General features: G+C 34.1%; 4 protein-coding genes across 29 annotated transcripts; 2 read left to right on the top strand and 2 right to left on the bottom strand.

Moving 5' to 3' along the window:
* Nucleotides 1–5182: 5182 nt before the first annotated feature.
* Nucleotides 5183–11927, top strand: LOC108218917 (calcium-dependent protein kinase 13). The gene is made up of 7 exons (XM_017392085.2): nucleotides 5183–6254; nucleotides 7308–7451; nucleotides 7686–7838; nucleotides 10152–10267; nucleotides 10340–10507; nucleotides 11204–11434; nucleotides 11520–11927. The coding sequence occupies exons 1-7, from the start codon at nucleotides 5630–5632 to the stop codon at nucleotides 11667–11669; spliced, it is 1587 nt and encodes a 528-aa protein (XP_017247574.1). The 5' UTR covers nucleotides 5183–5629; the 3' UTR covers nucleotides 11670–11927.
* Nucleotides 11928–17468: 5541 nt separating this feature from the next.
* On the bottom strand, nucleotides 17469–19998 carry LOC108218195 (myb family transcription factor PHL7). Its single transcript, XM_017391111.2, has 6 exons — nucleotides 19510–19998; nucleotides 19292–19368; nucleotides 18863–18902; nucleotides 18706–18763; nucleotides 18543–18612; nucleotides 17469–18466 (listed from the first exon to the last, which is right to left on the bottom strand). The coding sequence occupies exons 1-6, from the start codon at nucleotides 19613–19615 to the stop codon at nucleotides 18032–18034; spliced, it is 786 nt and encodes a 261-aa protein (XP_017246600.1). The 5' UTR covers nucleotides 19616–19998; the 3' UTR covers nucleotides 17469–18031.
* A 3395-nt stretch (nucleotides 19999–23393) lies between these two features.
* LOC108218671 (uncharacterized) lies at nucleotides 23394–38481 on the bottom strand. 3 transcript variants are annotated; one of them, XM_017391717.2, is made up of 27 exons: nucleotides 38129–38481; nucleotides 37173–37332; nucleotides 36368–36460; nucleotides 36178–36292; nucleotides 35878–36046; nucleotides 33542–33716; nucleotides 32866–32988; nucleotides 32251–32766; nucleotides 31484–32089; nucleotides 31150–31218; nucleotides 29902–30018; nucleotides 29584–29829; nucleotides 29137–29184; nucleotides 28923–29051; nucleotides 28040–28189; nucleotides 27909–27971; nucleotides 27727–27834; nucleotides 27562–27645; nucleotides 27439–27486; nucleotides 26546–26620; nucleotides 25117–25212; nucleotides 24966–25046; nucleotides 24811–24882; nucleotides 24504–24548; nucleotides 24333–24416; nucleotides 23963–24066; nucleotides 23394–23873 (listed from the first exon to the last, which is right to left on the bottom strand). In XM_017391717.2, exons 1-27 carry the CDS (start codon nucleotides 38344–38346, stop codon nucleotides 23654–23656), a joined length of 4014 nt encoding a protein of 1337 aa, XP_017247206.1. In that variant the 5' UTR covers nucleotides 38347–38481; the 3' UTR covers nucleotides 23394–23653. The 3 variants fall into 3 exon arrangements, with proteins under 3 accessions (XP_017247206.1, XP_017247207.1, XP_063948830.1); XM_017391718.2 differs by having other exon boundaries at nucleotides 32908–32988; XM_064092760.1 differs by lacking the exons at nucleotides 23394–23873; nucleotides 23963–24066; nucleotides 24333–24416 and having other exon boundaries at nucleotides 24517–24574.
* A 3886-nt stretch (nucleotides 38482–42367) lies between these two features.
* LOC108221810 (uncharacterized) lies at nucleotides 42368–52334 on the top strand. Of its 24 annotated transcripts, XM_064092274.1 has the most exons (21): nucleotides 42368–42613; nucleotides 42710–43169; nucleotides 43259–43309; nucleotides 43669–44020; nucleotides 44121–44322; nucleotides 44516–44646; nucleotides 44727–44901; nucleotides 45014–45155; nucleotides 45306–45344; nucleotides 45559–45729; nucleotides 46337–46387; nucleotides 46542–46714; nucleotides 46778–46837; nucleotides 46962–47121; nucleotides 47265–47398; nucleotides 48017–48060; nucleotides 48679–48852; nucleotides 48944–49038; nucleotides 49362–49436; nucleotides 50696–50789; nucleotides 51696–52334. In XM_064092274.1, the coding sequence occupies exons 18-21, from the start codon at nucleotides 48996–48998 to the stop codon at nucleotides 51814–51816; spliced, it is 333 nt and encodes a 110-aa protein (XP_063948344.1). In that variant the 5' UTR covers nucleotides 42368–42613; nucleotides 42710–43169; nucleotides 43259–43309; nucleotides 43669–44020; nucleotides 44121–44322; nucleotides 44516–44646; nucleotides 44727–44901; nucleotides 45014–45155; nucleotides 45306–45344; nucleotides 45559–45729; nucleotides 46337–46387; nucleotides 46542–46714; nucleotides 46778–46837; nucleotides 46962–47121; nucleotides 47265–47398; nucleotides 48017–48060; nucleotides 48679–48852; nucleotides 48944–48995; the 3' UTR covers nucleotides 51817–52334. The 24 variants fall into 24 exon arrangements, with proteins under 24 accessions (XP_063948344.1, XP_063948345.1, XP_063948340.1 ...); XM_064092275.1 differs by having other exon boundaries at nucleotides 46794–46837; nucleotides 46962–47398; XM_064092270.1 differs by lacking the exon at nucleotides 48679–48852 and having other exon boundaries at nucleotides 46789–46837; nucleotides 47269–47398.
* Nucleotides 52335–60948: the final 8614 nt, after the last annotated feature.

Raw genomic sequence — 60948 nt, 5'->3', positions numbered from 1 at the left:
TTATATATAGCTTAAAACTAATGTCTTGTCTCATCAAATTCAATTCAAAATTATATAATTTTTGTATCGTTATGTAAGAATTAGGAACGTCCCATATGAAATTCTCTTTTCTTAAATATTATAACCTTAATTTTATTATAATCTTATATCTTACTCTACAAATTTGTTTCCAATGAAATATGTGATTCTTCCTTCTCAAATTTTAATAACAACGTTTCGTTTATAGTTAATGAATATGATTAATGGGAATCAAATATTTTAAATGATGTTCGGATTTGCAACTCCTTCCACAGCTTTGGCGTTGCCCATTCTTATATCCCGTATCTTTATTCTTAATTCTTGTTCCCATGGTTCAAATAATTTAATATCTTAAACTAGGGGTGTACACGGTTTGTCCAAACCGTTTAAACTGGCTCTATATTCGGCCGAATCAAACCGAAAATTTTAAACCGTTTTTTAATTGGGTTGAATTGACTCCAACCCGATTTCATTGGGTTGGGCATGGTTTTCGATTTTATTTGGCCGACCCAACCCAACCCGAGGGTATTTTAATAAAATACATTATATACATGTATAATATATACCTAACAAAACTGCATATATATAAAATATAGCTACCCAATGAAATTATAACATTAGTGTGATAAACTGAATTATAATATTGGTATCTTTCCTCTAGTTTCCTTTAAAATATCTTTCTTGCACATTTGTCATTCGACTGCTTGCCTTTTGAGAGTTGGATAGTGAAGCTACTATCCTTTAAAAGTCCGAACTTGTTTTAATGCTCTATAATTTTTAGGTTGTGTAGCAATTTTAAAATTACAAAATATGCAATTCTACTTATATATATATAATAGCCCAACAGGTTCGTGTCAAGCCTCCCTCCTGAGCAAATAAATTACCTAGCTCCGAACCTGAGCCTAACTCCGAACCTAACCTCTTCTCATATATATAAAAAACACCTAACCTCTTCTCATATATATAAAAAACATGTTATTCATAAGATTCGAACTCAGGGAACCTAACCTCTTCTCATATATATAAAAAGAGTTAAGTTCAATGGAGACCATATTTTTTCTGGAGACCTGGAGACCACATATGTTCTGCAAGTAAAATATTTCATAAAAACATTGCAAAACGTATAATTTTACAAATCATGTTATACGAAATCATTATTTCATTTAAAATCTTGAATATCATATAAGTGTTACACGTGGAACATTACAAAATGTTTTGTTCTATGAAATATGTTTAGTTTGCAGAACATTTGTTCAACTTGCAGAACATACATTATCTACTTATTAAACATAGATAATCTTCAACAATTTTAGTGAATACATGATATTTGTAGAACATATTTTACAAAATAATGTATTTTATAGTGTTTTGATTGCTGAACATACATGGTCTCCGAGGTCTCCGATGAAATAGCGGTCTCCATAGAACTTTCCTCTATATAAAAAACATGTTATTCATAAGATTCGAACTCAGGGAACCTAACCTCTTCTCATATATATAAAAAAATGTTATTCATAAGATTCGAACTCAGGACCTCTCCCATACAGATACATCACTCAAACCACTTGAACTACACAAACAATTGGTTTGTTATTCAAAAGCATTAATCACATACTTTAAAACTTTTGTATTTATATTCGTTTCAATATCTTATTTATTTGAGATAAGTTATTATTTCAGTTAAGTCTCATATATTGTTTGCATGATAGATTAATATCTATAAATTAATTATTTACATAAATAAATATAAAATTGAAAAAGAATATGAATAATCGGGTTCGAGCCATGATTCAGATTTCTAAAAATAGATATAATTCATATTCGAATAAAAATGAACAAATTCAAATCTAGCTTTATAGTTTAAACGAGCATCGATACAATATTATAGAAATTTTAAGTCATGAATGTGAGAAATATTTAAAAACGTGAGTTTGCACAAAGCTAAAAAAGTAAATGCACAACTAATTGAACTAAATATTTCATGATTTTATGAACTTCATGATGCCTAACTCATATCTACTCTCTTTTTGCTATTTGAAATTCCAGAAACTCATTTGTTTGGGATCTGGTTTATAACGATTACATGAAAAATCATTAAAAGTCTTAATCGACAAGCTCAAAAAACTAATTATAAAAAATTAAAATTTTATAATGAGATAATGTTATAACATACTGTATCAAATTAATAATCATCTAATATTTTTAAATTAACAATAAAAATATAATACACTGAAATAATATATAGTTGATATGAAAAATAAAAGTATAATATATTTAAAATCTAAAAGTTTCAGTATTAATTTTGAATATAATTTTGAACATAGATAATATGATAATGGTATGTATATCCTAGCGAATTTGAATATAGAAATATATGTTCAAATGTAGTTTTTGGTCCATCTTTTTTTTAAAATATACTCCCTTCGTCCCATATTAAGTGACCTCATTTAACTTTCACGGAAATTAAGAAAAAGGTGGTAAAAAAAAGAGTAAATTTAGTTGGAAAGTGGGTAAGGTGGTGGAACGTATTAAAATTTAATAATAGATTTGAGATAGTGGAGGTAAGTAGTGAGTGTAATAGGTTTAATAAAAAAGAGTATAAAATAGAGAAGTAGTGGGTGTAATAGTGAAAAATAGTGTTTAAAAATTGTAAGTATAATAAGTTCATTATTTTAGGGAAGTCCCAAAAAGGAATAAGGGTCATATAAATTGGGACGAAGGGAATAGTACTTATTATTACTATTAATGCTATTAGGTTGCAAATATTACATTTTTCATATTTAGATATTTTGTCAAACAATAAAACATAATAATTACGCTCAAAACAATATAATGACACACGGATATTATTTAAAATACAATACAAACTCAAGGCCCGTACGAGAACAATATGATGACACATGAATATTATTTTAAACACAGCAAAAATTAGAGGCTCGTGCCTTGCACGGGCTTTTATGCTAGTTAATAGTGGTAACCCGTCCAAACCAACCCAATCCGAAGTATGACAAATTGGGTTGGGTTATAAATTAATTTTAATGGGTTGGGTTCGAAAATTAGCAAATCGAATTTAATGAGCTGGGTTGATAAAAAACCTAAACCGGGCCAACCCGGCCCGCGTACACCCTTATCTTGAATGAGTTGATTTGTTGATACTCACTCTGTCCCCTTTAAATATCCATTTTGATTTTAACTAGTCAATTTGATTATATTTTGACTGAAATTTACATATATCATTTAATTGAAAAAAAAAATATATCATTAGAAAGTATATTTAGTCTATTTTAATATGCAACTTTCAGATTTTATAAATATCAAATGAATAATTTGTAATGTTTAGTCAAAAATTGGTCAATTCGACTCGTAAAATATTAAAACGGACATGTAAAAGGGGACGGAGGGAGTATTACAAGACTAGTTATTTTAAGCGGCCATCAAATTCGATAAATATTATTATTATTTTTTATATATTTTTCCTCTAATTTATTTAAATTTAACAAGTTGATTATCGATACAAGTAACTCAAAAGGTTTGTATTTATATGATTGTCTGCTGTCTTATTATTCCTGTATGACCCCTCTCACCGAATCTAAAGTCTGTGTTCGAGAAGTAATTTTCATTCTTGACCAAATTATTCATCAATTGTTCTCAAAGATAAGTTTGGTTATTTGTGTAATAATTTCTTTTACAGATAATGGAATTGGAAACTCACAGACTAATTGATCTTTTACTACTGTGGTGACCAGTGTTTTCAATATATTAGTAATATTTTTCAAACGATGACAGAGATGTTCAAATGATTCTAGAACACCTTAGAATAATTGAACAGACTGCAAAACAAATTTGAGCTCACATTTGAATATATAATGAAACATACACATGCACATGACTGGTGTAACTGACCCCATGAGAGAATTATCTTCAAACTAACATATTTTAACTCTTTTTTTTTTTATCAGGAGAACAATTAAAACATCTTAAAGTTGAGTATACATCAGCAGTGCCGCATCAATAAAACTATTTTATTTGATGGTTATAAATTCGGATAAATCATGTTCTTGTCCACCTTAATTTATAAGAAAACACATTTTATGTGTGTATTTAATTGGAGAATATTTTTCAATCATAAAATTTAGGTATATTCAATTCGGATCTTAAAATCTGTATTATAATTTGGAGGTACTTAATTAAGATTTTTATTTATACTACAAAATCCGGTGATATTTATTTAAAAATTTAAATATTGCTAAAATCTGATGCTATTTAATTGGATTTATTTAAAATCTAATAAAATCTGATGGTATTAAAATACTCAAAGATTGTTTTGGACTTCATAAAATCATGAATTTTGTGAGATTGTTCCATATTTTATATTTTTGAAATCCCATTATGATTCATGAAATTTTGAAACATTTTGTTTAAATCTAAAGACTCTATATCAAATATGCAATATTTTTATGTAAAACCTGCGTAAAATCAAAATCAGACACAATCTATTGAAATTTATAGATCATATTCATTAAAATTTCACTTGAATACACACCTTCTATATCAATTCTGCGACATTTTATCAAAAATCCATATAAAATCAAAATCAGATTCAATCATAAAATCCATATATCATATTTTATCCATTAAATCTTAGTCCAATACATCTCTTTTAAATTCATTTCCGAAATGAATCCGGAATAATTGAAAAAGTATGAATATTTTATACATTTTTTTGAAAAATATAGTTTAATTTAGTATATTACTAATAAAATCTTACCAAATCATGTTACATAATGTGTGACAAAACTTTCAAATCTTTTCAAAATCTTTACTTTTAAATGTGCAATTTTTGATAAAATCTCTCTGCTCTCAATATCTTAGATTTTTTATGAGTACAGTAATTTTGATCAATAAAGTTCGAAATAAATATTTTTATACTCTTCCTTAGCTAACTACTCTACTTTAAAGTACAGTACACAGGTAGATATAAAAAAGTACATGTAATATAAAATACTGTGGTACAGTAAAAATTAGCGTAAAAAAGAATAAATGGGATATTGAATACTCTTAACTGTTCCAACCTTACCGTCCCGTTTCTTAAATTCTTTTTCAGTTACCCGACAAATTATACAGCCAACTACATAAGAAAATACCCTCCTTTATTCTCATTTTTATTTTATTTATGTTCTGTAAGAAAATGATATGCACACTTACATATGTTGTCTTAAAATTAGATGCAAGTTCTTGAAAAGTGTTTGAACCTGTTAGGTCACTCATTTTCTTTATATTTTTATCTCTTTCTATAAAGAAAGTTTGTGTCTTTTTAGTAAGATGGTACTTGCATTTTGATTCTTTAGCTTGGATTTTGCTCTTGTTTGGTTTGTTTTTGGGTTCTTGGAGCTTGGTTTGGGGGAAGCCAAGTGGGGTTTGTGTTTGGTGGTTAATGTTGTGTTTAGGGGTTTTGATTTGGTTGAATCTTGAGATTTTGTGATGGGTTTTTGTTGTTTGGTGGTTTTGTGGTGTTTTGAGGTGTGATGATGTGAAAATTTGAGTTGGGTTGGTGGAGAAGTTGTGTTTGGGGGTTTATTTGTTTGCTTGATTTGAATCTGAGGTTGATTTAATGGGGAATTGTTGTAGATCTCCTGCTGCTGTTGCTAGGGAAGATGTGAAATCTTCGAATTATTCGAGTAAAGATCATGGTAGGAAAGATAAGGCTAGTGCGGGGAAGAAGGCTATAACTGTGTTGGATGAGGTCTCGAAAGAGAGTATTGAGGATAAGTATATGGTTGATAAGGAGTTGGGTAGGGGTGAATTTGGTGTGACTTATTTGTGTATTGATAGGAGTACTAGGGAAATGTTGGCTTGTAAATCGATTTCGAAGAGAAAGTTGAGGACTGCGGTGGATGTGGATGATGTGAGGAGAGAGGTTGCGATAATGAAGCATTTGCCGCAGGATTCCAGTATTGTGACATTGAGGGAGGCTTGTGAGGATGATAGTGCTGTACATATCGTAATGGAGTTATGTGAAGGTGGGGAGTTGTTTGATAGGATTGTTGCCAGAGGGCATTATACTGAGCGAGCTGCTGCTGGTGTTGTGAAGACAATTATGGAGGTTGTGCAGCTTTGCCACAAGCATGGCGTGATTCATAGGGATTTGAAGCCAGAGAATTTTTTGTTTGCTAATAAGAAGGAGAATTCGCCCTTGAAAGCTATTGATTTTGGCTTGTCAATATTTTTTAAGCCAGGTGAAAATTATTTCATTAAATTGTTTTTGTAAACTTGCAATTGAACGAAATATTTCGTAAATTGAAGTAAATCTACGTGCATGCTCTTCTACATCCATATGAATTCTGTGGCAGATTGAATCTGTTTAAAGTAGTTTGAAGGTGATATTCTATCGTGCAGATATTAATTCTTAAAAGGTTGAGTTATCATTGGTTGTTTGGGCCATAATTCTACAGCTCTAGAGTTCTTCTTTGACAGAGATTTCTTATATATAGAAGATAACAGACAAATAGATTTCCCTCCTTTAGAGCATCTCCAAGGGGAATATGTATAATGGTTGGCTAAATTGATTATGTAAATTTTTTGCTAAGGGGACATGTATATGCTTCAATTGCATTATCTATAATTTTGCTTGTGTAAAATTATACCTAAGGGCTCACTTGGTTCGACAAATACAGCCAACCAAACATGGTTGCCTTTCTGCATACTCAACCGAACAAAAATACCAAATTCATAGGAGAAATGTAGGTTAATCCTTTTCCTTGAAAGTGCTTGAGATTTATAAAATCTCACTTGAGCTTCATTAAGAATGTTAAGAAGTTAAACAAAACCTTTGGGCTGGACTTGATGATGCGTTAGTTCTGTGGCGTTGCGCCACAGAATTGTGTGTGATATTCTGAATTTCATCACGAAGATGCTCGTGTCCCAAATCATTATGACAGCCTCTGCTGAAAGTCGGTTTATTGTCTTTAATTTGTATAAAATCTGTTTAACCAACAATTTGAACTGCAAAAGGTGATACGGATACCTTATCGCTTTATATGTCATTCATTGAATAGACAATACATCATTTTTGGGGAGATCTTGTAATCAAATTTTTTGATCAGTATATCCAATGGCAAATTCTCCCCATTGATCAGTATACCTTATCGCACTTGAAACAGCTTAGGTTAGAACCCATTGAGTGTCATAATCTGCAACTGTGCCATTAACTTTTGTCAGTTATGTAAGACCATATGTTTACCTCTTACTGTTTGAAATGATGTTATTTAAAGATCAATATTAAATTCTAGGTGAGAAGTTTTCTGAAATTGTGGGAAGCCCATATTACATGGCCCCTGAGGTGCTTAGGCGGAACTATGGACCAGAAATAGACATATGGAGTGCTGGAGTCATTCTTTACATTTTGTTATGTGGAGTTCCTCCCTTCTGGGCTGGTAAATCTCTCCCTTTCCTGTTTCCTCTCCCCTGCATGATATTGTCTAGTCGGATGTTTCAAATTTGATTAAAATATTAATGTTCAAGACTGGACAAGTAATTTTGACTTTGGCGCGATGTGCATAGATTTGTCTTCTGACCTTTAATGTTAAATAATTTTGTTGAATCCTGCGTCTCATTTTTGATATTAATGATTTTCTATCCATGTGACCTATGGAAAATTTTGAATGCAGAGTCTGAACAAGGGGTTGCACAGGCCATTATTCGGGGCCAAATTGATTTCAAACGAGAACCCTGGCCAAGTATCTCAGAAAGTGCTAAGAGTCTTGTCCGTCAGATGTTGGAGCCGGATCCAAAGATACGCCTAACAGCAAAACAAGTTCTTGGTAATTTTTCACTAAGATTCTATTGCATTTCATACACTTGTCTCTAAGTCTCTGCCAGTGGTCAGGTCCCCTCCAAGGTTTCGGTTGTAGTGGTTTAGAATGCATGGGGTTTTGTGTGTGTAAAAACTTGTTCCTTCTTCATTTGTGAGGACTTCATGCTTCATTTATTTTTTGACACACACACACACACACACACACGCATGTATATATATGTTTACAGAAAGTTAATGACAAATAATCTGGTGTAATTACAAACAAACCATATCTTTAAATGATTAAACTAAATTTCAAGTAACATCAGTAGCTCAAGACAGGAACAGTCAATTACTATCTTGTCATTATAATGTGGACACACATCTTTGGCAGCTTGGGTGACGAGCACTCTCGCTGACTTGAGTAAAATTGTTGCATTTGAAAAACTACATTGATTTTGGATAATTACAGATAACATTTATGCCATTGTTGTAGATGTTGGAGTAAACTGTAGGCATTTGAAATTCCTAAACTTTGAAACTTTAAGAGGAAGGTTCTATAAAGTGATATGGTAATTTACTCATCAGCTAATGTGCACATTGCTTATTTGGAACACTCGTTTGTATCATACGTAGCTAACACTACTTTATTGGTGCATCACCTTGACTTGCAATATTTGTGGAAATCATACAAAAGAAATCTGCATCCAAGTGGATTTCAATATAGACGAAAATATATTTGGTAGTAAGAAATGCATGGTTGTCCATAATATAGGCAGATAAAATGAAAAAAGAAAAAGAAAAGGTGGTGTTGTCTATATAAAAAATTTGGTTCTTGGTGAATGGATGATAATGAGAAGAATGGACTGGTGTAGTGAGTAGATGAGATCATTAGAACTTTGCTGACATCTAATGCATGAGAATTGGCCTTACAGTAATAGCATGATAAAATCTCGGACTGTGGCAGCACAAAGCCCAAGAATGGTGCCATGCCATTTTTTGAAAAATGGGTTTAGGCAAGAGACACAAGTAGGAAATGTCACACAAGACAATCCATATATCTAAAAGACTTGATACCATAGTTTAAGGGTTACGCTGGAAAATTATCGTAGTATAGTATAAATGCAATTTTGTTTTTAAGGTTTTCTTTTTTTCAAATAATTAGCCAATTGGGGGATATAATAATGTCGGAAGAACTGCAAAATATGATGATATCGGTTCATCTACATTTATCATCAAAATTGACCATAATTTATTTGGTGAAGCTACAATATATTTTTTGCTCACCTATGATGGATATATTGTTTAATGGAATGCACTAATTTTGGGGTAAACATGTACATGTGATATATATTTTGCTACATCTGGTAGGATACACATAATATTTTTCATGCCATATCTCCTCCACCTTTAATTTTTTTTTTTTCTAGATGTGTTTGGGTTTGTCTATAACCGTTTATTGGTATCTAAACTCTCGGTCCTGATGTCTCAACAACTGAGCTGCTAATGCTCGAGAGGTTTTTATGCACCATGGGCAGAACCTAGACTACTTTTGAAGCATGTAAAATTAGTCTTGTGAGAAGGGAAAAGTTGAAGTCGTGTTTGTAAATTCTTCAAGGCTTGAAATTGCAATGACACAAAGATGACTAAATGGATGTTCTTCTTCGGATTAAGATATAAATTTTACCCAAGTGAAGTTATTATGCTTGATTTCGCATCTTCTGTGCTTCTGAACTGATTCTGAAGCCTTTCCACACGAAAAATAACAAAACATAAAAATAGTGTGTGTATGCTGAGCATTTTATGTATGTTAATAGTTTTAACAATGACACTTCAGTGATTACAGACCTCACAGTTCACCTGTAATCATTCTATCTATTTGGTTTGTCCTGGATACAAGTGGTGTCTCTAAAGTGGTGTTGATGGGTGGATTTGAAGTAGTCGGGATCAATAAATGTCAGAATGGTCATACTAATGAGAGAGGGACGGGAAGTGATACTGATCATCAGTTGATTAATGCATAAACATCAACCCACTGTTCATTGGACCATTAATTATGTATTCGACATGTAATTGCATATAAAAGTTATTTTCTGTTTCAACTTGGGGAACCAATCTAGGGGTATTATCTCTAACTTCTTTTGCTTCTATTGATATAATTAATTATACGCCATGCTCAATATTATTCTTCAGGAAAATCAGATGTTATTGCTCCAAACTCAACTGTGCATGATGCTTATCTAGCTGGCTCTTGTTCTTTCTTTATTGTCACATTTGATGTTATATACATTGATATATTTTGATATTTTTCTTATTCTCAATGTTATCTCTTCTGTTACAGAGCATCCCTGGATCCTAAATGCTAAGAAGGCTCCAAATGTTCCTCTTGGTGATGTTGTCAAATCAAGACTTAAGCAGTTTTCATTGATGAATAGGTTCAAGAGAAAGGCCCTGAGAGTAGGTTTACCATGTCATTTTAATAGAATATTAGCAAATATGGCAGTTTAGTAATGTCAATTTTATGCATAGGTCATTGCTGAATTTTTGTCCAATGAAGAAATCGGAGATATTAAGGAATTGTTCAACAAAATTGACACTGATAATGACGGTATTGTTTCTGTGGAAGAACTAAAAGTCGGTCTTCAAAAGTTTGGCTCCCAGCTTGCAGAGGCTGATGTGCAATTACTTATTGAAGCTGTAAGTTAATTCTTAACTTCTGTGGTAGTCGTTTGCATATGTTGTTCATGAACTATATCATCTTGACTCTCTTTGCTGCAAATTATTATCGTTAGCTGTGTCCTTGTTCTATGAAGCGATTGTTGACAAGTGTCCAGTTCTCTATGTAAGCATGGCCAGAATATGCCTTTATGATCAGAACCATATTATTGGATCGAGTGTAGTGATGTGTAATTACCTCTGGTCTGTTGTGCAAGGAATTCTATTGAATCGACACCTCTATATATTAAGTAAATTTTGGACTAGCAACAATAGTCACTACAATAGTCATGACTAAAATACTTGATAGTCTTGATATGATGGCAATATTTACAGTAAAATTATTGTGTATTTATTATGTTGTTAATAAGGTTCAATATAGGTTATTACATTTTCGTTACTTCAATTTATAGATGTGTTCCAACTTTTCTCATCAATTTGCAAATTCTGTAATTAAAAATCAATAATATATATTGTAGGTTGTAGCTTCAAGTAAGAATGACTATAAGTAACCTCTTAAAACTTGAGCTGAACGTCCTGTAATTTTTCATTAACCACCTGTCCTTTACTGTGAGGACCTCAGAACTGTTATTTTCCAAGTGTTTCTGTTACTTATTATCAGTATAAATTAAAATTACTAGCCAGTTGGTGCATTGACGCGCAAGTTTCTGACAACAGGTTGATGTTAATGGGAAAGGAACTCTGGACTATGGGGAGTTCATCGCGGTTTCACTCCATCTGCAAAGGATGGCAAATGATGAGCATCTGCACAAAGCCTTCTCCTACTTTGATAAAGATAGTAATGGATATATTGAGCCAGAAGAGCTTCGAGATGCATTAATGGAAGATGGTGCAGATGATTGTACAAATGTTGCTAATGACATCTTCCAAGAAGTTGACACCGATAAGGTAATGACAAATTTCGTTCTAGTTTGTCCCTCAAACAATTCTATACAAGGGGACGTCATGCTCACCTAATTATTATGTTGTACAGGATGGAAAGATCAGTTATGAGGAGTTTGCAGCCATGATGAAAACCGGAACGGATTGGAGAAAGGCTTCTCGCCACTACTCAAGAGGGAGATTTAACAGTTTAAGTGTGAAATTAGTGAAGGATGGCTCTATTAACTTGGGAAGTGAGTAAAGTTATTAGCAGCTACATGTAGACGTTTCCCAGTTTTCAATCATCCATACAAGTGCCCGAGTCCTCCATTGATAAATGACTAGTCACAGTTCCTGATTTTTTTACTGGGGGTTCCATACATTTATTAGCTTGGTCCCTTTTGATGTTAGGTTACGAGGAATCAACCATGTTTAGGTGAGTGCAAGTGGTTCAGCCATCAAACTCTGTTATTCGAGTGAAAGACGACCTTTTAGCTATGAGTAAAGTATGTTTGGTTTCTCTCTTTCTTGTTGGAATTGTGAAATTCTGGTGATGGCGTATAAACGTGTTAGAAAAGAAGGTAAAAGAGGTGATGTGTGTCCAAGTCTTCTGCTCATGTATGACTTGTCTAAACATTTTTTGCTTCAATTCGCTTCATGTTATATATGGCTACGACACGCCCTTGTGCAAATCTATGCAACACTGTGATAGGATAGCTTCCTAGCTAAGTTTCTAGTGAGTTCTAACATATTTGCTATGCACTATGGCAATGCTTGTTACTATATGGAGAATAGAGCTCTGATGAAGGATTATAACACAGGGTTTAATTTTGGACTCGCCCCTTTTTTGCCATTTCCTGGTTTATGATTCAGTAAATGTGAGCTCTTGTCGATGATTCAGTAAATGTGAGCTCTTGTCGTTCACTCCTCTCGTATGGAATTTTGAAGTAAGAACCTTACTATGGATTCTTATCATCTTTCTCCACAATAGTAAACAAGAGATTAGTTATCAAATTATTATTTAAAAGTATAAAATATGTAATACTCTCTTCGTTACTGTCAGGGTCATGAATGTCGAGCACTGAAAACCTCAGCCCGACCGTCGACACCATGCAGCTGTTCCTCTGCACCATGGTGAACTCATAAAACTCTGGTGTTTAAGAATGAATAACAAAAATATTAATTTTAAGATGACAAATGACAATTATCTTTAATCTTTTTAATTTTAACAAGGTTTGAAATCAGATATATTGGCGAACTCATAAAACTCTGGTGTTGAAGAAAAAATAACAAAAATATTAATTTTAAAATGACGAAAATTGCAGAGAGTTAGCCGGTTAGTTAAACAACACTAGGTTGTATTTTATTAAGCGGTCTGCGAATATGCCGGCACACGAAATAGCTCATGTATCACATATGTATCCTGATCGTATTTTTGATTGGAGGTCTGTTCCGATCAAGAATTGTATCCTTGGTGATTTAATGGTATAAAACATCTGCATTTTGTAAAAAAAAAAAAAAAAAAAAACTAAGGTTTGAGATCAGATATATTATTAACACTGTCAATACATCAACCGGTAACAGTACGGTGAGCGGGAAAATCAGTTACACATGACAACCACCTGCGGATACATATAGTTTTGTATATAGATTTTAGATCTAGAAATATTTCTGTAAACACATTTTCTTGAGCTTTCTTGAGCTTTAATGCAATCTTCGGAATTCACAGTTCTAACATATATCAATTTACTCCAACATCTTATAACACAATATACAATCAGTTGTAACTTAGAATATGGAAGTATGAAAAGAATAGATGAACAAAATTAACATGACATTCCTGCACACAATTATCTTATCCAGGTCACAATGGAAGAGTCGACATAAATATTTCATGATTTTTATTCGGGAGGCAGAGTTAAATCTTGTTGCTAACCAGTTGTAACCAAGAATATGGAAGTACAAAGAGAAAGAGAATAGACTAACAAAATTAACATGACATTCATGCACAAGTATTATCCCAGCTCATATGATCATGGAAGAGTCAACATAAATATTTCATAATTTTTATTCGAGAGGCAAAAAAAAATCTCGTTTCTAACTCTTCTCATTTTATGTTTCACATTCAGAAAATATATTACCAAATGCATAGAGGGGAATTATTTATCCTTGTTCTACTTAAATTAGTTTTACTGTAATTTATATAAAATGTTACGATAAATATTCTCATGTTAATGAAAATCATTATTATAAAAAGAATGTATCAGATTTGATCAGCGAAAATATTGAATATGTTTTTTACGAATGAATCAGAAATTGATTGGATAAGTAAAGTAGTCAATTCAACAAAATGGTTAGAGATTTAATCAATATAACTCAGAAAAATTTAGAGAACAATGATCCATTGATCTACAAACCATCAATAGAATAACAAAGAAAATCATAAAATAACAATCAGTTCATGCATGCAATGAAGAGTTAAGACCAATAAAAAGATTCTCATAATACCATCACAATCTTCACGTCCCACTATACAATTTTGGTTTGACTGAAGACTGAAGTTCGACCCTAAGTCGTTCTTATATTATTAATATAATGTGAACATAAGAGATTAATTATTTATGAGTTGAGAGTACCTGTGTGATTCAAACTATACTTTAGTCGTCCCCAAGGTGATGGATATAATACAGCATAATAAAAAAAAGAAAAATTATTTTAAAGATGGAGGTTTTGATTCCCTCTCCAACTCAAATTAAGGATTTCTTTTTTTTCTTTCGGGACAAATTAAGGATTTAAGTGAGAAAAAATGTTGAATTATAAATTGAGATTTATTATGACTTTTCTCTAATACTTCTAGAACTATTAATCTACCGCAATTCATATACTCCCTCGGTCCGAGTCATAGACTTGGGAGCCATGCCACAATATCAACCTGTAAGCAATAATATTATATGCAATGACCCTAAACATCCACGGATCGCTCCAGGTTATAGTATGAAACAAGCCACACCTTAACTTATATTACAATACCACGAATCCCAATCATTATCTTACAACTTACAAATACAATGTAGAGTGCTTACACACAACTGTAAATCAAAAGATCACACTATTCACAATAACAGCAGACTCCTAGATGAGCTCTCCAACACTCATCCTGAGATTCTGACCTGATGGCTAGTTTGCGGATCTTCGCTACCAGTAACCTCTTTCTTCACTGGAAAAGAACATAAAGATTCGCAAGAGTGAGCTTACAAGCTCAACAAGTAAGATAAATAATAAACTGAAGTTCAGCATTTATCAATAAGAATGAATCAGGATATCAAGTTTCTTTTTAAACCATGATTAGAATTGGATATTTACATTTTCATTTAAAAACCAAGGTTAGGCTGTTGATCAGTCACGCACTAACCCCAGCAAGGTCCATACCAAGCTCTATCACTGGATCCAAAGCATACATTGGCCTAATGACCACGAATCTGGTCCACATTTATAAAACCATCCAATTCGTTAACAATATAACGAAATCAACAATATCATAATAATTCAGAATCAGTATCATTAGAACAAAAGCAATATTATCAAAACAGAATCATAATTGTCAAATCAGAATCATGATGACTAGTGGTGCAATACTCATCAAAATTAGAAGACAATTCAGAAATAGGTTCAAGTATCATCAAGGTATGCCTGAAGAATGGCCTAATTGAAAGAAGGATCAAGTATATGGTAAGAATAATCTGGTGTTCGCAGAAGAAGCAAATATGGGTGAGAATGGCTTGAGGTTTCGAATATATTTACTTTATAAGGATTTCAAGTGTTTCGCCGTAGGTGGTATTCCAGGCCACCTACGGCCACCAAACATTGCAAAATGGTGATGGGGATCACCACAATCATATCCTAGTGATCAATTCAAGCAAACAATCAAGAACCTGGCGGGATTTCTTGCGAAGAACAGCCGGCGGCGGCGGCTTCCTTCCCCGGTCCTGGCAGGCCAAACCACAGCTCGTTCATTCGATATGAACACATGTACAGACTCCCCTAATCCCCATAAACATGCATGTGACCTTAATTTCATTCCAGATTTAGCAAAACAAAAATACACAAATCTCATTTGAAAACATTCAAGCTTTGAATATAAACCCTAGAATTCGATTTCGAAGATTAAAACTAATATTGAGCATGTTATTGGACTCCAAATCACACATATGATATACTAAAATGATCAGGAGAAGATTATTCACAACATGGAAGCATCAAAACACATAAGCAACCTCAAAATCAAAAAACCCTAATTAAACCCTAATTAGTCCGAATTTTCAAACCTCAATAACTTCCTACCAGTTAATCCCTTGCTGTTTTTGACACTTGATCTGGATTCTACTCTTCGATACCTTCGATTTGACTATTCGCACGCTTAATTCTGAGCTCGATAACGCCTTCAAATTCTCGATTGAACTTCAAGAACACGAAGAATGAACTACCAGTTTCTCTCGATTCTCGTGTATTGAAAGGAAAATTATAAAAATTAAAATACTAATTAGCCGATTTATAATTATAAATAACTGAACCCTTTTGGATCATATCGGATATAAAAATATACTTCTTAATCATTAAGTATTAATAAAAATGATTTATTCGGGACCGACTTTGAAGATAATTATCAAAAACACAAATTTCAATAAAATTTTGGGACTTCGAGCTTTGATTGGCACGAAATACGAGAAATATAAATATCTCGGGTATTGAAAATATCTGGTGTACACGTTTATCGAGACGTCTAAATAAAAATACAATATTCATAATTTTGTATCGGAACACTTTCACGCAAATCCGTACACCAGATCAAGGAAGTTAAAACATGAAAGTTGTTCAGAATGTCCCAAATATTAAAATGGTGGAATTTTCCCGGAGGCCCCCCCGGGTTAGAATACTAAGTACACGATTTTTTTTTAAAATAATTAATAATTAATTTAGAATATAATTAAATCTTTAAATTAAATATCAAATCAGACAACGGTACTTAAATCACCATGAATATACTTAAATATTCCATATTTTGTTTTGAATATATAAAAATTAGGAATCCATAAAACATAACACATATAAGCAGTCATTCAATATGTCAATCAACATGTAATTTATCGATAATTCACATAGTATTCACAAAATATTCATATATTAACATAAATAGATACACGTCGAGTTCCCGGATATTACATTTTTTTTAATGTAGGAACCCGCAGCCGCTATCCTTCGGGTGCGCACTGGGTAAACCCACGAGCTCACGCAATAGCCTGCAAACTATGTGAACCAAGGTAAACCGCACCTTTTGACCCATTTTATCACAATTTAAGTAATCACGACTCAAATATCACGTCCGAAAAATATGACATCAAGTATCATTTTATAACATTGCATCGTAGCGTTACTAAATATTTTTTTTATAATAAACGGAAACGCCACATCGTTTAGTGGTTACCTTTCTTCAGTCTAAAATATAACGTGGAAACCCTAATATGAGATGATTTAATATCTAACTTTTTAAAATGAAAACCATAAACATATCTCTCATGACTCTATATGGTGTAGCGTTTTATGATTATAACTAAAATTAAATGAAGTATTGTTCAATGAGATATTCAGGACCATATCTCAAGAAAGGAAAATGTTTAGTATACATAATTGTATACAAAATTTTGTACATAACAACATGTGATAGGTTTTAATTGGAATGACTCTATGTATTTGAATCAACAATCCCAATTAAAACCCAATATATTAATTGCCATGTCATTATGTGCAAGTTTTCTGTACAGAGTTTTATGCACCTAGCACTGCTCCTCAAGAAAATATGATATTTAAGATATTTGAACTCCAACCAACCATATTCAGAACTTCTTCTCAAAAAATCTTGTCATATATGTATGATCCATGGGTTTACAGGTTTTCTAAGATACCTATATATCATGGGTTTATGTCCACGAAAGAATACATTCCATTCGAATATTAACTCTTTGGGGAAGTCATTTCAGCCGGCCAGTGTTTGATGACTTACTATTCGTGGACCAGTGAATCATCTCATCTTCAGATTTACCTCTTAAACAATGCTCTCCTGACAATTACTTATAAAACAATAAACATGAGCAGCCTACAACTCAACAATTTTGCCATCAAGCTTATTTGTCCAAACAGATATTGTCAGATTTCTGGCCCATCACACCCTTTGTATTTTTCTAGAAAATGACATTGATAAATCCGCATACAACCAATGAAGATGCGAAAAAGATAAAATGACACATGCAACAGTCAAATGTTTATGTTTCAGATTCCAATACAATCTCACTATATCATTCCAATTCTTGTTTTGAACACAAGTACTTATAATATAATGTGTGTGCATTTGTTACAGAGATGCATGCTGCAGATTTTGAGGCAGAGTCATCTTGATATCAAAGCACAGACCATGTAGTTATGATCTGTGCTTATTTTATCAAGATGGTTACATCTATATTTTTATTTTTTTTGACTAATATTGTTTATATCCTTACAATTGAGTATCTGTTCTCAGATATTCTCGAGGTGAGCCAGGGTCGAAACCTGGGACAACAGAGGATAAACCAACTAGGTAAAAGAACCGTATGAAGCAGCTGGCATTAGAGGTGCCTGGCAGTACACAACAGCATTCCATGGAGAGCCGAATTCAGGGGGCTCGCATTGTGTCCTCGGGGGTTTAGGCACAAGCATGCCTTGTTGTCCGCAGGATTCTGGAGTGAGTTTTTTATGTCTCTGTGGTGACGCGTCTTTCTGATCAACCCGGAGCCTCTTGGAACCCCGGGAAGTGTCAGTAGTACGTGTGTCATATATTTCGATGTCTGAGTCGGATTCAGCTGGTTCTTTGTTGTCAGACTCTGACTCGTCGCAGAGGGATGGAAGTGAGACTGGAGAGAAGGACTTGCTAGGCTTTGCGTTAATGTCAGGCCTGGTTTTATATTCCTCACCGATTTTTGTAAGGAATCTACCTTGTGCCTCGATTTTCAACCTCAAATTTTTTTGAACCTTGAAAACATACAAATTTGAAACTATTAGCAGTTGATTTTTCTTCTGCAGGTATATCAAATGAAAGATATATTACCTCAAGTTGATCACTCAATCGTCTCTGCACTTCGACTTGCATTTGTAACGCTTCATTGAGCTGAGCTCCGCTGCAGAAATAAAGAAAATCATGGTAATGATATGACATTGATAAATGTTACTGGAAGCCTTCATTCACATGACAAAAGAAAAATGCAACTCACGCAGTTGCACTGAAGTTTGGCAATATTTCTGATATACTTCTCCTCTCGAACTTGCTTTCTGCATTAAAAATGAATTTTCACAGATTCAGAAGAAGGGACTCGCATGAGAAAGGGTTCTTGATTTTTATCAAGAAAGAGAGGTTATTACAAAACTCACTGTTGGGTGTTTCTGGAACAAATTGCGATATCCTGTATTTCTGAACATCCAAAGGAATGACAGTAGCCCAAAAAAATTAATTAAATCAAATTAACATGAAAGAAACAATTTATGTGCAGAAAAAAACCCATGACAAGAAGCAAAAGTCCATTTTATACAGCCACAAATTTTTGAAAATACAGATACCTTAAGCAAAAATAATTAAATCTACTTCAGTATGACAGAAAGAATCAGATTCAAGTTTGGAAAAAAAAAAATTGGCTCTAACTAAAAGAACTTGCAGATTCATGCTCAAAAACTGGCAAGCGTGTTTGATAAAATTTCGTGTGAGGTGCTTAACAATAGAGTGCTTAACAATAGAGTTCCATCTTTGGTAAAACATGGATAGAGATGGAGTTATCACACGGAGAAAATTTAGACAGCACATACCTGAAGATGACTCTTAACATGGTAGATTGTAAGTCCGGGGATCCCCATAGCTTTCAAGATACCCTTTGGCGTCGCCCCTGGAGAAAACCTTATCTTTACTACTTGATCATAAATAAATAACTTTTAATTCTGGAAGACATAGTTAATAGCACCAATAGAACATAAGTAACAATGCATGCATCAGTGACTTGTAATAGTAGTTTCAGCATTGCACTTACTATCAGGACCTCCAAGCTGATTGACTGCTTTTTCAAAGAGATCATGCAGTTCTTGTGTCCATTTTAATCGCTCTTTTCCTGCAACATCAGATCTACTTGACCCCATGTTAAAACTGCAAACCTTCTTAGGTGCTCAAGAATAGAAGGTTTATGCAGATGATAAACCTACAACGCAGCTGTTGTCCATCAAAACTTTATAGACGTGAAGGACACTAGTTTGAACAGTTCGCGAGAGATGCCAAAAACTGTATGGAAATGTTGGAAGGGAACCTAGCAAATACAGAGTCCACCATCTGCAAACTAAGTTTCCTTGTTTTCATCACCCGGTGGAGAAAATTAAGATAATGACATGAATTTGGATCTTATAAAATTGGCAGCTAGCACAGTATAGAGTCAAGTGAGGATAAAAATAATCATTTGACCAATTCAGTTAAATATTAAAGTGTGTATTCAAGGGCATATGCCCAATAATGAAACAGGGAAAAACTCCAGAAAGTTGCATACTGAAGCATCCAAAAAAACCATGTGCTTGAAAACACACATTAATCAACATATAAACAAAATCAAAAGCATCTGTATGATTTAACAAATTTTTATGAATAAGCAATCAAAAGACTTGACGCGTCAACTTGAAACAATTACTTGAAATAAGAACAATATCTATACAGTAAATTTTGAAGGTTATGGACTGTTCTACTTTGTCAGGTACCGAATAAGCACCCGATTTGTTTTATTGCTACTGTTACTGTCGATCTCCCACGCTTAAAGCAGATTGGTATTCATATTGTTTTATGTACTAAGCCTTGGCAGGTGTAATTTCATACACAACTGTACCTCTAGCAGATGGTACACTCAGCTTAAAACTCACTGCATTGTAATTTTTGCTGCAATTTTTATGGAGTGCTTCACTGTATTCTTTTTAATCATCCTCGTCAGTACATGATCTCTACAGATGCAGGGAGGGAGATAGTTACATGTGAATAACGAGCACAATTGTTAAATTTATATCAACTTCTTTTTTATAGTTTCTATCAACACATAATAATAGAAGGTCATTATCTGAAGCTCGATGAATCTATGCATTTGTTCCCCTAATGCAAATGGAAATTAGAGGCCTGACAACTGGGTGGCTTTCAGCCATTAGAAAGAGGTCTTATAGTCATTAAGAAATCATAAATTACAGTTAGCATTAATTTTACGGCACAACTCCAGCATGCCACGCCTTCTCCACCACCTCCATCATCTCTGTGTCATGTGTTACCACCCCTAAGTCTCTCTCCATTGTCTCATTTTCTTTTTTCATCTTCCTTGATTTGCACAAAGATATAGTTATTATCTGCCTCACTACTTTGTGGGTGATTTCGGTTACTTTCATTCATCAGAAATTCTTCTTGGCCTTTAATCTTTCTAGAAAAAGTCTTTCAAGTGGCTCCTCTTCCTTGCTTATGTCAGTATATCCATATCTCACTATGCAATAAAACATTTTAAGTTCTTTAGGTTTAAGTGGACAAAACAGAAATTGCTCATCCACCGGAACTTTTCTTATTGGCAGTTACAGTTCGAGACGAAAACCAGAAGAGAGTCCAGAACTGGAACAATTGATACATACTGATTCAAGATAGGAGGTATCCCTTTGAACAAGCTCTGAATAGAACACTGCAATACTAGGAATTCTACTGAATCTTGTGTTAAGTGCAATATCCTCTACCCTTTCTGTAAAAATCTTGTGTTCCTACAGAAATCTTGTGTTGCTACTCATAGTAATACTTTCTCCGGTACACATCATTCCATGTGTACATTAATCATGGAAAATACTAGCGGTAGGTATATTCCCTCTGTAAATTTTGAAAGAACCGCACTTAATATTACAGAAACCTAAGTGTACTATGTTTTATTTGTTGTTATCTTCATCTCTTGTACTTATCACACTCTTCTGTAAACTCTATGTATAGAGTATTCTGATTAATAGTAAGATAGCAAGTTTACAGCCATTGTATGTTTCTTGTCTTTTATGGTATCAGAGCCATCTTGTCTAAAGACGTATAATACGATCATATGGCAAACACTAACTCAACATCCCAAGCAACACTAGTAAAATTAGGTTTCTGTACTACTTGAGTACATAAGTTCTAATGATGACATCAATCAATAACGATGTTATAGCCATCACAGATACAACTGGTAGACCTGCACGTATTAAACAATGTTAAACTCAGGTACAAAGTTAAATCCTCATAAAACATGTGAATTGAAACATTAATAGAATAAAAGAAGAAAATTACCAGATGCATTGCCTAGTTTCCTACAATCCCTGAATCCAAGAGTGACGATGCCGCAGATAAACTTTAACAGATAGTTGATTTCTGGTATGTAAACTTGGCCCGGATATTTCATGGCTGTAATGAACTATTTTCACAGAGGAAAATACCACCCTAGTCAAATTTATTATTGGATGATTGAGAATGTTCCAGATATCAAAGACTGGTTTGCTATAACTGCATCTCAAAGACTGGTTCTCAAATTTGAGATATCAGGAACATTCTCGATTATCAAATAATAAATTTTATAGTAATAATAAAATTTATTATTGAATCTATGGTAGTTGAGTCATGAATGTATACATTCTTACGGTAACAAAGAGATTGCTTAACAGCAAAAGATTTAGTTACTGGTATGGAAAAAGGAAAGAAAAGAAACATAGACTTCAGTACATATAAAATTTGTAAGGTTCGGAGAGAATGTGTTATAACAAAATTTTTAGGGGGAGGGGAATATAATTTTTTGTTTTTTGTTATGTCAAAACAAGTTTATATAGACTTAAGAAATGTCCAAGTACAATGTATGCACAAAAAACATGGACCACCAAACATGCTCATGCCAATTAGAAATGTCTAAGTATAATGTATGCACAAAAAACATGGGCCACCAAACATGCTTATGCCAATCGAGAAGATGAAATAGAAAATGAGGCAACGGAGAGAGACTTATAAGAGGTAAGAGAGTGAAGTGATTACAGGCAAAGTCCCAAGCTTTTGGAAAAAAGTCATAGGCCCTGTCTAGAATTTAGAAGTTAGAAGTTTTGGTTAAAATCATAGGTTTGAGATGTTTTAGAGGTTTGACCACTAAAATCCGTTAATATTAGTGTTTGGTAATTAGCGGATTGAAATAGAAGTTTGGATCCAAAATGCTAATTTTGAAAAAATTACTTTGAGGAGCTTTTTGATTAGAGGTTTTGATTTGTTATTTGTGTCAGAAAAAGGTAATCAATCAGCTATTTACTGCTAATTCAATCAGCTAGTCAATATATCTACTTCAATCAGCTAGTCAAAACATCTAATTCAATCCGCTAACAGCTAATTCCCAAACAGGACCATAATAAATTATGATTATAATTTCTTGAAGAACAATATAAGACAGAGCATTAACAAGGTGTCTGATAAACCTCAAGAGAGGATACTTAAAGTTGGGATGACTTGTGAGAAAAAATTCAACCAGCCATGCTTATTATACAGATAGTTCATAATTCTTTGTACAATAATATCAAACTTCATGTTGATATGAGAACTATAATTCATGCTTTGTACAATAATGTCAAACTTGATGTTGATATGAGAACTATAATTTGTGGTTTGTTAAAGATAGTCAGTTGTTCGGAATATGACCTTTATTATAGCCAGGCTCAGTAAATAGCGAGGCATAATAGTACTATAGCTGAACGTATTTGGAGTGTGGATAATGCCCGCTCGGAATTCTCTGATGTACTGTTAAAAGATTTGAATGTTTAATGAAGCTATATTTTGTGGAAAAAAGAAAAAAGTTTAAAATAGAGGGAAACTTGTTTGTTTGCATTGCATCATCAACATATTGTGTACCTGCAAATCCCATCGTCAAATAATTATCTAACATAAACTTCGCTGATTCTAATAGTGAATGTTGGAATCGTCAAAATTATTTTCACAGACCATTTCAAACATTTATCCATAAATAATATAAATTCCACAATACACTGTTCTAGCTACAGGCTGTTTTTTATAGAGCTCAAAGTCGACCTGTAATATTGTGGTGTATATATTCTCAAATAAAGGAACCTACATGGCAACTTTCCTGAAAAACCAGCTACAGCAGTTGCCAAGGCCAGCTCAGCCTACATATTACTAACAGTGGATGTTTCCTTGGATTTTTCAGCCTCCGAGCCGCTTCCATCTGCACTTGGGGGCTGTGCTTCTTCCGTTGCACCTGAGGGCTGTGCTTCTGCCGTTGCATCCGAGGGCTGTGCTTCTGCCGTTGGACTCTGGGGCTGTGTTTTTTCCGTTGGACTTGCAGCTTGAGGATCAGATACAATACCAAGCACCACGAGTACAGACCTGAGAACACAAAACAATAATTGCATTGATCAGAAAAAGAATTTGCTTATAAATGAATGCATTACACAACAGCTGACAGTTTCAAAGACCTTGGAAGTGTAGGCTGTATGTTTGGTTGGCTAGCATGAGCAACCAGAGGAGCCTTGAGTGCCGGCGTTTTATTCATAGCATTTTCAAGCTGCGGTGGAGGTAACTGCAATAAAGAACAACAGATCACAATACAAAAAATTTAAGCTTCATATTATATATCATCAGAGTGACGTATGAAAAACTAATTTTTCGAGGTAATTGTGCATATCAGTATCTGGAAGTACCTGCACAATAAAAAAACAGAATATACAAGAAAACAAAATCCCTTTGAAGCGCATTGCAAATAAATGTCGATGAGTATATAGGAATATAAAAGCATGTAAAGCTTAGAAAACAAAATGATTGCTGAACATAAAAAGTAGAGCACACCTGAAGCAAAACACCAAAAGACTGTGGCTTTGTCATGAGAGCACATCTCAAAAATCCTACCCACAGCTTTGGGTATTTCCATATCTGGCAAAACAGCCGATATTAGTAGTTTGTTACTAAATGGAATATATATAGCATTAAATATACATAATATATACTATAAACAGTTACCTGCTTGCTTACAAGACGGGAAAGAATATTCATTATAAAGTCCACCTGCACCAGTGACCAAGTCAGCTAAGCTGTCATTCAGTCACATAAATATTGCCGAAGGGCTTTGAAACCAAATATAGTAGAGAGGTGTTCCCATTAGTTGATGGCAATGATTACACCAAAGTGTCAGTATAATTTCAGACTGTCGGGCAACTGACCAAGTAGTAATATTATTCTACAAAACTAATAATGTAAGAACTAGACATCTAGTGAGTGCTAAATTACTGGAATCAATATTGTGATCTAAAGTTATAAAATAACTCACCAGTGACGGGTAAGCACCTATTGTTTGTAGCACTGTGCGCATAAATAACATTGGAAGAGGAATCTGCTCAACCTGCAAGCATAACCTCAGTTTTTAATATCGAATTAACAGATATAGTTTTCCTACTAATAGAGCTCAAGTAATTCTTGTAGTACCAACTGATTCAGAACTTCTGCAAGGACTTGTTGGGTAAATATTTGACCTTGTCCGAAACACGCGTTGCAAGCATCTGTAACCTGCATAAACCCCAAAAATTCTTAGTTGCACAAGTTGGCAAAGGTGGAAAGAGGGTAGCAAATAACGTACCTTCTTCAAGGGAATTCCATCTCTTTCAGGGTCAACTTTGTGAATTGCAATTAGAACTTCACCAGGAGTAAGCACAGGACTAGACTGAGATGATCCCTAATTAATTCAATTTTTCATGTCGAACATAATTTTGTTAAGGGTTTTCAAGAAGGATGAAGTAGTTATGGATATATAAACTACATGATCTGAAAACACTAATGCAGTAAACGCGATAGATGTAGGAATTTGTGCTACTCTAATATGTCAACACATAGTATAAACTGAAATTTAAGGCCTAGCAATCATGTGATTTTGGGGTGTCAGAAATAGATCTTAAGCTCACACTGCATGTAATATAAGTCAACTCCCGCATTACTTATTCAAGTTTGAATTTAATCCTCAATGTTCAAAATCTTATCCATTCCATTAAACAAAGGCAGGAACTCAGACCAAATAAGTTATTCATAAGCAGCCTTTAAAAAATGTAGAGATAAAAACGAATAGAACTCCTGTACTCCCCCAAAAATTGATAATAAATACACGAAGACACAAATTAAGGAAACTTTCTAATCGGGGATCACTTTTCTAATTCCTTAGATAGTTCCTATGCCAGCAGACTTAAATAATTATGTTTTGACTCGATTCTAGCTGGCAGTCCAAGTATCAAAAATATTTGGTCATTAACAAATCAAGTTTAGTCCTCAACTATACTGACCTTTAACAATGGCCAAGCGGCCTCCTGGAAGAGAAAAGTAGGCATTCTCACTCAAATATGCTTATAAGGAAATTCAGTTCAACTCTTGAATTATCACTTCTAAAATCAATTTCAAGTTAGAGATAACAGCTAATATATGCAAGTACTATGCAATACAGTAGAATAGACTGGGTAATGAGTTCAGAATATATGTATACACAGAAAGCACGGTATAGTAGTCACCTATGTTACCCCGACTCTTCATTTTTCTTCGAGTACCCGTGTCGGACACTCGACACTCGGACATGGGTATAGACACTCCGACACTTATTTTAGACCAAAAACATGTAAAATTTTCACATATTGCCGAGTCCGACACTCGGACGCGTACCCATGTTGGACACTTTTAGCGAGTCCGGGTAACATGGGTAGTCACTGCATCATATACAGTTGGTACCTCGGACTAAAGAGTTATAGACCTATTAAAGAGGCTAATTTAAAACAAATACATGTATAGTTAGGATTCATTGAAGTCTATAAGTAAGTGAACTTCAGGCCAGTCAATATTCTAATGTTCTGTTTCAGTATCTATTAAGAGTAGAGGGGTGTAAATTATCCGTTTAGATTGGAGGGGTGTAACTTACCCATTGGGTTCCAGGCAAAACTGACACACCAATCAATATATGCAAAGACAATCGGATTTCGACAATAATGTCAACAAGAACCACCTCAAGTAGATCGCTTGAAGAAAATTACCTGTAAAGTACGAGTAATCACACCTTGAAATTTATCCAGAGGAAGATTCACCAGATGTGGAAATAAAAGCAACACCTGACAGGAAAGAAGATAGCAATGTAAGCAAGACTGATAAAGCCTTTATTATGGATATTTATTGTTAAAACAGGATAAGACGGGAGACAATAAAACAAATATATAACAAGTACTACGCTGGTCAAAACTCAAAATTGATCCACATGATGTGATCAAATCTGTATAATGAAATGACTCCTCAGTCCTCATAAAAAACCAAGGTGCCCAACACAATATTTTGTTTTTAAAATTTATACCTTTTAGAATAGCAAGTTGTTTTTTCCACAGCATACACAAACTTATTGTTTTCCCTATTTGTATATAAACATTTAAATGCAAAATTTTGTATTTAATAAGAAAAATTTAATATATGTAATTTTAAAAAAAATATGTATGTTTACAGCAGAAGAACATATATTGGCTTTAACGTGCTAAGAATTATGTGGTTCTAACTGGAATCTGATTTCACATTTCAGGGAAACTGATATATAAGCGCCAATCTCTAACTAGAATGTACTATACCAAGGGGAGAAGTTAAAGTTGTGCCAGTGGGGGAAGTTGATCCAACTAAACTTCCAAGATGCAATCAAATATAAACAAGTGTGAAATTATATATTGTTGAATTCAAGAGTACTTAATCAAGACGTGGACCCCACTTACGGTGATATATGTGTAATAATTCTATGGTTCTTTAAGTATTTTGCACTTCTGACCTCACTAACTATTTGTTTCTGGATAAGCCCCTAGCTAATGGTGGAACTTAATGGGAACATATGGGAGCTTTATTACTAATATTTTATGAATAAAAGTATGTAACCGAGACAGGAAGAAATTCAAACCTCATGTTTTGGAAGGAATGGCAACACCGGAATAAGGATTTGTGCATCCTGCAACAAATCAATGCGAAATGACATTGTTTAGCAATTTAATATAGCTCAAGTTTTGATAATAGTACACAGTACCTTCAAATTTGAATCATATAACTTTCTGATGGTAGAAATCAGTTCTGGAGAAGGGACTGTTCCATCCGTTAATGTTTGTAAAACCTGTTGCAATGAAATGTTATAGAAAGTATAGACATATCTTCAAATTTTGTGAAACTGCCAATAATATATAACACTACAGACCTGCATAAGAAGGTTCACGCTTCCAGTAGGTGGATCAGAAATAATTTCAAGAAGCTGAGATGATGTGCCAATCGTGCGCACAAGAATTGGGATTTGGCCATGAACTGCCTGCATCACATATCTACAGATTATTGTCTTAAAATAAATACAGAATGAGTTTCATTACAATTTATATACCAAACCTGTCTTGCCACATCTGACATGCTGTTGTAAACAACGAATACTTCGCGAAAAAGAGAGTGCTTCTGTTCAACATAAGGATATAAGTTAGCATGGATACCTTTGTAAGTGCAGAAATCAAGTCAAGCATTACCTTCGTACAAAGGGCAAAATACAAAGACATGCATCGCTGCATTTCGGAAACTGAAGACAGTGAACTGCTTTCACATGTGTTCAACTGATGAGCATCAGATGATACATCTTTAGGGACAGTACCTTCTGAAACACTTGCATTTAGATGTTCCTGGATAGATCAATAGTTTAAGATAGAAAAACATTTAATCATTTTGCAACTAGATATAAAAGGAAACACAGCAAGGTCAGGATTTATATTGGAGGGATAGAGGTGAACCGATGTTGAGATAAATGTAAGCAAATAATGCTGCAGGAACCTTAATCAAAGAAGAAACTAATGAATGGAAGTGCTAAAGTAACAAGTTCTTCATAGTTTGTGGTGATCCCCCTCCCAATTATTTAAATGCAATAAGAAGATAAAAGGACAGGCCTTGAAGCACAAGGGACCTTATCCCAAGAAATCTTAATGCTAGCAGGTTGAACTACCACACATCTACACGGCTGCCAACTGCCAAGTACGGACAAGGTCATTCTTCAAATAGTGATGAAAAGACAATAAACTTGGGGAGAAGGTATCAACTGGTCAGCTGCCCTTATTTAAATAAGTTATCAACTTATCATGTTTGCTAAAATATAAATATTCAAAAAGTTTTAATTGAGATGACCCCGTGAATATCGCTTTTGAAGACTTAAAGTCAAGGCACAAATCCACAAACTTATATGCAATCAATTAATTAATAATTTAGATATAAAACATCTCTTCACTAATATTAATCCATTTATAGTTCTTAAAACATGGCCCGATTAACTGCAAGAGCATATCTACTTAACTACATAAAACAGGCTTCATGCTTATCCAGATTTTACAAAATCATCAATCACCGAAAAATCAAGCAACGCACCTTTTGTGATTCAAGATTAAGACCTACAGCATTTGTTTTGTCAGTACTAGTTACAGAGATCAACATTTCCTTGGCATAATCTTCAATATTTTGAGTGAGAGATGATATGGGATAAAGCTTGTTAGCCACCTGAAAATTTTGAACATCCCCAAATAAATCAAAAGACATAAATATCACTTCTAGTCAGGCTAAAAAGATAGGGTTAAATACATACTAGACGTATTGCCTTCATACGCACTTCTTCCAAATGATGAACTGCACTCTTTGAAATTCAGCAATCAATGTCAAGAAACTCAGCTCGAGATAGGAAAAATATATTCAAACACATACAAGCTACATATAAACTGCTGAACATTTGGTCTTTTTTGTCCACTGATCCCAATAAGAAAAAAGTGTTCTCAAGTCTAAACAATAAAAGTTACAAAAACGAATAAAAATTTGATTTTAAATTAACATGAACTATGATAAAGCAAAAAACTTCAAGGATTAACAGCAGCCAGACAAAGGAATATTATGTAACTACGTTCAACTATGAAAATAATTTAAAATAAAAGAACAATCATAATGACGTACTCATGGGGGCACATGTCTGGCGAATCTTCTTACAATTATCCTATTCTACTATAATGCTTTTTGGAGTTCGATTTTTGCATATGCATACCTGTAAAGCAATTTTTAAACACACATCTCGAGTGGGTGGTCTCAGCAATATTAAGCTCCATACAGTGCTAAGACCTTGAGTAACACGATCGCCACTGTGTACAGCCTTCTCATCTTTATCATTGTTTCCAGGACAGCACAAGCATTCCAGCAACTTCAGTATTGATTTTGGCAGATAAGGAACCTCGCCAAGCAATCTACTCAAGGATTTGTCAGAAGCTGGAAAAGCATCTCGGAGTGTTTCTGCCTGCATGCAGAACTGTTTTAGGCAGTTGCAGTCCAGGTTAATGACAGACTAAATTAAGGTAGATCTACGCACCACTTTTAAAAGAAACATCTCATATACAGATGTAGCATTTGTTGAATAAAGGAAGTCAGCATTTGCTTCGGCCTCACCAAATAACTTGTAGAGTACACGCAATGTCAACTCATGTCCCTGCAAAAGATCAAAAGTTATCATCTTGAATGGGGGCAAAAAATTAGCATATTGCTAGCACTAGCAAGACCATTTTATTTTTCACACCAAGAAATAATCTTTTTTTCAACATGATAGTTGATGCAAAAATAGTAATGAACTGAAAAAATCTGGAAAATGTGCAGGAAAGATAAACAGCTACTCCCTCCGTCCCCTCCAATTCTTATCATTTGGAGGGGAGTGTTCGACACGCATTTTAATACTCATAAAAAATATAGTTTTATAACTTATTTTGAAAATTTTTATTTTCTGAATAAAAATTTAATGCCTAAACTTTTATTCAGAAAAAAAAAAATTTAAAAATAAGTTATGAAGCTATATTTTTTATGAGCCTTAAAATGCGTGTCGAGCATTCCATTTCAAATGATAAGAATTGGATGGGACAGAGGGAGTATTTTACAAAGTTTTCAAAGTAAAAGATATACATTGTCACCACCCTCATACAGTAAGAAGTTCAGCTGCAAAGCCCAGGAAAAAAAACCAAAAAGACATTGTGGTCCAGGTCCCTAACAAGCGATTGATGCAACCAACTTTCCGCAGTTTCTTATCACAGGAAGCTTCAACCCTAAATCTTTTGTGTGACTACATAGGCCTGTCACCCTAGACTACCAGTGCTTAACAATATGAAATTATTGCTTATCAAGATTATTAATATTATTCAATTTAAAAGTTATGTAGTCATAATAATCGGATGTATTTCGAGTGAAGAAGATGATATACATTGTATATATGTATTCATATTTGTGAGATTTGTTATATACAAAATATTGATTGGTGACTACAAACGGGTGATTTCTGCGGTTAAAAACAGTGATAAAAAAGTCAAATTGAGACTACTTTATAGGCTAATTTGGTTTCTAGTATAGTAAGACTCTACATATATATATTCAAGGGCAAAATTGTCAAGTTCAGGTAATTAAAAATATTTGAACGGGAGAGTATCAAATGCCATTTTTTTAATCAGTAATTTTTTCAATTAGAAATGCTATTCCATTCATTTTGTTTAATCAATAAGTATTTTCAGTTTGAGTTTTATTAAACAGCCCCAAGTCATTTACAGAAATTCATAAGCTGAAGTACCAGAATTTTTACCTGATGGCTCATATAATCTGACAGAACATGAGTTTCAACCATCTTCCAAGGGTCCACGTCCAAGGGAAGCTGCAAATGGGCAAACGAAGTGTCAAACAAACTGAAAAACATTTTCTAAACATACAATGAACGTTCAAGAATGCATCTTAAAAGCAATATATGTAAATATATATGCATACAATTTTTTTATCTAAATACACTTTAAAGCTTTAAGGGCCTTCACTGCAGTATAAACTCAGTCCAAAATATGTTGAGAATTCAGTTACCCAATACAAAAGGTATTGCAAAACCTAGTGCTACAACTGATTAATGTTCATAATAAATTGGACCATACCGCAACTCCTAAATAGGCAAGTAGGGAAAACCGGACTTGCGAACCCCCAGCAACTGCTATGTGCTTATAAGCCTCGACAATGCGCATAAAAGACATCTTTTGTATGTTATCCATCTGTTCCCCATCAAGACTGATAACTGGTGCTGACATCTTTGGTAGCACCAATTGAGAAGGTAATCTGAGGGAAGTTGCTGTTGAGGAGTTTATGCTGGTTGCATCCGTGCAAACTGCTTTTGGGCTAAGCTCCTCGGACCTATCAGTTGATATTGATGGAATCCTCTCTTGTGATGACCTGCCCAAACTAATCGCTTGGTCTTGACTAGCATCTTCTAAATCAGTTCCGACCACAGACGAAACAGCCAATGTCTCTGGTAAACCATAGGAGTGAACAGATGATTCCAGACCTGGTATCCCATTCTCAGGAAACCCAATGTCAGGAACTTCAGGTGCAATAGCTAAACTAACATCATTTACTGATGGAACACCTTCAGAAGAGGAAATGGGTATATCAGTAGGCACCGTTACTACTGCGGTTTCAGTAATCAGGGGACCTCCTACATCATTATAAATAGGAGTCATCACCTCCTGTTCCTCCAGTTTAGGATTCTGCAGTTCGGGTAGAATTGTACAGTTTAGTATGTAAGACATTTATTTATTTAATTAAACATCAGATGAGGAACCAAACCAAGAAAGAAAGTTAAACTTAGCAAGTACATTCAACAAAGCAAATCACCAACGACAAAGTACTGAATGGAAACACAACTCACCTCTAAATTGTTAGATGCAGATGGACGAGCATCTAATATTGGGGAAGGGCTAGACGGAGATAGAATGTCTCTTAAAAACGATGATAGTTGTTTAAATTGAGAATCCTTTGACCCATAAGTTGTGTGTAATTCCTTGTCCAATTCCAGCTCTTCATCTTTAGGACGAACTGATGGAAGATGTCGCATATTGGCCATAACTACTTCGGCAAGCAAATCAGCAGAGATACTAGATATAAGGATTTGCAAGGATCCCACGGCTTTTTCACCCTGTGCGACTAATGCAGCAAACATAGAAACCAGTTGCTGCACAGGACCATTATCCCCATCACCTCTAGATGTAGATACTGCACTGGAAGACGATTTACATTGATCAATACTTGCTTCTGGTGTTTGCCTTGCACGCTTTCCAGATATATCATCCTCCGCTGCCAAATCGCTGGCATCCGGTGTCCCTGACCTTTTTCTTCTTATATCAGTATCCATAGCATCAACTGGATCCAAAGACGGTTTTTCCTCCTAAAAACACAACAATGTCATTATACGTAAAAAAGGTGCTCACACAGTCGCACGTATAACTGCAGTTAGTTACATGTGTGCTTTTCGCACACACATTACCTCATCAGGCGCTTTGTTCTTATAACCTACATTGCCATTTACCTGGCACAGTTCATGCAGGGCTTCTTCAGCCATATCTCCTGCTCTCATTTCTCTAAGTGCACCAACTAACCTATCCCGCCACTGCATAGACCAGAAGGTTCATAAAGTTCTATATATTAAAGAACAACAAGATATACAATGCACAGTACTATATTATTAAAGATGCCAAGTCCTGCATACATAATTAGATACTTATTACAGAGTAACAACCTATCTTTAACTAGGTAAAGCCTGGCAATTTACCAAAAGTTTAAATGGACAAAGACCCAAAAAATTGTTCCAGTGGTGAAAAAAATCAAAAAGACCAAACTTTTCAAAAAGAGCATATAAGCTTCAAAATAATACAAAGAATATAATATTTCTGTCTGGCATATCTCTTCATCCAACTCCAATTCTACAGATACGTTAATGGCATCTAGCATTCTAGCTTCGATAAGTTTGATAAATACATGTAAAGATTACTTTAGGCATGCAAAATAAATAAAATAAAAAGGAATTTATAATATAGCATGTCAGTTTTAACTCTTTAATCCCAATATACATCACGCTTAATGTGATGATATCATAGCTCAAATCAGAAAAAGGTTATAATCGAAGACTTATATACATGTAGAACATATATATAAATATATACCGGCGCAGCACCAGGATGTGAGCACTTTAAGCAGGCAAAGAAGGCATTCTTCAAAGGATAATGTGCGCCCAAGACATGCATCCCTTTATTAGCAGAGCTCGAAGGATCTAAGGCAAGTAAAACTGGCATAATACGACCATAGAGAGCAGGCCTTTTCCTTGCAATTTCTGACAGACTATTAAAAATGATCTACATTAGTTGGCCATCAAAACAGGTCACAGTTACTGCTCATGCAACAAGCATTATCAATTTAAACAAAAGATATTTACCAATCAAATATTGATAATCAAACACAATAATATTCCAACAATGATATTATAGTGTTATTCCCCATCATAAATTCAATAGTTTTATTAAGTAACACAGCGCTTGACATCATGCATTACATAAAGCCATGACATTAACATTAGATCATGTTAGCATAGCAACCTTAGCGAGAAAGATGTATCTTCTAATTAAGAGAGCTTAGATTCTACTGCAATACTACAAAATATATGCAGCAGCAAGCAGGTATATATATTGGTTGTTAATTAATTACATAATTAGTTAGTTGATTACATGATCAGCTATATATATTAGGGGTGCGGGATTCTTTTCAATTAATTAATTAATTAATGTAGTTGATTACTTAATCACTTAACTACTTCATAATGCACCAATTGTATTATTAAGTAATTATTATATAAATTATCAAGGATAATAACCTTATTATTTAACTATTCACTTCAAATATATGAGTAGCTCTTGATATGTACAAGTAAAATATATTTTTAATATTTTAATATGTGCCTAAACCCCCTGCACCTGAATCCCCATCTTTTTAGATTTTCCCGATTTTCCTATCCCTGAAGTGCAAACCCCCACAGTGGCACCCTCACTCATGCTTCCTGTATAAACAGTTCGCCTTAAATTTCTTCTCCCATGTCACTGATTAGAGTGCGCCGACTTAGTTGAGACTATAGTATCTTGCTTTGAATAAATTCTTTTTGGCCTCAAAATTATTCATAATATCAGAGGCTTTAGACAATCAGGTTATTGTACTAGTCTTACTAGTAGCGAGCCTGGATTGACTTTCTTACCCAAATTTGACACAGAATTTTCTGGTATGATCGGATTCTTGCCAGCTGGCTTTAAAATCTATAAGATGAGGAATTACTTTACAATGATCAGATTCTTGCAGACTGGCGTATAAATCCCATAGAATGATGAAATATATCAATTGGGTAAACGCCCTGGCCGGGTCATGTTGTTTGACTCACTACATAGAGTCTCATATTCGCAGGAGTTTCTTCGAAAAATCAATCACCTAGAATTGAGGTGAAGCAAAAATAATGGACTACTCGAACTTAGAGGTGGCAATATGGTTGCAAAACCATTAAACCAATCCAAACCAAACCAAAATTGTGAATTTGGATCCATTTGAAATCACATTTAGAAAAATGGATTTGGTTTAGTTTCTAGTCTCACATTTCTCACAAAATATGGATCTAACCACATTTGGTCTCACTTTTAAGATTTCTTATAACTCTCCACACACACTATTATGTTCTTTTTCTTTTCTTTCTTTCGTTTTGCTAATTATCACACATGCACATCCCATGATTCGAACTCATGACCTTACTTGGAGAAGCGAAGAGCTTGAACCACTACATCAACTCACACACTCACACACACTATTGTTATATTTAGTATTCATTATATTGTCACTTGAGAGTATTAATTTTTGTTCATTATATAATACTTATTTTTACTTACTAAACTAGTTACCCATAATTCAAACTAAAACCATAACTACATTTATTAATATGTGGTTTGGAAATGGCTTTGGTTCATTTATCCAAACTAAATCCATTTTATAAGAACCAAAACCAAACCAAAACCACATTTTGCCACCTCTACTCGAACTCAAGAGATCGTACATTGGCCAAGTATTATTTGGAGTTTAAACTACAATGACAGGAGCCAGACCATTACTTTGAGTGGAAAAAGGCTGAAAACCAAGATACCTACAAAAAAATAATACATGAATAAAGGGTGGCGAAATTCTTGCTAGATTTTCGATTGATTATGATTCTATCATATATCAACTCGTCGGAGAGATTCACTTTCCTACAGATGAGAAGGAACAAGGCCGTGTTTAGCTAGACTGCGGCAGCACCTGATCGATCTGCACGTCAGAAAGGAAGTATTCTACAGCCAAACACCCAGCGCAGATGCCAGTTTTCCTCTGGCTGTAAAAGCTCCTACCCGTGTGAACATTGTAATAGGTTACCCCACTCTTGCAAGGCAGTACTGAACGAAGTCACGTATGTACAGAGGTATGAAGAAAAACAAACCTGTTAATAAGGACGATCATTGCAGAGTTATTGAGTGATTTTCCTTTTGAATATCGTAGCTGATCAAGTAACAGACCCAAACTTTTACTGGCTTCCATTGATGAATCTCCAACATTTAGAACAGGATGCCCCCCGCGAAGCCATGCCATATTGAATCCATCAAACTTCTCTACAAACAGATGAGCAGAAATGAACATCTTAATGTCAAAATCCAATTTTAGAAATACACCTAAGAAGTTGCGCTTGATGATTTTCAACAATATATTATGCATATACAAAGTATAACAGTCAAAAAACTACCTTCATAGCTGTGATTACTCGGTGGTTCAGAAGAACCACTAGGATCAGGAGTATAGAGCAGTATAGTTGCTGCCACAAATTTAAGTGCAACCAACCTTCTTCCATCACTTCCAGGCTTGCAAACATTTTGCAAACAGTCAGACATTTACAATCTCCTTATTTAGACTTCATTAAATATGTGGCTGCTTACCTTAAAAGCTAGAGAATACATCTCATCCTTAAACTTCAACATCCAAACCCATGACAATTTAAGTGAATCATCCAACTCACTAGAGTAAATACCCTGAAAATATCAGCATGTAATATATTAATCTTTACGTGGACCAGTGATTATATTTGAGATTCCAAAGACTAATAGAGGAATGATGGAATTATGGTGTAATACAATTTAACTATATATAGTTACGGTGCCAAGCTCTAATAGAGACGTGACGAAGCATTAGCATAATACAATTATTAGTAAAGCATTTATCAGTGGTATGAACTTCGATCCCTGTAAGTAAACTAGGAAACCAAAACCCTAAATCGCTAATTTAAATGTACTTATAACAAGTGTTTATAGTATTAAAGTCTCAAATATACCAAGACCTGCAATAAAGCTGCATCCTTTGGACAACATGTGCAAAGGACGGAGTTATTCAAAAGAACCCAATATTCAATTATCATCTGAACTATAGAATACGGGTGATTTAGTTATGTGTTTCCATATTGGAAGAAACTTCCCAATGTGCTCAAAAATTTTAGGAATATTTTTTGACTAATTCTAAAGACTATATATTCAATCGTGCTATTTCTCACAAAAATTGTAAGACAAAGCTTTGATTGGGTCAAAACCAAGAACTTCATATCAAGATGACCGTTTTTTTAATTTTTACTCAGATGCCCCTTATGACCAAAACACCAAAGCCAATTGACATTTCCATCATTTCCTTGCATATATGTATACAGAAAAATAAATTGTTGAGAAAATTGCATCACATTAGATGCCTACTTACCTGGATTGCGATTTTGACAAGTGTGCTTCGGAACAAATCCATCCCGCATGTACCAGATTGTCGAGCAACAGCTGGTGTACTATCTTGCAGAGCAGCGATCAACACAGGCACGATATCAGGTAAGAATTCCACATGCTTCAATCCAACACCACCGACAATCCTACATTTAAAGAGTAGTCGATAAAGCAGCCAAACCTAGTTTCTCGAGTCTTGAAAAAAGAACCAAACTTCGATTAAGTTCTCTGCATTAATTTAAGCCTTGGATAAAGTTTTATACTTGCATACAAGCTCGATAACGAGTTCCAACCAGAAATACCCCCACCAGATGTAAGCACTGACCAGTAGGATATAGCTCAAAGGAATAAGAGAAAGGTATCTCTTACATGGAATAACTTGGTACCTCTTTCAAAAAACTAAACCTAGTGAATAATCAATTCACACCACAAGCTTTCTTTCTCTTTTCAATAATATAAATTATATATACTTACAGTTACCATTCCTTTTAGCACTAATGCAAATTGAATAAATAAATATATGCACTGATATAAACCAACAATGAATTATAGATATTCAGAATTCTGGAACATACTTTATATATACTGAATTTAAATTACTGAGACATAGGCATAACATTACATTACATTACAAGCATATTTCAAACGGAATAATGAATCATTATATTGATGAAACATTACATTACATTAGAAGCATTTTACAAAACGATCATCTAACAATTAGTTTTGATAAAACATACACATAACAAACTAACATCCATGCAGGCTCGTGCTCAGGTGTCCAGTTGGAGCTCATTGTTCTTACGCGTTTTAAGGCCAAAACTGTTATCACTAAAACGCAACTATACACAAACCATTACAGTACAATATAGCACAACTACACCACTGCATTACAAGCACATTCCGAAATGAATAAAGCACAATCAGTTAATGATAACCTACTCAATAACAAGCTTGCGAACCGGACTCGACGAGTCGGAATGGAATTCGAGAAGAGCCGGGAGAAACTCCGATAACAAATCAGTGTCCGCATCGTCGGAGAAGATTTGTTTGAGGTGCTGTAAGGATTGGAGCTTGGAATTGAGGCTCCGCGCTGACTTGGCGGCAGCGAGAAATCCGGCGACTTTTTCGCGCAGTTTGGCCGACATAATCGCTACCATCGGAGGTTGTAGAAACCCTAGTTTTAGGGATTTATAAAGCTCTCATGGGATTATTGTGTGTGCAGAGAGACGAAAATAGAATTCAGAACTGGAGCGTGAAGCGGGTCTGTTAGATTGCGGTTGCGGTTGGACTTTCGAACGTTTCTCGGGTCGGATCCGTGAACTTGTAGTCTTGTATAGGGCTGAGCAGAACCGAACCGAAACCGAAAAACTGGACCGGACCGAATAATTTCGGTCCGGTTCGGTCCTAATTTTCTGAAAGTTCGGTCCGTTCGGGTATTTCGGTCCGGACCGAAATAAAATACGGTCCGGTCCGGTCCCCATCGAAAAATTTCGGTCCTGGACCGAATGGACCGAACTTTTATATATAATATAAATAATATTTTTATTTTATATTTTAAATAACATATTATAATTATACTATCTAATATCTATACACTATATTCACTTCGACTGTCGAGACTCTCTATACCTAATCTATTTTTGAACCAGAAGACTTGAGACTACTGTTGTGGCTTTTAAAATTTGTAAACTTATGGCTATTTTGGAGTTGTGCTTTGAATGTTAGCTCTCTAAATTATCTGTGATGGATGTGGATTGGTGGTACTATCTTTTTTCTCGTTTATCATGCTTGCTGATTTTCTTTGTAAATACAGATTAATTTTATTTTTTTTAAAATTCGGTTCTAGCGGACCGGACCGGACCGACCGAATTATTTCGGTTCGGTCCCGGTTCGGTCCATATGCAAACTTCGGTCCGGTCCGGTCCAGAAAATTTTCAAAATTCGGTCCTCGGTCCGTTCGGTCCGGTCCGGTTCTGGACCGAACCGACCGAATGCTCAGCCCTAGTCTTGTACGAGAAACTCTCACCCGTTCTGAGAAAACAGTAGCAGGTTGTTGTCCCTTTCTAAATTCTAACTTAAAATGTTTTTTTTTTTTTGAAAGAATTCTAACTTAAAATGTTATATTTTTTACCATTTCTAATATTTTTAAAGAGAGAATATCGGATATCATTTTTTTAAAGTCCAAGCACATAAGAAAACACCTGCAAATCCTAGAAACGATAAGATCCTAGGTTTTAGGCAAAATTAGAGTTTTGAGGTGTTTTATAGGTTTGATTATTCCAGATTGAAATGGAGACTTGGATCCAAAAAGCTAATTTTGAAAAAACTACTTCGAGTGAGGTTTTTGTTTTTTGGGTTAGAGATTTTGGTTTTTGTCTGAAAAAACTAATCAATGAGTTATTTACCAAATAGTTTTACAAGAAATCGCTAATTCAATCTATTATTTAAAACATCTATTTCAATTAGATAGTCAAAACATTTAATTCAATCTGCTAACAGCTAATCGCTAATTCCTAAACAGGACCTAACACTAAACGATGTAATGATATAATGTAAGGTTACTAACTTTATCTAGTATTGGAAGTCCAAACAAAACAGTACTCACGCAAAATACCCCTTAAACGCTATATCGTGTAGTATTTTATTGTTATATATAAACATTGACGCTACATAATGTAGGGTTTCACGGGGTGTATTGAAATTGGATTCTAAAGAATTTTTTTTCATTCATGAAATCCGAGAGTATTCAATTTGGATTTTAAAAAATGTATCAGAATCTTGAGTTATTCATTTAGGATTTTAAATTATACTACAAAGTCTGGTGTTATTCAATTATGATATAATGCTTTAAAATTGATGGTATTCAATTGGTATCATTTAAAATCCATTAAAATTTATTGGTATTCAATTGGTATGTGTTTAAAATCCATTAAATTAAGAATCCGCACAAAATCAAAATCAGATAGAATTCATTAAAATCCATATTATAGAAACAATTCATTAAAATCTGAGTTGAATACAACCACTTGATATGGCATCCCCGAATATAATATTCAAGACATTTCAACTTTTTTTTTTTTTTTTGACAGAAGACATTTCAACTTTAAATTATAATATTCAGGACCTCTTCTCCCCGTTGCAAGACTAATTACATTTTTCGATTTAATTGTCTACACAAACAATTTTATACAGTGCAGTACAACGGATATTCTCTAAGGTATAGGTGTATGATTGGTAATCACATTTTTTGCTTTCATTCGTGGTACTCTTATACATTTGATTTTTCACATATAATATTTTTTATTAATAAAATATAATAGATTTGATCCTTAATTAAATATTTTTTAATTTATCTCCTTTTTTATCTGTTCCTAACTTCTTTTCTTCGAACTCTTCTTCCTTGAATTCCCACGCAAATCAATCTTTATATTTATTTGCTAAACCCAAACTTTTATAATCTTTTGATGAATCACCCTTTCATTTCCAAGTTTTCTTTTCTCATCCGATTAATATATTAATATAAATATATTTATTGATGCAACAACCGTGAATTTTGAGTATGTTTATCTATTAGCTAATACTAGGGAATTATGCATGCGCTTCGCGAGCTCCCATTAAAATTGTTTATTTGATTTATTGAATAAGTCGTGCCAAACTTTAATATTAATTAAATTCGGCCAAGTGCATGTAGCGTTTAAAGACATTAAATTATTAAATGTTATTATTATTAAAGATGAGTAAAAGCAACTCATGCAAATATCTATTATTACATCATTGTAGACCAACATTTTATTGATTCATTGTTTTAAATCCAACGTTAATATGTTTAGAAGCTGCATGTTAGATATACAGTATTGTAAAATATACGGTGGTTATTTTCTTTTGGAGCAGTTAAAGCAGCAACTACAATAAAAGGCATCAGTTATGTTTTGTGTTTCATATATAAGTAATGCTACGTACCCCAAATACTATTCCATATTTTTTTTTCCTGAATGATGTGGCAGACATATGACTAGTTTTAATTGGGTGATTTATATGCATACAAAGGGATCCATTATTATTGATGTGAGTGGAACCAATCATACATTGTCAACTAGATTTGTGGGAAAATTTGGGAACACATTTTAGGGTAAATAGCATTTTTCTTCATATATATCACTCTATTTCTTGCAATTGTTTAGCACATGTTCGTTCGTTGTTCATCACTAGACATCATTCTTCTTCTCCATCTTCAAGTCAACAAACTCCATCGTGTTACACCTTCATTGATCTAGTTAACCTAAAAAAAAATTATCCAAAACATAATCAGACATGTATTTGTTTTTAAACTATGCTCCACTAAGATTCAATTTTAGTTTATCAAGATTAGACCTAATTATCAAGTTCAAGAATAATCTGATGTAGCTTATATGGATAGACCGAAAATGTCAAAAACTGAAGAAGATAAGAACAAAGATATGTTCTACAACAAACCTCTAAACATGACTGAAGTCAGTGAAAAGAAGTGTGTTAGAGCTTTGATGTACAAGCTGATTATCCCGCAATGCAGTGCTCTTTAAAGTGATAGGATCGACATGTAATTGTCCATTGTTTAGAGAGATAGGTGGGATAATATGTGATAATGCTACTATATGATTATAGTTGCTCAATTGACGCTCCTAGAACAATGTGTACGGGATTGTATTAAACTAGAAAACAAAAACTAATTTATTATTTTTCAAACGTCTATCATTGGTCTAGAAGGACTACAAAAAACATTGTATTACACTAAGCCCAACTCAGGTAACATGATAGATTAAGGGGGTGTTTGGTTCGCTTCAGAGAAACAGAATGAAATGTGTAAAAAGGGAAACGTGAAGAAATGAAAGGAATGATCCTGAATTGTTTTACTTGTTTGGTTTTGATCAGGAAACGGAATGAAAAATTATATGACAAATTTTAAATCTGTTTTTCACAGTATTATATAATTTTAAAAGATTCAAATATATTATGTTTATAATAATATAATTTATTTATATTTTAAAAAAAATATTTTGTATTTAAAAATTATAGGAATTTTTTAAATAAAGAATATAATTTATATCATTTTTCTAATTTATAACAACTAAATTAATTTTCTATATTCAAAAATATTTAACACATTATTTCTATCTTTTTAACGATTTCATACATAAATCTATCTATTCTTAATGAGCGCAATGCCCATTTAGCTCTTTACTCACGGGTTATACATATTTTACCCGATTCCTACTATAAAATACACATTTTACTTGACCCATTTAGTAAACTAAACCGGAATATAACCGACTCCCCCAGCTAAAGTTCTGCGCTTGCCTTCTTCACGGAAATTGATTGCTGATTTATTCCTTTGTCTTCTTATTTCGGCATTCACCTCTTTCATAATGGAAAGTGCGTGTAATCAGGGTATCTTATGCTATGTCTGTTTTTTTTTTCAAATTTCAAACTGAAGTTATTTGTTTTCTATCAAAGAGTTATTTTTTGGTGAATGATTTTGGACAGGAGACTCATCAGCGATGGATTCACATTCGCAGCAGCCGATGACTAACCGGTCAAGCACAGGTTTTCACTCGAGAAGCCTGCACTAATAATAGTCTTTTTCAAAAATTGAACTCTGCTATCTGTGAATTCGACTCTAATGTATTGGCTTTGCTATCTTCTAAGGTGTAGGTCGCAAGAGAAATCATGAAAATCAAGCAGATAGTTCATTTGCTGGCATCAGCTTAACCATGGCCTGAAATTAATCAATCCAACATTGTACTTGCTGCTGTGTTATGCTTAAAGTAGGAACACCACGTGTTTGTTTATTTAATTCACCATTAGCATGATATAGCAGGTAGCCGTCGCCAAGTATCTGGTAATGCGTTATGTTTATTTCTTCAATGATGCACTGAAAACATTAAGAAATCCAAGAAGATTAGTACTTCGTCGGCCTTTGATAGTATCAGCTCATGAAAAAATGGTATTGACACTCACTCACTATAATTTGTTTCTGATTTGTCATCGATGACTTACACCCATTCCATCATTCATCACTTTTTTTTATTGCAGCCACGAATCGTATTCCGCTATCAGCTGTTGATCAGAATGCATCCAATCAATGTATGTTCGATTTTACTGTCAAATGTACAAAATGTACACAGTTGCAGGTATCATGAATTTTCTTACATATTTCTTAAAACTGAAAAGAAAATGGTGAGCAAACGATGCTAAAACCGGGAAATCAGTTTAAAGATCATGATACCTGAAGATTTTTAAATTTTATCTTTTCCCGGTGGTGTGGTAGTGGTTTAAGGCATTTAGAAAAATATTTTACTAATTCTTTCTCAAGAACAGGGTTTAAAGGCTATGGAAAGAATACAATAATGAACGAGTTCCATTATGAATAAGTTCTTTACGCGTCCGAGGTGCTTTGTTTAATTATTTCCTTAACTTTCTGTTGTTATTTGTGTTTCTTTTAGTGGAATAGACTTGGGAAAGAAAATGAATCATGTTACTCAAAACTCTGGATCTCAAGACTGAGAAAATCAGCTTATTAGTTCAAATGTCTGGTACACAAGTGAGGGCCAAAGCCAGCAACCATTTCTTCAGATCAGTCTCCTCTTGCTACAGAAACACAGGACTGATGAACAAATCTCGCTGGTGCGGAGGCCCCTCTATGGCAAGTTGAAGCAAAGCAGTTCCACCAGGCTGCGAATCCTGCACCAGAACCTGAAATGCTCTCTGGGCACTAGAGCCGCCTCTATGTAACCCTGTTCGAAAAGTCTTGACGGTGTAGAAATGTTTGGTTTGACTTCGCCAGCTGTTGTGCAGGTAAAAACTTCTGTTGGAACTCTTATAACATGGAATTTTAATGTAATTTTCTAATATATTAGTTGAAGTATCTGATCTGGTATCCTGTTTTCTTTACAAGCTTTCTGGCTATCAAATGATCATTGCACTCCTGCGCTATTTATATGATTGTTGAGGAGAAGCCAACATTTCCCAACAAACTCTATCCAATAGATCTGCCAGTAGGAGTTCTACTCAAAAGCGGCACGACCGTGGTCCGGGAATGCACAATATCATAAAGAGTCTTCAGACTACCCCTGATCAAACAAGCGGATTTGCATCAGGTATTTTGTTGAACAATGAAATCATGTTGTTGTGTGATTTGAATGTTGCAGCCATATAGTCACTACCATATAGCATACCTAAATGTTAATTTGTCATAGTTTCGTATCTTTTAAGACATGAAATGTATATTTGTTTGTAAGACATGTCCTTTATCCCCTGTATATTTATTTTTTGCATTTTTTTTATTAACAGGACTTGACCCGCCGCGAACACGTCCCAACAACCTAATTCCAATTTATCTGCCAATAATAGTTATACTCAAAAGCAACGCGGCCGTGGCCCGGGTATTAACAATGTCATAAACAAAATTCAAGTAACTCCAAGTAATTTTCCAGACTTTTTGATCATGCTGTTATAATTGTCTAAGTTTGCAGGCTTATAGTTTATACACATTGTTTATTAGGCACAGAATATAAATTAGGCCCTCCTGCTGCTGCAGACAGTATATATTTGATGGTGATCACATCATTAATTGATTATACCTCCAGTTGTCTTATATAATGTGTGAACCTGTATCTCAACAAAGGTTTGATGCGCTATCTTATCCTTTCTGTTGATAAGCAGCAGCGTTAATCAAGGTAAATCAATTAATTTTGAATTTAAAGATTGAACAGTATTATGGATTTTGTGAATTCAATCTTGAAATCCCATCAAACGATTCACTCTCAAACCTGACATACCTTGATGGAGATGGTCAATTTTCCGTCGCACTGTCTAATCCCAGGTCATAGCAGATGAAGGAACATATACGAACTATGATACTCTCAGTCAAGAATCACTCCCTTGAAAAGGATGGAGAACTGCGGCAGCTCTGGAAAGGATAATGCTGGTGGTACGTAAATTCCTTTTTTGCCAGTTTCGGTGAATCCTCTGAAGATACAGTGCCCTGCTATTCATATTGTATCATTATAAGAATATTTTAAATTGTTGATTAATGATGCTAAGGAGTTCTTAGTCGATTAACGGTACATGGCTTTGACAGGTATGAAGAGAAATCTTCTTGGGTTGAAAACACGAAAATGTAAGATTTTCTCAATTAAGATAAAGAAAATGTAGTCATTAAAATAATTGACAACTCAGTCAATTATCTCCTTTTTCTGTATCATTGTCAGCGTTTTGGTTCTGTATTGGTCAGTTGATTGGATTTGCGTCATATCTGTATGGAAAATATACTTGCTAATATTAGATTGGATTTCAGTGAACATGTTTTATCTGGTATATATTTGTTTTGATAGGAACGAAATGAAGCATCTCGTGTGTTTGCGTCAGAAGAAGCTGAAGCTGAGGCAAGAAAGGAATCTGTAAAGACATTTGTGCCTGGTGAGATACCTGCCCCTGAGGTTTCAAAGGAAGAGCAGCCACCTAAAAAGGTTGCCCCAACACCAGAGCAAATAATAGCTATCAAGGTATTTTCTTATGTCATAGTATGCAGATCAGACTGTTTTCTCTTCATTACAGTTTAGAGATACTTTAATTTGAAGTAATATGGTTCCTTCATACTGACTGTATAGAAGGAGAACACTTGCCAATTCTTTTCGATCCTTAAAATTATAAACCTAGCAGACTGGATAAATTTTTTTGAGCACACATTTCACACTTCTTATTTCCAGGAAATTGAAATAGAAGAGTGAGTATAAAGTGAATATATTAACAGTAGTGGGTTACTAATGAGTTCCACACAAGTCTAATTTTTTTTCTTTTTCTTAGCTCTAATGGACCGCAGTATAGTAAGCTAATGAAAATCTATATGTAATGTATATTAAAACATCCTTTAACTGTCAATGTCTTTGGACCTAGCCTAGCGGATACCCCTTTCCTCTTGGTGGTAAGTTGTTTAGGGTTCAAGACTCAGTCGAGGCATTTGTGCATGTATTTTAATAATACATGTAGTTATATCATGACAATATAATAAGGTGCCATCCCTCTTTGGCCTAAGTGATTATGATATCTGGCCTGCTGATGATTCTCTTTGAATCTAATAAATGCTTCTTATTGATTTTTTTTCTTGCGCAGGCTGCCATTCTTAATTCCCAAACACTTGAAGAGGTTGCAAGGCTTGAACAGGTGATCCCCGATTCCTGTACAATTAATCTATTAGTTCTTCCTTTTGGGTCCCCCAATCTATTAAATTCTACATACTATGAAATTCTGTTTAGTTTTCAGTTGTTCAAATTATTTGAATTATCTAATGATATCATGGGTTTTCATCATGGAGCAGGCTTTGAAATCTGGCCAGCTTCCTGCAGATCTTGAAATCATTGATACTGATCCTGTGACGGTCGACACGAACACCAATGTGGACAAAATGATAACGGAAAGTGAAAAGGAAGCTAAGGATGGAACAAGTGATGTCAATGAACAGAAAATGATGGGCCTGCAGACATGGAGCAGGTACAATTGGTGTAATATTGTCAGATTAATTCATAGTACTAAAAATATTATTGATGGGTGCAGCTTCCGCCCAGGTCAGTTCCTCACACAACTGAAAATACAAGGAAAGCGGATGAAATAAAGGTGGAACAGTAGAAATTTGCATTATTCTACAATTACTATCTTCTCCTGATCAGCTCTTATGCCTTATTTTTCGCATTTGTTTATATTTTTTATGTTTCTAAATATCTGTGTTGATGATATGTAGGTTCTGGGATGGATTATAACACGGGTTCAAACGAGGCATAAGTTCTACATGGTTTGCCGCCAAATCTCTAACTATGCAGCATCTACTTTGCTTACTGTTTTAATGTTTTTCGTAGTCCGTAAACACTGTTGGACTGATTTAGAAGACGAAAGCACGCAAGGTATTATTTTACCACAATCTAATGTGGTTTCCACCATTTCCAGGTCTTATGTTGAAGCATCAAAGAAATACTTTTGTTTCAATTTGTAAGAGCACTACTTGCCTAGATATTCACCATGTATCTGTTGTGTTTTATTTTTTGAGGTAGCATGTCATATACCTAGAGCTCTTGGTACAGCTCTACATCAATTTCTGAGCAATAGGGAGGAAAGGATTGAAAGACAAAAAACTGATTATCAAAAGCAAGATGCCCAGTCAATAGCAGACCATAAATTGCGGTATGGTTAATCTTTTGGATTTGTTAAAGACTACATGTGAATTGTGATCGTGTGATGAAGCTATATTTGGGTAGTATTTATGAATTCTAATGAAGTTATAACTAAAATGTTTCAATCTGCATATTAGAAGAAATGATATAGGAACTAAGAGAGTGAACAACCTATTTATACACATCCAAAGCTAACCTTGCACCTGGACCCTTCTAATTTCGGAGCCTTGGCTATGAACTTGAATTGTGCTGCATTTGGTCCTTGATTAGCATATTTTCTGGCCTTGAGCGGTAACTAATTAGGCAGATAAGAAAAAATTACTTGCGGTTATAGAACTACAAGAGCCTATTCTTAGCTTTTTTAGTACAAAAACTTCACATGGATATATTACATTAAAAATGTGTCAAGTATTGGACCCTTTAGATTGCAATCAGACACTCTCTCACAAATATAGCATTTTTAAAATCTTTTAGGGCAAATAAAAATCTATTAAAATAAAATCCAGATGTGCCAAAGAAGAATTTGGTAAATTGTAGACTGTGATAATTTGCAACTGATTAGAAATTTTAGGCTATAATGATTTGGTTTATGATGCATGATTGCCTGATATATAATGACTGTTTTCAGATACACATACTGATGGATCATACAGATACAAGATTATTGACGAGGTAACTGAAATTGAGATCATAGTGCAGAGAAACTGCAGATAAATTATTGTTACAACCTTGAATTTGTTTCTATCAATTTTGTTAGTGAAGTACTTTCTATATACACACTTTATAATTTAAAGTGCTTTCTCTTAATAATGTGAAAAGACTCCGAGGCTTTTGAAAATGGTTTTATCTTTTATTTGATACTTTTTTTTTGGTAATAAACCTATAGCAGTTTACCCTCTAACTACACCAGATTTTTGGTTCAATCTTTTATTCACAGAACTACAAGCAACAAATTAGATTTTCCCTTCATAATTTTTGTGACAGGGAGGCGCATCCCTCATAAGTCATAACAGGATTTGCAGGAAATTGGTTTGGGTACTCTGGATTACTGGCTGAGACAGTTTTAATATTAATTTATAATATTGAATTAATAATATGCCACTAAGCTATTTACAAAATATTACATCTGGCATCCTTATAAAACTGAAGATTCACATATCTTTTACAGCCTGTCTTCCCCAGATCAGAATTAGGACACTCTGATGGCAAACATTTATATTAACTTTATTTTTATTAACATTTCTAAGATACATTAAAAATAAAATAAAAAATTCCAAATCAATATTTCAGGTGCTTACAATATCATAAAAGCAGCTCTAATGATGCACTTTACTATATTTATCATGGGTGTAAGACAACTTACGAGATTAGCCACTATATGTAACCTGGCTCTGTTCCTTGAAGTGCACGGAGGTTTGAAGTTTACTCTTAGAGTCACAGTTTTTAGATGGCCATTCATGATTGGTAGGGTGATGAATATTATGTATAATTGACCTGTCATGAGCATAATAGGCTAAGACTAAATCATATGCTTCTCTGTTCATTCACTTTTCAGAATCAAACATGGCCCAGGTGTGGAAACTATCTTTAGAAGACAGAATATAGTCATGTTTAGCGAATCTAACAGAGGAAGTACATTGTTAGAGACGGGTAAGGAGAATTACACAATGAAACTTTGTAATCTTGCACAAAGTTGGAGTACTATTATTTTACAATTTTGGTTCTTGATGAGAGTTTGATTAATTTTATTGGATATCACTACTTAAGTATTCTTCCATGCTACTTATACTAATATTAATTTCTTACATTATTAATGTTTGTAGTATATAAGGTAGGCAAATTGTCCTATAGTAACATTTAGATAATATCATTACCAGTATGTAACATCGCTATATATTCGTTACAATTTACATTTGATACCTGCAAGAATTCTATTGATTTTTTTAGTTGATATTCTGTCATTTACTATCCAGGACGAACTCCTCACACTGTCATAGATCAGAATCTCATGGATCAGACTATGTCATCGCTGGACAAAGGAACACGTGGTAATTTATCACTTTTTGTCGTGACATCTTGATATATTCTAAAAAAGTTTGCTAATGTTAGGTGCAGATCTATGAATTTTTGTGACGTCTTGGATGCTTTACACAAGGTTCATAAATAGGCATTGTCAGCTGATACGGCTTCTAACCCATTGCCTCCATTATTGACAAATATAGTTTTCTGTAAAACCATGACATTGCTTAATGTCCCCAAGGTAAGCAGGATCATGATCATCATCTTTGATTTTATTATAGTAGTAGGTAGAATAGCCGTTAAACAAGTGCCAAAATCTCAGAACAAGATGAATATATTTGATTATCTATTTGACTCCCACAGGCAGACTTCCTAAAGAAAAAGTTCGCGTTCCAGAACTATTTTGTCACAAGGATATTAAACTGGCGTATTAATATCAATATCTTAAGTGTATTCCTTTTCCATCATCATCTCAATTCATAGGTAAACAAAGGCATGTAAATTACTATAAACATAATGTAGGAAGGGGTATAGAAATAGTATTTCACCTTACTACACTCATTCCCCTGATTACATATTATCTCTTCGGCCTGTCAAGGGAATGCCCCTCATAGTTCAACCTTTGAATTAGGTTGCCAGATTAAGATTGATTTCCGACCGTGTGTTCTTTCAAATAAGGTGCACAACTTGCTCCAGACATATCCTAGACATTTGACGGTTTTGTTGCTTAATGGCTTGAGTCATCCTTTTGGTTTGAGAATAATATCAGTAAATTTATGTTTACTCTTAGTTACTCATGAAAATAGTATGATAGGATATGTCTGGGGGAAATAGATAAGCTGCTCCTGATGTTGATTTTAGCTACTGATCTGAGCTAGCTGCAACATCAGGAGCAGCCAGGATATGTTGCTGCTAGCTCAGATCACAAGAGTCTGTTGCAGCACAGCCTATCTCATTGCAGCATAATGTTGTGTTGGTGATAAACTTTTTTGGCCATACCACAAGGTAGTTTCGCAACTATTCTTTTTCTACTGTAATGCACGTGCAGATCTATGAAAAGCTCCAATGATTGAGGGATATCACGTTTAAAGTAGCATAAGTAGAGTGAGAAACTGGATGGCCTAAGAGATAGACTTACATAGTTATGTCAATGCTAGCTGGTGATTCACATTACTTGGATATTGGACAATATCAGCTACAAAAAGAGCAGCATAATTATCATATCATGTGAAGAAGGCATCTGTAATTTCCATCAGCATTACAACTTTCCTTTACCTTTGCTGTGCAGGCTCTGTCTCTACAACGATTATGACAACTATATTTTCTCTGGAGAGCAGCCTATGCTTTATTGTCAAAGGAACATCTAAGTTGAAGAGGAATAGGTGTGTTTTCTTACTATAAGGCTACATATATTTGCTCTGTGCACATTATGGCTAATGTTGTAGCTACTCCAGCAACTGAGATAGCTGAATAGAGAGCATTTTCTATCGAGAAATACTTAAATCTTAACCTCTATGTTTACTTCAATATTTCTCTTATATACATAACTGATATAAAAGAGAAAAATATCTTTATCTATTACGGATTATGCCCGGATAAAATAAAAGATAATTTCAATGAATTAAAAGTCACTGAAACTCTAACTACATATTTTGCTTTTGGTTTTATATTCCTAAAATGATCAACTTCTTTATATCCACCATTAGCTTGCTACAGTTGAAAACCAAAGAACCAGTTCAATAAATGGGAGATTGAATGCAGGAGTAGTGCTGTAAGCCTGTAACACCCTACATCTCTGTTTTAATTTAAATTAATACTGCTGGCTATGCTTTTTTTGTATTGTTATTAGTGGCTGATAACAATATTACATATTGTACAGAATCTTAAAGAAACATTAAAATGATTCGAGGATGCATCTAATTACTAGACACTCATAACTTCACTAATGCTTGATTCTAATTGCAGAAATTGCATGTTTTCTGCGTGTCTACATTCTTTTAGTTGATTTTTTCTTATGGAGTGCATTGTTGTCTTCATGTGAGATACCAATGGAGATTATAAATATCCTGAAATCTGAATTTTTTTTGCCCATGGCAGCGTGTTCATCCGAGGCCCATTAATACAAATTCTCTAGCATTTTATAAGCATTTTTTATATCATAGTGTTTGATGTGGCATACTTTTGATTTTTGTATGGGTAATGCTACATACCCCAAAATCCAAAAATCTTTACCAAATGATGTGGCAAACAAGTGGCAAATTATGATTGGGTGATTGATGAATCTGCAGGGGGTCTCATTATTATGGGACTGAATATAGCCAATCAGATTTCACCACATCATTTGGGAAAAATATTTGGGATTATTTTTTGGGGTCCCTATCATTTTCCTTTTTGTATAGCTTTGGGTAGTTCTGGGTATTTTCTTGATGGCCAAGCTCATGCCGCTGCCGCCACTGGTTTGTTAGCTCGCACTGAATTTCACCTGCACATGCCACCAGCTATAGCTGTGACAACAAGAGGGAGATTAAAAGGATTGAGACTGCAGCTGTCACTTCTTGACCGTGAATTTGATGATCTAGGTTTGTTGATACTTAGTACTTAGTAGTAAGAGTTCACTTATACACAAAGGATGCAGTTCAAAAGCATCTTCATTGCATTCACATGCTTGCAATCAAATTCTGACATAATAGCTCTGATACTTTCCATGTTTGGCGTGCGGGTATACAGAGTCAGTGTTTTATTGTAACATTGTTTGTTTGTTATCTGCTTGCATGATGATAGTATCCTCGGAATGGTCGCAGATGGATGTACATATTTTGTTTTTGTTTTTCCTGTATAACTTGACCATAAGATTTTTTATGCGGCAAATTAAGTTGATTGTACCTATCAAAGAGTGGCCGTTAGTTATATAGTTTGGTTGACATGTTTTTTCTGACATATATATATCTTTTCTTCTGCTTGGCCGTTTTAGGTAGAATTAAAAAAAAAATCTCCATATTATAGTTAATTTATTCTAGAATGTCAGCATTTTTTAAAATTTAATAATCTAAATTTGCTTATATTTATTATTATTCAAATAATGTCTGAAGAACTCAAAGTTTTTTATTAAGATGTAAAAATTAAACCGGAAATCTAGAATTTTAAAAACATGATGTAATATATAAAAATTAATAAATTAATAAGAATAATAAAGATACAAATATTACCTTCACTATATTTCGTTCGCATAAATCTCAATTTTTCACAGTGTATACCACATATCCTAAATAACTGATTTTTTGATGATGCAATACCTGTAAATATAAATAATATGCATAATAAAGATAAAAAATCTAATGTTAATATTAATTTAACTTATCTTCCGACCTCATTTTAATAAAAATTTTAATAATTTACCCGCACGCGAAGCGCGGGCATAATTCCCTAGTTATAAATGAAAAGTAAAAATAATAAGAAAGGGGGTGGGGGAATGGGTAAGGAGTGATATTGGGTAAACCCAATACTAAAAAAGGTGAAAGAGAATGACATTTTTAATGAAACAAGCACATACAAAGGGAATCACTTTAATTGTTTCCCTTTCCCTTTCTCAATCAGCGCAAACCAAACGGCCCCTACACAGAATGATTATCGGTAGCTGAAAATTGAAATAAATAGGATAATACCTAAAATTTATGGCGCAATTATTATATCAAGGGCAATAATAAACAAATCGGGAAAAACAAAATTATCGTGAAATGAACAATTATATTGATACGTGTCTAAATAAATAGAGAGATAATAACATCAACAAATACACACACATTAGGTCTAAACTTGGGACGTTTTATTTCGGACATTAAGTTTTATTGTCTAAACTTCCAGAGACGTTTTCATGTCTTTCGGTTAGATACTAAGCTTTTTGAATGAAAAAAAACTCCTCGGAGTATATGTATCTCGATACGAGCAAGTGTATTTCTATATAAAAAAAAACCAAATACACACCTTGTTAAGAGCATCCACAACGGGAAGCCCACTTCTCTTATAATTTTTGTTCATTTATGTGCCAGCTAGGCAAGAAGTGGTTTTTACAAATAAAAGGATTTGCTTCTCCAATGGAAAAAGCAGTTTCTACTTTTCAGTGGGGTTTTCTCAAGAAAAAACGGAGAGATGAAGGATTAAAATATTAATTTAAACATACAGTCTGCACGAACACGAACTGGCAGGGACACCATAGAGGTCCTGGCAGGGGTGGACGCAGACTAAAACTACAAAAGGGTTATTGGGCTACTTCTATTAAATGGGTTGTATGAGCTGGGGGGGGGGGGGGGGGGCATTTTCAAATTTTACAAATAAATGTAGAGGAAATATACAGTAGTACTACCTAGCTGCTGGAAAAATGGGGGGGGGGGGGGGGGGGCACGGCCACCCTTGGTCTTACACCAAGTCCGCCCCTGGTCCTGGCCACTTTTTTACCAACTGCTCCAATGCTGCAAAGTTAATAATCAAAGACTCATGTCCTTTTTACGTGGATCGAGAAGGGAGTTATTCCCCCATTGCACGTGCTCTAATGCTCTGTCTTATATTGTTGTTAAGAAAATTATAAGCATATTTAATTAGGACTCTTTTCCAAAGGCTTATGCCTTTTCCTATGATCACTTCATTGTCTTGTACAAAATAAACAACTCAAGCGTACCATGCCTTCCCGATTACCTCCGTCATCTCTGTGTCATGTGGTACCTCCTCTGAGTCTCTCTCAGTTGCCTGATTTTCTATTTAATCTTCCTCGATTCGCACATAAATGTAATCATTATCCGCCTCATTACTTTGTAGGTGATTTTGGTTACTTCTGTTGATTAAAAATTCTTCTTGCACGTATGCTTTTAATCTTTCTACCAAAAGTCATTCAAATGGTTCCTCTTCATTGCGTATATCAGTTTATCACTTTATCCATATCTCATGATGCAACAGAACATATTAAGTTCTGAATTGAACATTGCAATGCCAGGGATTCGACAAACGTTTGTGTTAGGTGCAATATCCTTCAACCTTTCAGTTGAAATGATGTGTTCCAACTCATCATAATACTTTCTTCAGTACACATCATTCCATGTGTACATTCTTGCCGATAAAATTGTAGAAAATACGTACTAGCCTTAGGTATCCTCCCTTTGTACCTGTAACTTATGTATGGCAGTGAGTAAGTTGTGTTAACTTTTTTGCTCCACGTTGATCGCCAGTTTTATCAGCCGTGGGAGAAATTAAGGAAGCTTCGAACAAATGACCGAAGATAACAATAGCAATTTATTTATTCTCATTATATCCAATTATAATCAAAGCTTATTATGTATACATCACAGTTGTTTTAAAACAAAGACAAGTAAAATATAAATCAAAATTTATAACATCATGAATATATTTTTTTTGAGTAATAAAATCACACACTTTCCAAACAGACACACACATTTATATTTGAATATGTTATACTTATACTAACGAATGAAACTTTGTTCCTCATATATGATGGTGTGGATATCAGTTGCAATTATATTTGCCTTGTTCATGGTCCAAAGATTTGGAACCGACAAAGTTGGCTGCACCTTTGTGAAACACGAGGGGGTTGAATAGGTGTTATGGCTAATATGACCGATTTTTAATTATTACCGAATAGTTAAACTGTCACAGACAGCTTGCTGTTAATTTCAGAGTAAACAGTCAGCTAGCTAACAATGCAGATGCAATGCAAAACAGATATAATCAGTAAGCTAGCAACACAGAGAATTTTAGCCAGGTTCGACCCCTAACCCTAATGGTCTACGTCCTGGTCCCCTACCAACTGGTAAGAGATTATATTATTAATCAAGAAATGTCAACGATTACAAGATTCAATAATATAACTCCCTTTAACCCTTGTTCCTGTTATCAGCTTGCTGAAACCCCTAAACCACGAACCAAAAGCTCTCCAAGACCTATACTTCCCAAGTATACTCTTCTAGCTAACTAGTCCCCTTGTTCCCTTGTTTCACAAGCTGGATACACAGCAACAAACCTTTACGCTTTGAACAATACAATGTATGAGTGTAATACAACCGTAACTATGAACTCAATATAGATATATAATCAAATATAAGTACTAGAGCTCAAGTAAAGATTTTGCAATGAAAATATGTTGTATTTCAGAAGCTTGAAGCGTGTTCTTGTTATTCAAAACGGCAATCACACTCAAGTTTATATACACAAAGATCCAACGGTCAATTTGCTAACAAATTCCAACGTTCTTGTTCCAACCGAACTCACGCATAATTTGTTCTCAATTTGAACGTTTAATCTTGTGAAGTTTACTGAGTAAAAAACGTAGAGAAGTTGTGAATATATCTCAGTAAAACGTTTATGTATAAAACTATAATTTGAAATCAAATAGGAGTAGTTAAAGATAAGATCGAGTAAGAGATAAAAACTCCTATAAGTTAGGAAATCGTTTTTGTTTGAAATTCTGATTTAAAACTGAGCTCTAATATTTATATAAGTCATATATAAATATTAAAGTCCTTACAAATCGATTCCTAATAAATCTCGATGCTTTTCGACTTTGATCCTTATCAATATGTTATTCTGTTCACGCTGTGAGCTTGCTGATAAGCCTAGATAATAACCTGTAAGCTTGCTGACAGTTAAACATAATACTGAACCATATCAAGCTGTTAGCACATGTATATATAACTTTGATAGCTCGCTAACAAGCACCAGTTTTATGCTATTAGCTTGCTGGCAGTGTGATCATCAAAACCTTGAGAGTATCACTTTGCATCCATCCTTTTCATCTGGTTTATATTCATTGCATTCACTGGCCTGTATAATTTCATCTAGCACGATCCTTCTGTGATTAAAGCTCTAAATCTTATCTACATCTTATATTATCTCAAATGAGAAAAAAAAATGGCTTGGGTTTCCTTTGGAGGCACTGTTCTCTCCATAACAGGTGGTGGTTGATTCCAGATTCCCAATTGTTATCGTTACCTTTGGCTCGAAGCTTCCTTAATTCCCCCACACGACTGATAAAACCGGCGATCATGTAGCAGAAAAGTTAACACAACTTACTTATTGTCACACATGTAATATATTATCTTTAAACTTGAACATCCAAACCCGTGACAATTTAAGTGAATCATCCAACTCACTAGAGTAAATACCCTGAAAATAAATATCAGCATGTAATATATTAATCTCTGCGTGGACCAGTGATTATATTTGAGATTCCAAGAAATAATAGAGGAATGATGAAATTATGGTGTAATAGAATTTAAGTGTATATATTTACGGTGCCAAGCTCTAATAGAGAAGTGACGAAGCATTAGCATAATACAATTATTCGTACAGCATTTACCAGTGGTGTGAACTTCAATCCTTGTAAGTAAACTTGGAAGAACCAAAACCCTAAGTACCTAATTTAAATGTTCTTATAACAAGTGATTATAGTTTTAAACTCTCAAAGATACCAAGACCTGCGATAAAGCTGTATCCTTTGGACATACATGTACATAGGATGGAGATATTCAAAAGAACCCAAGATCTAATTATAATGTGAACTATAAAATACAGGTGATTTAGTTATGTGTTGCCATGTTGGAAGAAACTTCCCAATGTGCTCAGAAATTTTAGGAATATTTTTTGACTAATTCTAAAGACTATATATTCAAGCGTGCTATTCCTCACAAAAATAATAAGACAAAGTTTTGGTTGAGTCAAAACTAAGAACTTCGTATCAAGATGACCCTTTTTTTAAAAATTTTACTCAATAACCCTTATGACCAAAACACGAAAGCCAATTGACATTTCCATCATTTCCTTGCATACATGTATACATCAAATTTTTTTTGTTCACAAAATAATTCATCACATTAGATTCCTACTTACCTGGATTGTGATTTTGAAAGTGTGCTTCGGTACAAATCGATCCCACATATATGTACCACATTGTCGAGCAACAGCTGGTGTGCTATCTTGCAGAGCAGTGATCCACACAGGCACGATATCAGGTAAGAATTCCACATGCTTCAATCCAACACCACCGACAATCCTACATTTGAAGAGTAGTGGATAAAGCAGCCAAACCTACAAACTAATATTAGACAGGCTCGGTTTCTTTATACCAAAACTGTTATATCACAAGGGCGTTCCAAAATGAATTAGGAACAATTAATCGATAAAACACACTCCATAACAAACTAAAACACACACAGGCTCGCGCTAAGCTGAGAACAGTTCTCCGATAAAACACAAAGGCATAAACACCACAACATTACAAGCACATTCTAAAATGACATAATCCGACCTAGTTTTAGGTAGGGATTTATAAAGCTCTCATGGGAATATTGTGTGTACAGAGAGAGGGGAAAATAGAAGCTGTTGGATGATAGCAGGTGGGGAGAAGCTGAAGGCCAAAGATAACAGAGTGAAGGAGACAGCTAAAGGTCATATGTATCAATCTGAATGAGACAACTGAACAATAACTGCACATTTGTTTCCTGAAAACCACACTTTTGATATGTTTCAGAAAAGAATAAGAGTATTTTTTGTTGTGATTCATAAAAGAACACACTCTTAATGTGTTCAGAAAAGAACACACTTTTACTGTGTTTCAGAAAAGAACACCCTTTTGCTGTGTTAAAAAAAAAAAAAAAAACTTTTGCTGTGTTTTTAGAAAACTAAACACTTTTGCTATGTTTCTGAAAATTAGTAAGTTTCTGTGTCTATGTCTACTGTTTATTTATAATTTGTGTGGATTTCTGATTTTGTGTTCTTGAAGTTGTATACACCGGCAAGTGTGATGCACCACCTGCAATATTATACCAATTGAGATTTTGTCATTGTTTTTAGGGAATTTAGTGGAAATACGTTTCTGAACAAACAATTTACAAAATTACGGTCCATAAAGTTTCATTGTATTTTTACTGTTTTAAAGTTATACTATTTCATTTTTACGACTTGTTTTGTACTTTCTTTTTTCTCAGAAGTCTTCTGGAGTATACACCAAATCACGTCACACTCCTTTTTCTTTTCGCATCTTCATCTTCATCCGAACTCTTGGATTCCTCATTTTCATCTGGCAACGCTCCGCGGGGGCGGATCTAGGAAGAAGTACGGGGACACGTGCCCCCCTAAATTTTATTTTTATTTTACATTTTTTCACCATTCTTAATTTTGCAAAATTATAGAAGTGCCCCCATAAAATTTAAAAATATATAGGTGTTTTCCGAAAATTTGCTTGGTGCCCTCCAAAGTTTAAATCCTAGATCCGCCGCCCTGGCTCCGCCGGTTGATCATGTTCAGGAATATCGCCATCGGGCCATACTTTCACGCCGTATTCCCAAATTGAGGTCGTTAGTACTCGATTTGCGAGATTTTGGAGCGGTTGGAGATGTATATACTTTGAATAGGTGGAGTTAGTGGTGAAGGAGTGTGGTTGTTAAATATTTTTAATTGATTTCGGGTTGTTTTTAGTTGATTTTGTGGTTATTTTTAAAAAATTATTTTTTTAATCAGATTGAAAGTCGTTTTAGGGAATAGTACCTTTATAAAAAATTTCTTATAAAGTCATGTAAGATAAACTTAGAAATTTTTATTATTTTTTCACATGACTATAATTTTTATATCTTAACGTCCGTATTATTGGATCATTGAAAATATTATTTCAAAATTTATTTTTTTTGATCGGGAACAAATCTCATTTAATGGAGTAATGCTTCTAATGGATTTTTCTAATAAAGTCATTCAAGATAAATTTGAAAATTTTTAATTATTTTTGCACATGACTAAAATCAATATGTTTTAATATCCGTATGGTTAAATTTTCCAAGAAAATAATTTCAAAAAGTTATTCAGTTAACCAAGAATGAATCTCGTAAAACACTAGTATTTTTACTAGATTTTGTTTATAAAGTCATGCAAGATAAATTAAGAAATTTTTAATTATTTTTTCACATGAAATATTAATATATCTTAACATCCGTAAAACTGGATTGTCAAAGAAATTATTTCAAAATTTTATTTTATTAATGACGGAGGAATCTCGTTTCAGAAAGTAGAACTTTTACATCATTTTCAATTATTTCTTCATATGACTAAAATCAATAGATATTATCATCCATACGACAATTGGATTTTCACAAAAATCATTTTGATATTAACTTAATACAAACTTAGACTAGTTTTACCAAGTAGCAATTTTGGTAATCGACCATTAAAATATCATACAAGTATAATTTATTTGTTTTTAATTTTTTTTATAATACTAAAATCAATAAAATTTGATAGAAATTGTTTTCAAGGAAAAGGCATTGATTTCATTAAATTTGACGAAACATTTTGGTGAAATATATTCTTGATAGAATTCAGTTGAATTTAGCAGCTACCGAAAATAATCTATCGCATTTAGCAATTTTTTAGTAAACGAGAAAGAAATGTGTGGACAAGAAGCGAGGTTGAAGGATAAGACGTCACTAGGTTTAAAAGCGACCACCTGAGTTATGTGGCCGCTTTAATAAATTCCACCAACGGTGGTGGCTGTTAAAAATTCCACGTTTGGCCATCTTTTTTTATCTGGATTGCATGCTCAATTTTAGCGGTAATTTTCCCGCCCACTGGACAAAGAATAAAAGCGATCGTGGATACAAGAAAGTCGCTTTTAACCCTAAAAAATGACTGTCTATAAATGCCATCGATTTCGACGTTTTTATTGGCTAGACAACAAAAATATCATTTAATTTTAAAAGCGACCAATTTCGGTGAAATTTATACAAGGTCGCTTTTCTTTGGTCGCTTTAACTATCTTAAAAGCGATCATACATGATAACCAAAGAATTCGAATATAGATATTTGGATTTATTCGAGTCCAAATTCGAGTTTAGATCTTACATATATGTTCAGTCCATGTCAGTTTTTCGTGAAACGAGGATCTCGACGACGTATTGGAGTCAGTTGATTTACCATGTGATATATCATTGGAATGAGAAACCGATAAACAATGATTTGATTTACCATGTGATATATCATTGGAATGAGAACCGATAAAAAAATGATATGAGGTAAGATATCATTATCTGATGCCAAAACCTAATGATATACCATTATCTGATGGCATACATTTGTTACTCCGTTTCCTTAGGGTGTGGTATGGAGATCCTGAAGACCATCTTTACCATTGCTCCGTTTCAAGGCTTTGAAAAAACTTGCGAGCTACCAAAGATTTAAGTCGTCATGCATGAAGAGTAGGGATGGCAACGGGTCGGATCGGTTCAGACATCCGTGATATCCTAACCCGAACTCGAAAATTTTCACCAAACCCGAACCCGATCCGAACCCGTTTGGATTTGAAAAACAAAACCCGAACCCGATCCAACGGATTTCGGATTGGGTTCGGGTTTTATCCAAACCCAAATTTTGCACGCCTCCGCCGTGTAAAGCCGCTGCCACCATCGATTGGTGAAGCCGCCACCACCACCAATCACAACCACTAGTTCTGTCCCAGCCAATCTGCCACCCGTCGCCGCCTGATTCAAACCCATA

This window comes from Daucus carota, chromosome 4 (genome assembly GCF_001625215.2).
Source record: "Daucus carota subsp. sativus chromosome 4, DH1 v3.0, whole genome shotgun sequence".
Taxonomy (NCBI): domain Eukaryota; kingdom Viridiplantae; phylum Streptophyta; class Magnoliopsida; order Apiales; family Apiaceae; genus Daucus; species Daucus carota.
The sequence above is the reverse complement of the archived record's forward strand: the minus strand, read 5'-3'. Positions and strand labels throughout refer to the sequence as shown.

Excerpts from the sequence above, each read along its gene's own strand:
- LOC108218917 (XM_017392085.2), top strand. The coding sequence starts at position 5,630 with ATGGGGAATTGTTGTAGATCTCCTGCTGCTGTTGCTAGGGAAGATGTG. Across the intron at positions 6,255-7,307 it reads GTCAATATTTTTTAAGCCAG|GTGAGAAGTTTTCTGAAATT; the intron begins GTGAAAATTATT and ends ATTAAATTCTAG. Across the intron at positions 10,268-10,339 it reads TCAAGAGAAAGGCCCTGAGA|GTCATTGCTGAATTTTTGTC; the intron begins GTAGGTTTACCA and ends TTTTATGCATAG.
- LOC108218195 (XM_017391111.2), bottom strand. The coding sequence starts at position 19,615 with ATGGGGTCAAGTAGATCTGATGTTGCAGGAAAAGAGCGATTAAAATGG. Across the intron at positions 18,903-19,291 it reads ATGTTAAGAGTCATCTTCAG|AAATACAGGATATCGCAATT; the intron begins GTATGTGCTGTC and ends TTGGATGTTCAG. Across the intron at positions 18,467-18,542 it reads GATTGAGTGATCAACTTGAG|GTTCAAAAAAATTTGAGGTT; the intron begins GTAATATATCTT and ends TATGTTTTCAAG.
- LOC108218671 (XM_017391717.2), bottom strand. The coding sequence starts at position 38,346 with ATGGTAGCGATTATGTCGGCCAAACTGCGCGAAAAAGTCGCCGGATTT. Across the intron at positions 36,461-37,172 it reads TTGTCAAAATCGCAATCCAG|GGTATTTACTCTAGTGAGTT; the intron begins GTAAGTAGGCAT and ends TGATATTTTCAG. Across the intron at positions 24,417-24,503 it reads CCCGTCTTGTAAGCAAGCAG|ATATGGAAATACCCAAAGCT; the intron begins GTAACTGTTTAT and ends CTGTTTTGCCAG.
- LOC108221810 (XM_064092264.1), top strand. The coding sequence starts at position 46,629 with ATGATAACGGAAAGTGAAAAGGAAGCTAAGGATGGAACAAGTGATGTC. Across the intron at positions 46,715-46,788 it reads GGCCTGCAGACATGGAGCAG|GTCAGTTCCTCACACAACTG; the intron begins GTACAATTGGTG and ends GCTTCCGCCCAG. Across the intron at positions 47,122-47,268 it reads AGAAGACGAAAGCACGCAAG|CATGTCATATACCTAGAGCT; the intron begins GTATTATTTTAC and ends TTTTTGAGGTAG.